Raw genomic sequence first — 72089 nt, 5'->3', positions numbered from 1 at the left:
GTCTTTTTTGTTGCACTAACTCTAAAAAGTTGTGCGTATTTGCAGTGGTAAACAAATGTTTTAAAAAGATTTGAAGGTATAAGCTTGTATTTATAACACGGGTGTGTGGATCTTGGTCATTGAGGATATCACAACACCATCTAGTGGATGTTGTTGTTTTTACAGCAGGAGGAGACACTTTTCTGCACTAAATAAAGGGCAGTCAAAAGGATGCCTGGAAAAAAACAGCCAACACCAAATCATTTTAGAGATAATATCAGGACACGAATGTCACTTTGTCAGGTGTCTGTGCACCGGACATCTCAATAAGGAGCAAAAACATCCCATCCCAATTATCATCGACTGTCACTGATATTCATATCAAGGCCAGATTTTCCTCGTTTGCTCAGGGAACATCCCATTCAAGCAAATGTGTTTGCTCATACTCTCAAGACATGTGGGCTGAGGAATGAAATATCAAACAGGACAACTGTTTAATGGGATGCATGCACGCTCACACAGCCACACACGCACACACACACACACACAAAATTAAGCATGCATTCAAATACACACCCATGCTGCATTTCTCAAACACAAGCAAGTGAATCTGTGAGCACACACTCACTGACACTTCATACCGCAGTCTCCTAAATGATAATTAGTCCTCTATCACGCCTGCTGAATGATCAATGACAGCACTGTGGGTTTTACATTAATAATTTGTGAAGGAGAGAGTGACAAAGACAGTGAGAGAAGCGGGAGACGTGTCCTGTTGTGTTCTGGGACAGGGGGAAGGCTAGATTACCCATGTGCCAAGGGAATCTAATGCAATTACGAGTGTTTGCTTACACCATGTGTCCTCTTCCGTCTGCGCAGCGGCATCGGGACTGCACCCGCCGCCATCCTCCCATTCAGCTCGCTTGTTTGTTTTCAGTATTTACGCCACCACAACCCCCCTGCTCCCCCCCACTACCCCTCCTCATTTGCCCCTGCCTTCAATATCACTAATTAAAGTAAACCAATAAGGTTGGGGGAGGCACCAGATTGAACTCTAGCGGCAACTCAGAAGTCAAAAGAGACATTGAGGGGTGGAGGGGAGGGTGGAGGTGGGGGGGTTGCTGGCAAAATATACATTATTTATAATGCGAGAAAGAAGGCCACATAGGGAGAGAGGAGGTTTGTTTAAGAGATTAGCGATGGCCTGCTTATTAGCTTTAGCTCTCATTCCCAGTCATTTGCCTATTCTTCAAGACTCACATGGCATCAACAAAGAAGTAGCCAGATTATTGATTAAAATCCATTTTGACTTTTTTTCTTTTAGTTTTAATCTTATTATTAGTCCATATGAATGCATCTGTCAGCAGTGGATCACTTGTCCCCAGAGGAGAACCCTTTTTAGATCCTTGTAAAAACTTTAGAAACTTTAGAAACTAAGAAACATCTGTGAAAGGTTTCACCCAGAACCTTCTATAAAGAGTTCTACGGAGAACCTCCGGGGGTTCTATCCAGAGTCTTTCCTCCTTCTAAGGGTGCCTCAAAAGAACCCACGTGTGGGGTTTGGCCAAGAACCCTTTTATATTCCAGTGGTTTCAACCAGAACCCACCCAGGGATTTCCACCAGAAACCAATTTATATTTCAAGGGTGACATCAAGAACCCACTAGGGGTTCTACCGAGAACTCCCAGGGTGGTTTTTGCGTATTGTACAAAATAGTTTCATCTTGAACCCACCCAAGGGGGTTCTACCAACACCCCTTTTATATTCCAGGGGTTTGATGTAGAACCCACACAGGGGATTTTAGGAGACCAGCCAGGGGTTTCTACAAAGAACCCTCCATGTTCCAATGGTGTCAGTTGGAACCCACACAGGTTACATTCAAATAGTTTGATCTAACATGCATCCAGTGGGTTCTACCGAGAGCAATTTTATATTCCAAGGGTTTCAACTAGAACCTACACAGGTTATAAACCTGAAAGGATTCCACCTGGAATAACACATAAAGGGTTATACCCAGAAACATCTGTAAAAGGTTCCACTCAGAACCTCCTATGAAAGCTTCTACAAGAACCCTTTATGGTGTAATGCCTCCACCAAGAATCCTCTCTAGGTGTTCTCTTCAGAACCTTTCCACCTTCTAATAGTACCAAGAAGAACTCACCCAATGCACTCTACTGAGAACCCGTTTATATTTCAAAGGTTTAATATAGAACCTACCCAGGGGATTCTAGGGCTTCATCTGGAACCCACCCAGGGGATTCAACTGAAAACTACCACCACCTAGGGGAATGTAAAAATACTCTTTATATGAGTTTAACCTACAATCTTCTTGTCTTCTGAGGGTTCTACAAAGACCCACCTAGATAAGGCAAAAACACAAGAACACACGTAAAATGAAGTAATTAAGGAGTTTATAGTTAGTCTACATATGAAAGTGCCATTTGAAACATGGGTTAACATTTGAATATTTGAAGGTGAGGATTTTTTACAGGCATGCCTTCAGCAATCCTTGAAGAACTCTCTCTTCCAAAAAGGGCTTTATGGATAAAAGGGTTCTTAATGGAACCTTTAGTCTTACAAAGAATCCTTGATGAATCCTCTCTTCAAAAAAGGGTTCCTCAGAAGTCCACGGTTCTGATTAGAACCTCAGCTCTTCAGGAAGAACCTTTTTGGAACCCTTATTTGTAAGAGTGTATGCAGATGGATAGCATAACTTCAAACATCAATATGTAATTATTTTTGGATTGAGATGATGCTCTTTGCACTATATCTTGCAGGGCAGCCCTGGTTTGACTTTCTTATTTTGACTATACCCTGGGACACGGATGACATTTCATTTTTGTGTATTTAGTGCCAGGGATGATATTAAGCTAATCTGCCCATGCTCCTGTTTGCTCTTAGGGATTTGGGAAGTATAGGCAAACATGAAGCACACAGAGACTCCAGCTAAGATGAGGGGCGACAGAGAGACTTTTGGTAAAGCGACGTTAGCTGAGGTGGTGGCAGCGAACTGTTGGCTTTCTCAGTGTGAGGTTGTGGGAATATTGTCCATGTCCAAACCTCCCCGGTTAGGATTACATATTTGATGTTAAATCCGTTGCTAAAGTTTAAATCTGTGTGTTTTGCTGGCAGCAAAGTTGACCTTACAATGTGAACCTTCTTAAAAACTAACTTCCCAAAGGCATTCAGGATTTCCGCTGCTCTGCTAATACAAGATTAGTAAGAGGGGGTTGTACGTTGGGGAAATAAACATTTGGATCACAAAATGACACATATCAGAATAACTACAGGTGCATGGCACACAATCACCATGATGTCTTTAATTAAAAAAAAACAATTCAACTAGTTTTTATTTACTAATCATTTGAATTCAGTAACGTTAAGGCAATTTGTGGTGGACTTTGGTCTGCACCTTTTAATGGATTACGTCACAACTCCAATTCCAAAAAAGTTGGGATATTGTGTAAAACAAATAAAAACAGAATGTGATGATTTGCAAAAACTTTTTTATATATATTCAGTGGAATACAGCACAACTTTTACCACTGTGTTACATCACCTTTTCTTTTAATAACACTCAATAAGTATTTAGAAAGTGAGGAGACTAATTGTTGAAGTTCTGAAAGTGAAATTGTTCCTCATCCTCGCTTGATATACGACTTCAGGTGCTCAACAATCCGGGGTCTCAAACACAAATATGACACAGAAACTGTACCTATGCTTACTTTATTTATTTAAGTTAATTAAAAGCTCTCAAGTAATTTTATCATATCCACAACAAGTGAATTACTGCCTGATGTCAGGTAATATAATGGCAAAGTAATGAAGAATAATTTCAAAGTCCTTATCATTTAGTATATTTGAGTCAGGCTAAGAGTTCCAGCTATACACATAAAATATACGTAAATGTAAATTCAGCATGACTCACTTCAACCCTGCCTGCCAATGTATAATTGAAAAACTGTGGGATGCTTGAGAATGAGTAATGGGCTTGGGTACCTATAATGGATCATTTCAGGTTTCTTTTCTTTTCACCACAATTACCAGCCAAAGAAAAGTGTTTCAACTGTGTTCAGTCAGAAGTGTATTTTTTGGGATTGGCCCAATCCTTCTGTGGCCTGGCAGCGGGCCAGGGAACAGTGATTTTGGAGCCTCATCTTTGGACAACAGTGAGTTGTCAGGAGGGGAAGGAGAAAAACAGAATGATGTACTTTACTGTGGCGGTAAAACAAGGTAACTATGACTCACCACACACTCATTTGGATTTTTCTCGTCCTACCACAACCTTGAGACTCATTTGAAGCAACACTGGAGAATATATCAAGCAAGACAGAAATGTAACGAAGCAGACACACACTATAGCAACTGAGGAGTCATCTGAGTCTTTTTCAGGGCCAAACACAACAAGTGCAAGCACATTTTTCTCTGCAAGAAGCTTCACTAAGAAAAAAGTATTATCAATCATTAAATTATAAGAAACACTTTTAGATTACATGTACATTTTATCAATTTAGATGTCACCCTTATCCAAAGCAATTTAAAATGAGGAGAGCAGAAGAAACGCTTTTTACAGCTACAGTTGACCTACTTTAATTAAAAGTATAACTTACTATGATTATAAAAAACCTACATGCCTCACTGGTTGTTATGGCATCATATGGTAACACTGTAGTGGTTTATACTGTTTGTACTTATTATCATCTTTACCGCTGGGCAGCGGTTAGCTTGTCACATCACAGCAAGAAGGTTGTAAGTTTGAATCCCACTTCTCCTGTGTGGATTTTGCATGTTCTCCAGAAGCTGGAGTGAAATTATCATGTAATCGCTTCCTTGTGTGCATGATCACTTGACCAACGGCTTGTCTGGAGCTAATCCTGAATACTACCAGAATGATCAGCATCACTTTTTTGTGCTTGTTCATGACAGTCTGCTGATTCAAAATTCTTGAAAAATCTTCTTTAAACTTGACACAAATGTTCACGTGTGCTCAAGGATGAACTGATAAGATTTTGGTAGTCAAAGGTCAAAGGTCACAGTGATCTCACAAAACATATTTTGACCACATCTCTTTTCATATGCTAACAATGACAAAATAACGCACAAATATTCATAATGACATTTTATTTCCAAAGGGTCAAAGGTCAGCTTCACTGTGACATCATAATGTTCAGCTCTCTATCAGTCCTCTGTCCTCCATTGTAAAAATAGTCTAAAAATAGTCACACTTAATACCTTTATTAAATTCCTTCAGCGTTACAGGTCAATATAATGGTAAGTTCCATATTAAATTCCTTCAGTCTTCACTTGAGACATTAAATGAGTCTGGACAGACATGGATGTAAACTGTAACATGACTGGTTGGTGGAGAAAAACAACTGTGAGGCGCAAACGTTATTTTTCGACTGCTCTGTTTTATACGACCCTTGACAGCTGACTTCTCACTGTTCTTAACCATCTACTAGGAGTCACATGTAATCAACAAGACCTTCAGTCTGAAATCTTGTCTCAGCTCAGGACAATGTATGTGGGGGTCATGTTAATATTGGCCAAACTTTGCAAATCTCTGCTGGTTGCATCTGACACTTGTGGCGGCATTGCAGTAGGTGCTTCACCATCTGTTACCTGGTGGGGATCCTCTAATTGTACGTGTGACTTTAAAGTTGACTTTTACCTTCTCATTACCAGCTTTTTGTTTTCTTTTTTTTTAGGAGTATTTTTTCATATCTGTAATTTTACTCGCACTTAGTTACTTTTAAAATCATAATCGAGAACTGAGTACCGTTTGAATTAATAGCCAAATAAGGCTATGCAATCACCAATGAGCTGATAAAAACCATGACATATGGATGAAAGAAAACATGCTACAGCAGTTCATGTGTGTTAGTGTGTACCAAGAATCTAGTAAATAACTTTTAAAGCAACATAATTAATCTCATATTTCCAAATCTAAGATTTTAAATCTCACCAAGCACAGATAGATTTCCAGTGTAGAAGAAGACAGTCTTCATGAGCAGCATCACTGAACATACACACGTTCTTTTTGTATAGTGAATGGACTATTGTATATTGTTCCATATAGGATCACCACCAGCAATTTCATACCAATTATAATCTTACAACCACACACACATGCACATACACGCACACACACACACACACAAAAACCCTTCTCAAACATTCCCGGGAATTACCCCGAGCCCCATGTGGCAGTGGAAAACAGGGCAGTGGTAAACTGAGCAGGTTTGGGAGGTAGCTAAATCTCCCAGTACTTTCCTCATGCTTGTGAACTTCTTCTCAGGGATTAGGAGGTAAACACACAGGGTCTAAGAGGTATATCTCCCCCTACCTCCAGCCCATAACCACATGAAACGACTCCGTTGACTCAGTGTTGGCACCTTAAGAAAAAGAATTCTGGAAAAGGTGATCGGGACGGGTCCAAGTTGTGGATGAGTTCTGTCAAGCCCACAAGGTCAAATGTTCTAAGATATAGCTATTGTACTTTTTTAGGGTGCTTATTTAAATTTTAAAACTTTATGACAAGATTAAGGAACATGAGCATAACGCCTGAGCAATGGAGCAAACCAACGTGCAAACAGAGCAGCTGCACCCTCGCTATTAGACTTGGGGGAGCAAATGTGTGCTTTTGCATCCCCACTTTTTGATCATACAACTTTGCTATTTTTGAAGATTTGAGCTACGCCAAGGCAAAATCTTCCATAGAAAAAAAAAATCACAAAATAAAACAAAATGTTCCGCAATCAACCATCTGTACACACACATGATAGACAGTGAATTAACAGTGTTATGAGCTGGTGTTTAATTCAGTGTGTATCTGATCCACCAACCAGCACATACTTCAGTGAGAAATCTTTGAATCTTTTGAAATGGATTGCTGCTCTTTCCCATGGTCCTCTCCCACTAAAACAGCACAGCTGACCAACAGTATGAGGAGACAAAATTATAACCCTAAATATAAATAAATATTTCATAATATAAATATTTCATATTTTTTAAAGGGAGCTTGGTTTAATATTTCCTCCGTAGAGCACCAGGAGGTTTAGTTTGATTCAAGCTCCTATATGTATATTTTTGTACATTTCTTTATGACTACAGAAACACTAGGTACTTGCAAAAAGATGACATTGAAGTTGATTGTTGTTACTTATTGGTTTGATTATTGGTATTATAATGTGTCTATTGATTACCGATAGTGGCTAATCTGGCTAATTATTAGCTAATAATTGTACAGTATAAACTGAACCTAACAGTGAAAGAGCGGCTTTATTGCTCATGATTGAGGGCTTTATATTTCAAGAAGTGACGCTATCGGGTGGAGCTGCAACAATTAATCAACAAATTGATTATTGTTAAATTAATCAGCAATTATTGTGGTAATCAATTAATCGGTTTTATTAATTTTTTAAGAAAAAAAAGCTTTTTAAATGCAATTATCTTCTGGTTTCTTTACTCCTCTCTGACAGTAGACTTAACATCTTTGTGTTGTGAACGAAACAACATCATCTTGCATTTTGGGAAACACAATGATCAATATTTTTTTTACCATTTTGTGGACCATACAACTAATGATTAGAGGAGAAAATCATCAATAGATTGATCAATAATGAAAATAATCATTATAGAAATTACTTGATAGGTAGGTCCGAACATGTGGCGCATACAGATGTACTGTCTGCTCCATGTATGGGCCTATTTTTACCTGTAATCAAAATATTTCACTGTACATTGTCTCAGCCATGGATGCTATTTATGGACGAGGTCATGTATGACAGATTAAAAAGAACTAAAATAAGACAAACTATACTAACCACCTCAGTGCATGACTCCTTCCCACGCTCCCTAGAAATGCTCTGTGTGACCAGAGAGGGAGAGACCAAACAAAGGAGTGCCATGATAGCACCTTAGAGCTAATCTCTCAATTACTACTTTACTGCTGCTGTCAGACAAAACACAACAAAAGCTTAGAGCTGTCACGCATGCAGCCCTTTATGTGTGTGTGTGTGTTTGTGTGTCTCTTTGGTAATAGTCATGTGTGGCCCGTCTAATCCTGCTCTTTGTTGTCTATTTCTGTTGCAACTAAACTATAAAACACTGACACAATATGATTGACAGGTTACAAAATACAAAACATATGATGTTGCATGGCTCAATGAGAAGAGCATGATACAGTTATTATCAGGGTATTATTTTACAGCAAGGCCTCTGAAGTGCACCAGACTTTTCTGTTGTATTTATGGGGAATGCCAACAAAATGTCTTATTTTTATGTAAGAAAAGGAGCCAATGTGTCTGCCACTGTGTGTTTTTTTTTCTTGTGCACTAGTATGAGGTTTGAACTGCTGCATTTGAAACAGCCCATCTGCAAATTATTGGAAAAAGCAAACCATTGTTCTCCTGTAAAAAGAAGAAAAGAACTTAAGGACTGGCAATTTCAAAACTTCAAGTATTAATCAAAAGTTTTCATTTAAATAAATGTCTGTTAAATCCCCCTGGTGCCCCCATTTTCAATAAAACACCACAGATGTGCCCTTTTGGATGCCCCTTCTAGGGTGTCCTTACAGTGGCCAAGGTTTTAAAGGAAAAGGAAATGTTTTTTCTAAGAGCAATCTAACTAACATACCCTTAGAGAAACATTTGTAAAATTTTCATTTCCTGTGTTACTGTAATGAAATTTGACATTGGACTAGGTGAGGCTAAATGCAGTGATCCCATTGTGTTTTACAATCAGTTACAGGTCATCTGCAGGCATCTGTCTGCAAAAAAAACTTATTATACATCTTATTTTGTTATTTTCATACATTTTAAGTCAGCACAATGCATGTAACAAAGTTTATGAAACTCAAAATGTCCCCATAGCATATAATCCCCATAGCCTCTGCTGTGGGTTTGAAGTCCTCTCTACTTTTGAGGTCTCAAGTTTAGCACAATTATGGCCCCACCATATACAGCTGGTGGCATTTTCATTTTTTTTCACCCCTGCCCCTCAAACAGCCTGAGCCTGCCACTGTTTCATTGAGTCATTTTATTTTCAAGGGTTTATGATCTCACTGTAATAAGAAAAAACATAGTTTTTTCTAACTTCACTCTGAGCTTTTTGTCGAGAAAAACCATTGCTCCCCAGTTTCTGTATTTGTTTACAGAATCTTACCGTGTCCAATAAGATGGTGACACTGACTTACAGTCCAAAGGCCAATGTATCTGTGGTGACTATGGCCACAGAAACAAAAGTCGGCAATTACCACTCATTACCATGGGTGTCGCCAAAGACCATGAAACAGAGATCTTTGGAATTCTTACTTTAAATTTCACAATTTCTGTAACCCATTTAATATCCTTTATAATGTCAAAATGCTTTGCAATCAAGCCTAGAACATGTCTGTTGTTATTCAGTCGTTCTAAAAATGTTAGGAGGTAAAATAATCTTTCACTTGATATTAATACACCACTGCAGGGGTTCCCCAAACTTTTACACAGAATTTCACAATAGATACACATTAGATACACATCATTGTTCTAACTTTCAAAAATGTGATAAAGGTTTAAATGTCTTTCCTTTAATGGGGACACCCTGTAACCCACTCAAGTACCCCAGTTTGAAAACCGCTGCCCTACTGTGTCGGATCTGTTACTGCAGACTGCACTAATGCAGCGGAAAACTAGTTGCCCCTCCAAAACACTAAGTAGTGTATTGTGCTGTCCTCTAGTGAAGCCGGGTGTATTCCACTGACACAGAAGCTAAAGCTAACCGTGTCAGAGAAAGGCTGGGGATGTCACAGGCAATGCCTGGCATTAGCCGTATAATGGCCAGGATTTGCTGATAAAACAGGGGCCTCACATTGGCAGTCTTTAGTGACTTAAGTGGGCCGTTCTTCCATAGCCGTTGGGGCCTTACAGTATATCCATCGCTCTCTGTCTCTGTCTCACTCACTATGTCTCTTTCAGATGTGCCTTTCCCCTTCAGCTTATCTAGAGATGGTAATACAGCAGGTTTTTTTGTTGTTGTTGTTGTTGTTTTGACAGATTAATATGATTTCATGATGTTCACAAACAACAATTATTTAGACCACAAAGTGTACAAAATAATTCCTGATTAAAACAGCCAGTGTTCTTATATAAAGTAATATGCTTTTTTTCACAACAGACATACTGACTTGTAGAAAAAGTGCAGGTGTTACTAATTCAAATAAATTCGAAATCAACCCTTATTCATTTTATTTTGTACATCTGCGCTTTTCCTTGTGTGACATGTCAAAATTAGAGATGATATCAATTAATTGATAGATTACTCATCATAAAAAGTTTGATTGATCATGTAAAATTTAACTGTCTACTATCAAATAAAGATCAAATTATAGGAGAAATTATTTTTATGACTGTGTTCTACATTTTATCTGATATTCAAGTTTATGTGTTTAATAAGTTTAAAAGGCCTTTATATGTTTTATATAGACTATGTAAGGCTGTCAGAGACTATGCAATATGTTACTGTTGATTAAAGATATGATTACGGGGAGGAAAAAAAATGGCATTTGGCATTGAACGGTATAAGCAACTTTTAAAAAAAATAAATAAATAACAAATCGACTGATTGATTGTTAATGTTACCAAACACCGATTACAATTTGTAATCCTAGTCGAAATGTCCTCTGTGAAAAAAGGCTCATTACATACAGTTGGAGGATTGTTATGTAAGTCATGTGATGGAAGTCACATTTGTAACGAAACTTAAATTCAAATTTCTAAGTTCTGCCGCCAGTGGTCTGTTTCTCATTAAAACAATAACAAAAGATGTAGTTTAATTACATCTGAGGTAGCGTGGAATCATGGGCGTTGTTTTCCTCATTGTTAAACAGCCATCATGGCCAACGAAAATCATGTTCATGGACAATGTGATGTATGAAGTTTTACTCATATTATGTTTCATTGTGTTCGCAACTTTCTCCCTCTGTCATATCCTGTGTTTTCCCACAATGTATAGCAGCTAGTGGCAAGCAAAGAAATGCGTTGTTACCCTGAATAAAATACGTGTTTCTCTGAGTTTGAACACTCTTGGGATAATGTAAGTACACAACTCAACAAAATATATAACACAGGTCCAGCTTGTTAAGACATTTTAATATAGAATTGTTACATATTATAACTTTAAGTTACCTAAAACCTTAAATAACTCAGTGTTGGATTTTGGCTTCACACAGTCATGGATGAAAGTCTGCTGGATCAAAGTCCTGTTTTTTTTAGCCATTCATTTGCCCCAACCTCACGCCTACACAGCCTGTCTTGTTCCTTATACTTCTTCAGCAATATTTGCTACAGCCACTAGAGGTCGCTGTCTAATAATAAACAGAAATATAGGTGGTAATAATCTACTTGTACAATGACCTATATTCCCCATTTTTTCTTGTGAGGATGGGCTGTAGCATACAGACTGTTATATGTAGCTCCAGGTTGATATACTGCATGTAACTCAGTACACACATTTACTTAAGTACTATTCTGTGGTACTTTATTTCCTTCTACTCTGCTACATCTAACGGGTGAATGAAGTCCTTTTTACTCCAGTACATTTATCTGACAGCTTTAGTCAGTCGTTACTTTTCAGATTACAATTTTTTATACCCTTCTTATCCATTGAAAAACATTCATCTCTAAATATGGTGATTTTGAATTGGGATTTTCCTGATAAACTGAAGGATTAAGTGTTCCTTAATGGGTTGAGAAAATTCCCCTACTTCTTGAGCTAAACAAACTATTTAAAACCTCCTTGGATAAGCTGGAAGATGCATTGTCACAAAGCTGACAACAGGGCTGTTTTTACTGACTTTTTTAGAGATACGTGGTTCTCAAAATACACTGCTGCTATAAATGATCTTCCAGAATATGATGCATTGCTGTAGATTCAGCTAATGAATAATATACAAAATAGTTCAAATTAGTTCCAAGTGAAACATCTACAGCAGTAAAATGCAATATACGTGTCAATTCAGCAGAACTATTAATCCAGAAATATCATAGTAAAACACAATCTGGGACCATTTTATTGCATAATGATTAGTTATACTTTCGAAACTGTTGTGTTTTTTCCTGATAACGTACATATATTTAAGTAAGCTTATGGAGTCAGGATTTATACTCAGTGGAATATTTCCACTGTGTGATGTTTGCGGGGGAATTTTGTTTCAACATTGAGGGTACACATATAAAGAGGGGGGTCTTGGAACGTCAAACTTAATTTCCCGCATTCTGGTCAATTTCTATGCACAAATTTTCTCCTTTCCGCATCAATTTATGACACAGAAAGGCTCTCAGGCATTCTGTATTGCTTTCAAATATTTATTCTCTTGATGACAACCTTCTAACATTATTATTTAGAACTGTGGTTTGAATTTACAGGCTACACTGAGATATATTTTGAGAAATAATGCCCCACTTCTCCTTTTCCCCTCTGGCTCTTCCATGGTTATCAACCATGCTTGTTTCTGCTTTTATAGAAAATTGCAACCATCGCTTTTGAGGTTGCAGATTTGCCACCACCCCAGAGGCATTGTCGTATGTGTCAAAATAAAAGTCCTCTGTTGTGTTTTAACTGATGGGGACAAATGCATGTGTTCTAAATACTGAGGGAGGGACATGTCTCCCCCTGAAAAACTGACATCTATGAATGAATATTAGAACTTTTACTTAAGTAAGGGATCTGAGTACATCTTCCACCACTGTTGAATTGGAGACATCAATTGCAATGTCTGAATGAGTATTGTTGTGGGTTTTTTTGTTGGTGTTTTTAACAATAAAAACACTGTCTCTGTTAAAACAGGGTTTTTCCCACCCACATTACTTTTTGTGCTCTCATCATATTTAATGTTCCATCATCTGTCTGTCACACAGGAATAAAGCTTAATAAATAAGAGGAAATCTCTTGATCCCAATCTAAATATTGTGAAAGGCAAGGCAGCACTTTTTGACATTTTTTCCCCCAGACATGCGATTATTGTGTGATGGCATTTACCTCATCTGGCATTTCTGTTGTTTGTCAATTACCTTCATGAAGACTGAGGTCTGACAGAGTTGTTGCAGTGAAGCGATGACAGCAGGAGGTAAAGAAAATCAACACAGATGTAAAAATGGAAATGACTTCCCTGTTTGCAAATGTTAGTTTTCTCTTACTATTCAGCTCTGTGACACTTTATCACCAAAACTTCCAGTAGATATGCAGAAACGCTGCACAGATGTAAAAACATGACAAGATGGAGTTTTTCAGATGGACAGTAATTCAGGGAGCTGAGTATTAAATACATAGTTGCAAGAAAAAAAATCAAAATTATTGGTTTAGTTACATTATTTAAGTAGCAGACACTATTTTGATAAGTTGTGTTGGTAATTACATCAACTTCATATTATGTGTAACTTAAACCCAAATTTCTGTGTTAAGTCATTTAAAAACAAAATTCAAGTTGTAGTAACTTAATAACTTTGGCTCTTTAGTGGGGTAATTTACCAATGTTGGGTAATTTAAAGGTATAATCTGCAACATTTTCCTGTATTTCCTTATTTTTCTCATCATTTTGTTGTGCTCGGGATGTTTCACCAGCCCAAAATGTTGATATTTGACATCCTGATGCGTTTGGGAACACCTTGGACAAATGCTACTGACTTTTCCAAGATTTAAATATCATGTCTTCAAATACACAACTGCAATTTAAAATAAAAAAAAATAATTTGAAAAACATGAAAAAGCTAAAAAACTACTGAGGAAAATCTGAAGCAACTTAATTTTCTAAAAGGTTCTCAGCTTTAAAACTTAATAATTATGTTCAGAATTATGGTAATTACATAGACAGCAATTAAAGGGACAGTTCACCCCAAACATACATATTTTTCCTCTGGCCTGTAGTGCTGTTGATCCGTCCGGATTTTCTTTGGTGAGTTGCAGAGTTTTGGAGATATCAGCCATAGACATGTCTGCCTTCTCTCCAATATAATGGAATCAAATAACACTCGGCTCTGGAGCTAGAAGCACCAAATAAATATATGTGAAAAACTCAACAGCAGTGTCTCTTTAGAGAAATCATGACTGGGTTGCTCAAAATAATCCACAGGCCTTGCTGTGAACAATTTCATGAACTATTTTCTCTCACTGTAGTGCCTACATGAAACTGCTCACAAGGTCTGTGGATTACCTTGAGGAACCAGGTCATGATTTCTGGAAAGACACACTGGTTTTGAATTTATCAAATATATATATATATTTTTGGTGTTTTGAGCACCACAAGCTGAGTGCCATATAGTCCCATTATATTGAGAGATGAGAAAAGGCTGACATCTCAAAATCTCTGCAACTCACACCAAAAAAAAAAACAAAAAAAAACAGATGGATATGTAGCACTAAAGGCCAGGGGAACAATATGTATTTTTAATTTTAATCTGTTCCTGAAAAACTGTTTAAGCTACCAATTACTAAGTAGTAATTTGAAATACCTTTGATCATGGAGGAAAAGCTAATTCACCCACCTTAATGTACTTCATTAGTTGGGCATAATTTCATTAGTTGCCATAAATTGATGCAAACTGCTGGATTATTATTTTTGTTGTTGTTGTTGAGGCAAAACAAGTTTTTAGTTTAAAATTTTCAAAAATTTGTACAATTCTGTGCTTGTAATTCAGACAGGATGTCCTCCCTGTATCAGCTGCACAATGCTGTGACAATTCCAGAGGTTGCAGAGTTCAAACACACAGAGGGGGAAAAAAAAGGTAGGAGACTTATGGTCATCAGATGAGGCAGACATTCAGACACATGTCCCCAAGAAAGCCTTATAAATCTGCGAGCATGTCCAACATTTATTAATGAGGGTGCCCAGTCACATAACCACCTGTCAAAACTCGTCTCTGTCCTTCTTTTGATCATTATTCTGCTTTCTATTTCTTGAAAAACTTTCTTTACTTTGAGATTCTTTGGGAGGAAGAGGTGGGGGGGGCGTCTAAAGCTGTATAATCTGTGATTGATAGCACCCAGGCAGAGGAGACCAACATAAGAGGAAGAGCAGCAATTTATTTTCCATTTTAAATAAAGATGGAAAAGCAGGGGAAACTGCCAAGGGTATTCATTTGATCTGAAAGGAACTTCAATAAAACAAATTCCTTCGACAGCTATTTCAGTTCCTCACCGAGAGGCATTCCCCAAACAACCTTTTGTCTTCCGTCCTGACAGCCCGCAACTGTCATTTTAGCCCTTCCCCTCGGCTCTCCTTTTAAATCAATATATAATATTACCAAGGACGAAATTTGGTAAGCCTGACCACATGAAGCAGATCCTTCTCCGCGGCTGATGACAGATTCAGCCATTTGGTTCCCGTGTCTTTTACCCCGTCTTCTATACAAGGGTATTTAATTCCATCTTTCTCTTCATATTGATATCAGGACCAGAATCACCGGAGCTGCCAAGTGTGACAGATGTAGAGAGAATTTGTCTCGATGTTTCTGCAGATGCTGTATACATCTATGAATTACATTTGGTATCTTTTTACACAATTGTGGTGCTTCTCCCTTTTGATCAAGTCTGTGATAAACACGGAAAAACAACATAAGAATTTAATCTGAATCAAAATACAGCATCTTTTGCAGATAGAAAAAGCAATGTCTTTACAAAGTTAGATCATAAACATGCACAGGGAGTAGGTTTTACATGACATAAGACTGCCATCTAGTGGCCACTGATGTCATCTACTACAATGTCAAGCAGGGGGAAAAAAATATGTCAATATCTGTCATGAAAAAGAGCATAAAAAGGTTGAAAAATACACTCCAGAGATCATATGCAAAATATTACAAGGACACTGAAATTTCAGCTCATCATCTTATGAGGCTGAGGGTGAGGGTGGCACTGCAGGTGGAGCCTCTTCTGGCCACAGGCTGATCACAGTGCGGATGCTAAAAAAAAAAAAAAAAAAAGAAAGAAAAAAAAAGAAAGAAAAGAAAAATTGTGAAGTCTCAGGGTTACTAACAAACAGTAAGATATTGTTGCTGCTGGGCAAAAACCTTTAGTGTCCAAAACTTTTCAGGAAATGAATAAAAACTTTTGTTTTTTTAAACCAATTGAATGTTACTTAGTCAAAGTTAGTAGCTCTTTTTAATACTTTTCAACAGTTAAATGTCAAAATATGGAGATACGACCTTTGCACTTGACAGAAATTAATAATATAATGAGAGAACTACAATGATTAGGTAATTTGATTATTGAATAGTTGTTGGACAGAAAAATAATGTTTTGTCTACAACCCAAAGATATTTAGTTTACTGTCACAAAGAAATAACAAAACCTCAAAATATTTGCATTTATAAAGATGGAATCAGAGACTTTTGACTGTTTGAAACCAATTAATCGATTAACAAAATAATTGTTCATTAATTTATAGTTGACAACTGATCAATTATTCCATTAAATGTGGCAGGTCTAGTCTCCTGCAGCTGTAATGTGAATATCTTTTGGTTTTGGACTATGGGTCAGACAAAACAAGACATTAATCTGATCAAATTAAATAATCCTTTACTGATCCCATAGTGAAGAAATTCAGGTGCTAAAACAGCACAAGAACAGAATTAGTACAGATAAATAGAAAAACTTAATGATATTAAATATTTCAGTGTGTGTAAAATAGGTATAGAAGAGAACAGAAACAATACAAGAGCAATTAGCCACAAAATACAGAAAATAAATACAGTACACAAACAGTAGTACTTATAACTAGTTTGTACTTGAACTAATAGTCCAATATGATCTCAAATAAAGTGACATAATCATATGACATGACTGTAACATGGAGTATCATATGACTGAGTAATTACACTTGATAATATAGAATAATATATGCAGTACGTTTACAGTCACACATATATATCACTGAAAAATTAGCAGTTTGTCAAATTCCTGCACAATTCAAGTGCAAATTTGCATCTTCATTTTGCATGGAGTTCAACTTTGGTGAACTCTGTTCACTCTGTTTGTGTCGAATGCCACTCCCCTGCATTCAGGTGCATGCGACCGTGCCGGTACGCTTGAGACTGGGAAGGACGTAAAAGTTTACTGACTAGCTGCCACAAATAAATCAGGTCTTACCCGTTTCCATTTTTCAACAAGTCAAAGGCCTCATTGATTCTATCCAGTGGGAGACTGCTGGTGATGAAGTCATCCAGCTTCAGTGTGCCTGCCATGTAGGCGTTCACCAGTGTAGGCACATCCCGCACACTCTTCCAGCCTTTAGAAGAAGTTAACAAACCACAACACAGCAGACATTAATGAACACCTTGGAAAGATTTCTTTATAAATGTGAACTCAGTTTTTTTTCTGCTCAGAGTGACTGATAGGAACTGCCTTGTTTTGGATTCTCTAATGATGTCTGATATGAATCTTTGATGTTCTCTGTGCTGGTGGACTCACTTCCCCTCGGCCTGCCTGATTCTCAACTTCATTTAGTGACTTCCTGTTACATATGTGACACACAGATAACAAGCAGATAGTTCTTACTTTTAAAGGACCAGTCTGTAGGATTTAGCAGCATCTGGTGGTGAGATTGCCAATACCCTGTGTTACTCTCCTACTCTAAATGTATAGGAGAACCTACAGTGGCTGTGAAACTCCTGCACAATGCAAAAGAACATATCTAGAACCAGTGTCTGGTTTGTCTGTTCTGACTGACTATAACAACAACATGGTCCCCTCCATGGAAGAGAACCCGCAGCCTCCATAGATATAAATGGCTCATTAAGAGGGAACAAAACCACAATAATTCTTATTTTCACGTAATTACATAGTAATAAAGATATATTATATATATTATATTATATTTCTAATATATTCTGCAAATAAATCCCACTAAACCTTACACAATGGACCTCTAACCATATGTGAGCCTATGTTACATACTGTACTGCAACATACTTTTATATTATTACACTTTATAATATTAATATTATGACCAAGGCCTTCTGCCCTCCTTAAAATATAAAATTGTGTGGCTGCAGCGCATTTCACATCACAGATGATAAAGAAAGACATTAAAAAGACAGTCAGAGAAAGTAAAAGCATGTGTCCTAGCGCACCACATACCCTCTCTCCTGTTTGCTCTTCTCAGTAACATGGAAAGAAACAACCTTATGTTTTGCATTTAATTCTGAATTCACAAGAAGGTGAAACAGATCTAGAATTCGCCAGACACAAACAGAGACAATATAATACTTGCCAAATTTACAAGAAGACCAAAATAATTAAGAGTTTGTCGTAGACAGCAGAGTCTGGGGTTGCTTGTGTCTTAAACACACATGAGCTGCAGGTAAGACCCAGAACTAATTTGCCTTACAATTAAACAAATAATGTACTTACAGGACATCGCTTTCATTTTTTCACAGTGAGTATATATAGTGTACTTAATGTATAACACTTGACAAATTGAAAGAAGTAAAATAATTAAGAATTTATCATAGACAGCATTTCACAAAGTGGAATGAACAGTGAACCAAATGATGTATTTATAGGATATCACTTAAGCAAGTGGGCCTTTAATGTGACCCAGGCTACATTTGTGTTCACAGGTGCCGGCCCAGAGCACCTCTGAAACCTGTCAGAGCAATCAGATCTAAAATGTGTCCTGACTGTGTTCAGATACGTACTTAGAGTGACCACTTGTGATCGGACAACTCAGGACGCACGTTAATACCAGGGCTGAACAAGGCCAAAGTCTCCCATCACAGGCTAGATTTTTTTAAAGTCTGAAAACGGAACCAAGAGGAGGAGCAGAAGTCTAGATTTCTCTCAGACAACTTGAGTTAGAATGTGCTCAAAAATTATTATGGAACTTTTGCCCAGTGACACCAAAAATAAAATGCATACCCCAGCTTTAACTTAGCACGCACATTAACATGCACTGTTACTGAAGCACTTATGGAAGGCCACTTTTTGGTAAAGTTAAGTTCACCTCCAAAATAAGTCCCCTTCAAGGTACGTCCCATCAGGAGCTTTTCAACCATGACACTCATTGCTTCTGTCTCTGTCCACCCAGCAATGACACAGACACCCCAGGCATCTGTTGTAGACTCAAGAGCTGCAGTCTAGGACAACACAAAACACCAGTTGTCTTCAAAAATTCTCCTTTTCAAAGGTAAAATAAAATAATGATAAGGTTTCATAGCCACACAAGTACAAACTGAGGAACTGCAAAATTGTGTGATTTTGTAGTGACACTGTACAGACTCCTGCTGTGCTTGTAGGACTGAATTTTCATAAACATGAAGACTGTGACACCCACCATGACAGATGGACTTCCAACACACTCCAGAGCGTAGTCCACCCCTCCGCTCGTCAGCTCCACCACAACCTCCTGGATGGGCTTGTTATGGTCTGTGGGGTTAACACACCGAGTGGCTCCAAAGCTTCGGGCTTTCTCAAACTTGTCGGAGTTGACGTCAATCCCGATGATCGTTTTCGCTCCAGCAATCTTGCAACCCATGATGGCGGCCAGTCCGACAGCTCCGAGCCCAAACACGGCACACGAGGAGCAGCTTTCAACCTGAATGCAAACAATATGGAAGTCAGTCAGTTAAGTTACACGTAGTTTTTATATGGTACATTTTGACTACTCTGCTTACACTTTATACACATTTTAAAAAATGTTTCTATTGAACTTGTATTGGCCTATTCTATTGTTTATATTATGATTATACGATTTTAATCAGTGATTTTGTAAGTCTGATTATTAAACAGCGCTGCTGAAACAAAATATACTGTACACATCAAAGATATAAATTGAACTAGGTTTGTAAATGATAAATCATTAATCATTAATCAACATTAATTTAATCAATTAAAAAGTTATTAATCGATAATTAATCAAAATGCAACGATCGCACCTTGTTTGACGCAGTTTTGTCTGGTGGAGCCATTTGTCAAATAAGGAAACTTAAATTAAAAAAAAAAAAAAAGAAGGGGAAAAACAGGAAAAAATGAAAATTAGAAAAAAGGGACCTGAAAAATTCTGCATTTTGGGTCTTATTAATGATTAATTGAATTATGGATTGTCAGGGTTTTTACTATCAGTCAGTAAAATGCACAAAATTTGCATCCCTAAACTTTACTTTACACTCATCACACTTGATTTTTTTTATTAGCTCAAGTATTTTAGGAGAAAGATTATTCTTTTAGTTTAATTCACAGTTGCACTTTCTTTTCAGTCAAAACTCTACCCTCACGTTACTACTGAGCGGTCCTGAGTTTACTTGATATTCAGAACAAGTTTGATCATTTTCTGTATTTTATATTTCAAGAGTTGCACTATACATATTTATCTTTTCTACAAAGCTATGTTATTAATATCAAATTCAAATGAATTTGATATTAATCGTATCTTAACATGCAAAAATATTATATTCAGTATGTAAATCCAGAAGGGGTGCAATATGAGGCTCCTAAGGACTTTTTTAACCAAAAAGTACACTTCAGTGGTGCTCATGTTATCTACTGACATCTAGTGGGGAAAACAAATAACTACAGCCCTTCTATTTACTGTAAACATCACTATAGTCCAGGTATTTTACCCAAAAATATGGGTCCACCTCACACAAACTGCGACATAAACAAACTCAGCGGATTTTGTATCTCCAGTGTGTTCTGAGTGAGAGAAAAAAGTCTTTAGGAAGCATACGAAGAGACAGTTTTGAAAATCATCTCAATATGATCCTATCAAAAATGCCTTTTTAATGCAGGTATTTGGCGAGAAAAAGGGATTAATCTCACGCAATTTGCAACATCTGACAAATATTTATTACTCCTACCAGTCTCCTCTCTCTAAAAGATCTAAGAGGTGGAAATCATTTTTTAAAATGTTTTTCTTTTTCTTTCCTGGTACCACTTTTTTGCTTCCTGAAATAATATTTTAAAACAATATTCACTATGTTAATATACTTATACACAAAGTAACATACATAAGTACTGATCCAAATACACAATGTCATTGATGAATACAGATTTCAAACTAAGTATTTTGAATATTATTTAAACTATTTTTATATAACTTTCAAAATATGTGCCACAGCTAAATTTGCACTAATCAACATAAATGTTGATAATGATAAATAATAAAATAAATAAAAATATATACTTAAACATGTTCATTTTTAAGCTTCAGTAAAACTTAAACATTGCTGGTCATCATCCGTGTGAGTTGTCTGGCTCATCTTCATAAATTAAAAATGAGAATGGTCTGATTTCACGAATGTTTTTGAGGAATACCTGGAATATTAAATAATAAAAAACTTTTCCGTACAAAGACCAGTGGTGGACAGTATAGTACATTTTTTGAGTATCTGTACTTTACCTGAGTATTTGTTTTGTTTTTTTTGGAAACTTCTGACTTTCACTCCACTACATTTCAAAGACAAATATTGTACTTTTGACTCCACTACATTTCTATGAAGGTTGTTTTTACTTTTTGACTGAGCACATCGTTGAAGTCAGCTGTTGCTGTTTTTTCTTTTCTAAAATGCAGTTGGTCACATGCTGTGTTCTTCACAGAAAGAAGCCAATCACAGTAGCTCCTCTCAAATGGGGCTGGTGTAAAAGTGGAAATACGTCCAGGCGCACCAACAAGAACAAGCAAGCTCTCCCTCTTTCATTCAAACAGAAAGCGATAATGGTGACGGCAGGAGAAAGACAAAATTAAATCTCAAGATGTTATTATAATTATTAATTATTCAAGGTAGCTTTTAAAGTTGGATTGTTTTTATTGGGGTAAAAATACCACATAATTCATGTATATATACTGCCTCTGAAGACAGAAAGAAATCTCAGTTATTTAACAGACTTGGAGAACTCCTTACACTTGGCTTCAATCTGCTTTTATGAAGTGATTTTAATACAGTTACATCAGAAATTGACAATAGCTGTCCTTTTTGGTTTTGATTGTATTTCTATGCTGAAGTTTTTATATGTGTTTCTATAGACTTTGTGTAGCAGAGTGGTTCTACAGGCAGGTCAGTGCATCATTAGATGGTTTCAGAGAGTTACAGGCATAGACATATATACTTAGACGCCGCATTGAGCGGGTTGGCCCGTTGCTGCGATACGTCAGCGTGTCCGCCATGTTGGATGTGGCAAAACTGCCCCGTAAACTTATGCAAGGAAATGGACCGAACTTCATAAAGCGCCTTTCTACAAAGTGATTTAAATTAATGCCCTTTATTCACCCATTCACACACACACTAATATATCTGGGAAACAAACAGGCATCAAAAACAACGTATGTAACTTTTAATGTGATGATTCTAAATGTTTATTTCTTATATGTTTAGGACATAGGTAAGCACCAAACCAACATATGTATTTTTCTGTTTTTATGAGTTTTTACAGCTATCAATGTACGTAACACTGTTATTGTGATGATAAATATTGAAATATTAATGTTAAACATCTGTGTTTATAATAACCAGATCCTAAAACGTAGATGTGACAGGTGGGTTTTCTGAATAAAGAGCATGGACGTTTACATTTAACTGATTTTGATATTCAGTGATTGATGAACATATATACATACATCTATCTGTATGGGGGGGCATTGAAGAACATATATTAGGGGTGCAATGGGTCGCAGTTGATCCGTGTCCCGTATGGATCGCCATCTACGGTTTGGCACGCATGTGATCCGCGGACCACATGTGAGCATCGTAGTTTTACTGTCACTGTTACTTTTGTGTAAGTTATAATACCGGAAATCTCAATGCAGAGTTGCAGTGAACAGACAGGACAGACGCTGCTGTGTGCAGCGCATCTCTGTGAAGAGCGACTGATTTAAAAGCCGTCACATCGCCTTGAGTGAAATCCAGACCATAACTTTTTTCACTGATGTAACTATGCTATCACCAAAGAAACAGATCATGAAACTGTGATGTTTATTGAAACTTTGGTGATATCAGCTGTCTTAACTTCTACACAGCTCCTCTCTGCTCACCGCTGCAGCTCTGTCTCACCCCGTCTGTGACACAGTGTGTCTGCTGATTGATTGATTGATCATGACTTCTAACCAATCAGATGTGCTGCTGTATGCGGGACATTGAGCCAGACTACAGAGTGTAGTTGTAGTAGTTGATATAATATATGTATAGTATATACATAGTACAGTACTGTATAAGTTTGAAGTTTTTAATATATTACCATTATCATTACTATTATCATTATTATTACATTACATAACTATGGTGATAATTACAGACAGACAAAGATTAGAGACAAGTGCAGTTTTAAAATAATTTAACCCTAATCCCACCACTTTTTTCTTTTTTGCTGATCCGAAAAATGATCCGATCCGTGACTCAAAACTGTGATACGATCCAAACCATGAGTTTTTTGATCTGTTACATCCCTAGTTAATACTGCAGGTAACTAACTAACTAACACTGCCTATCATGTTAGCGCCATTTGCCTCATTGTAAAACCTGCTATTACTAACTGTTAACTGTTAAGGTTAAATGAATGCCTTCTCATGCATTACATTTAGATGACCATGACGAGAGACAGAGTCTGACTGGCTCAGAGGCTGGCAGTACTCGCTCCAGCTCACGTCTAGCTTCCTGTTTGTTCTCCTTTTTTCTAAATGAGAATCGATAAGAGAATCGAAAATGGAATCGAAATCTTGAGAGACCACAAAAAAGACTCATGAAACGCTGAGTATCACTCTTCTCAGAGTCTCCTGCACACCACTTCTACATGTAGATAAATGGAGAGCTTGACAGCTCTAGTTACGGCCTAAATCTGCTGAAAATAAACTGTCCTGCTTTAAACTTGTCTTACTCATCTTGCATTCATGTGGTATCGTATAATTGGAATATCTGAAAAGTGGCTGAATTCATGTGAACACCCTGTCAATATGGAACAACAACCCGAAAAGTCAGCCAAAATTTTGCTGCAACTTTCCAAGTTGTCTGTTGACATCATATATGAATAAATAAATAAATATAATGAATATTTCGTTGATAACTTTTTATTAATTCATGCATCATTTTTTTTACTAACGTGTAAACTTATTCTTAACTTGTACTGTACTGTACTATTCCTATCATGTTTGTATCTTTTGTCTTAATGTGTACAATATTCTTATTTGTGCATAATTCTTTAGCTAGGAAGTGGCTGAATGCTAATATTACCTATGGTATCTAATGGGTTATCAAATGTGCTGTTTTGACTTGAAATACAGCATGATGTCTCTTCAGATTTTCACTATCAAGTGTGTTTTAAGTTGCAGATCAACAGGGAAATGGTGAAATGATAAGAATTTGTCAAATTCCCTGTTTGTGCGACTTGTAACTGTAATGGCAATTTCAAGTTCTTGTTTCTTGGTGTTGAAGCTGCTTGAGATTCCCAACCTCCCACTGAGTGCACCAAGATACCAGGTCCTTTTGTGCTTCAAATTATCATGTCTAGACCTCTTAACGATGGAAGCATCTGAATACAAAACCCTGCAGAGTACCCCTTATGTGTGAGACACACCCTAGGGAGTCGGTGCCGGTACCTGACAAAAGAGTGTGCAAACACTCTGAGTGGGGTGCTGATACCTGCGGCAGACAAAGGGGTGTGGAACACACCTTAGGGGGCGTTCTTCAGGCATAAATGTTCAGGTCTTCCCATGTTCTGGGTCTTTCTCCACTCTGACCGCTGGTGTGCTGATTGACCTTCTTTGCAAAGAAAATAAAACCTTGTCGGCCAGCAAAAGTCTCTATTTCATTATTCACCAGTAGGGGAAAATTTCCACAACATAACCAGGAACACAGGTCAGAATTCAGTCCAATATCAGGCTAAATCAGGCTTTGTGCTAAACTTGAAAAAATGACTTTAAAGGAAATTTAAATAAAGTTTGAAATTTAAATAAAGTTGAAAAAAATGTAAAAAAAAATCTGATGATCTGTGATGTCACGTTCTAGAACACATCAGCTTAACTCAGGACCTGAGAGCAGCATTCACTCATAGCAAGCGTTCGGAAGTACAGTGTGTCGTATTCAAGTCAAGTTGGAGTTAAAGAAGTCAAGTTCAAGTCAAGTTGGAGTTAAAGAAGTCAAGTTCAAGTCAAGTTGGAGTTAAACAAGTTAAGTTCAAGTCAAGTTCGAGTTAAACATTTACTACAACCACACCTCATTACAGACAGATGGATCGTAGGAATAATCCAAGGCCCAACCAAACAAGAGTGGAGACCTTTCCTAACACTGACAGTCAGGATTTGACTACACCCACTTCAGACACCACCCCAATGGAGCAGCAGGAAGCACCCCAGCCCCGCAGCAGGCATGTCCAGCACCTCATTAAGAAAAACGATGATCTAAAACGCAGACTCACCTTGTCTGAAGGTCATCAGTTGGAAATTTCTGTAGAGAACGACAAGTTGCGGGAAAACAACAAAGCTCTGGAGGAGAAACTTAGACAATTGATAGACAAGATTAAGCAGGCTGACCAAAACCATCAGGCAGGAGTCGTCTTGGAAAATGAAGACTGGGAAAATAAATATAAGGCTCTGGAGGAAAGGTTTAAACTTGAGATGGCAACAAAAGACAACATGATCAGATTGCTTGGGTGCCAAATCTCTGATCTAGAGTACCGTCACAAACTGCAGAGGGAGCCGGTGGCTAACAACCAGTCACGGAGGAGAGCCAATCATGTCCAGCAGCTAAATAAGAAGATTGAGGCTCTGGAACAGAGGCTGAAGGCGTCCCAAAACAGTCTGGAGAAAGCAGTTGCAGAAAAGGAGGTTTGGAGGAGCAAATACAAAACCCTGGAGGACAAATGTAATGATGACATGGCTGAAAAAGAACAGGTGGCCCAAGATCTCCTGACAAAACTGGTCTCACAAAACCAGAACTGGGAAGAGAAGTACAAAGCTCAACAGGAGCAGTTCAGCAACAAAATGGCCGAAAAAGAACAGGCCACCCAAGATCTCCTCACAAAGCTTGTCTTGGAAAACCAGGACTGGGAAGAGAGATTCAAATCTCAACAGAAGCAGTTTAGCAAAGAGATGGCCAAAAAAGAACAGGCGGCCCAAGACCATATGTTGAACCTCGTCTTGGAGAATCAAGAATGTCAGGAGCGGTGTCAAGCTCTGCAGCAGAAATTCAAAGAGGAGCTTATGGAGAGAAACCAGAGCTGGCAAACAAGAACAAACCAGCTGGAAGAAGAAAATAAACAGCTAGCTGAAAAAGAACAGAGCTTGAACACACAAGTAAACCAGTTGGAGGCAGACAACAAAGAACTGACTGAAAAATTGGAGAAAATGGAGAGAGCCTCTCAAAAGCTCACAGAGACCACAGACCAGCCGTGTACCAGCAATATGGAATCTCTCCAGGGAGACAAACCTCAGGATCCAGAGCCCAAAGACATGCCAGAGGAGTCTAGAGAGGAGCAGGTGGATCAGACCAAAAACTCAGAACCAACACAGATGGAGACCAGTGAAAAAGATGAGACACAAATAAAAACGAAAAAACAGGAGCAGAAGGTGGGGAAGCGCAAGAAAAAGCGGAATTTTCTGAGCCGCTTTTTCAGAAAAAAAGACAAAAAGTGTGACGACGACAGTAACGTGGAGGAGAAGGCTGCTGGTTGTTCGCCTGATGCCCAATTACGGCTCCCTCCTCCTCCACCCCTCACCTGTCCACCTTCCTCACACTCCCCCACCCCCACTCTGTCTCCTTCACCTTGTCTCTCTTCTCACCTCTCCTCTGATGCCTCCTCCCCCCCTCCTCCCTCGCCCCCTGCTTCACCCTAACCCCGTCCTCTTCCCATCCTCTCTTACCCCTACCCCCCCAACCCCCAACTGACCCCACCCCAAACCAAAATTCAAATAAAAAGTCAAAAAAGTTTCTAGGGATTTTCCCTTTTTGTGGGTTTTCTCCTGGTGCTCAGGTTTCCCCCACACCATCAAATTAAATCAATAAAAATCAAATAAAAATTAAATCATATTTCTCTGTGTTTCTTTGAATAGAGATTTAAGGTATAAATAAGTATGTTAAGACATCATGGTGGTTATAAAGTACAGGTAGTGCTACCTGTCATCAAATGTTGGTTTTTATATTTTGATTTAACACAGAAATCCAGTTAGCTAGCTAACATGTCAACACTAATACCACTACTGCAACTACTGGGCCTACTTACTGAAAAAACATGTTGGGACTGTGATGATTCTGGTGACTGGAATGGTGATTAATAATTGTATTGGTTGGTTTTAATTGACCATATTACAAAAAAAAAAACAATCTATTATCTATTAAACTAACTATTAATTAAAATGTATTATTATTAATTAAAATTGTAAACAGGGCAGGAGCAAAAAACTCCTTGACATTCTTTAATTATGTGCATAAAATCCAAACTAACATCAGGGCACTGAAACAGTAAACTTTCACTGGTATCTTTAAAAAGCATAAATAACTATACATTCAAAAACCTCAAATATAACAACTTAAAGAAGAAGGGTCAATGGTAGATCAACTTATGGCTATAACATTACAAAAAAATAAATAAAAATAACATGCATTACATTCTATAAAAGGGTCAGTGACATGACATTAATTTTTTTGTGTCACTATATTTAAGTTAAATTTAAAAGAATTAAAATTTGAAAATAACTTCCACACATTCCCCTTTTGAAAACCTAGTCTAAAATTTCTGGTTTGAATCAACTGTGAGTGAATATCTGACTACACGGTGTAACTGTGAAAACTTTGTACCAACTGATTCAACTTGTTTAAAAAAGGTGAACACTCAATAAACTAGTTAATATTAAATACAAGTAACAGAACATCATTCATGAATACTATAATCATGTGAGTGAGGTCACCTTCCCACTTCATTTTTTGTGTATTGTGTAAGAAAACCATGTGACAAGAAATGATATGACAGAGAGGGACTGACTGCTGCATGACAAGGTTATAACGTCTTTACAGTATAATGTGACATTTTTTGACAGGTGGAGGAGGACCACTTCTACAAGAGGCAGAGACAAAGAGCTGCAGCTAAGTCTGACAGTTTCCAGCAGACTTCAGAGAATATACAGGAAGAGACACTAACTTCATGTTAGATCACCTGTAGGTGACCTGTAGTCTGCAGACAACGTTCATCACTGACAAATAAAGTGTGTTCTTGATCGCTGATTGAAGTTGAAATAGATGACAGTTCCCTTCTGTTACATGGAACCTCTGTTCTTTTATCTGCCTTCTAAAGCACTTTGTCATATATAACCTTTATTATTATTATCAGCCACAAAATATCTGCTTGTTAACAAATTAAAACTTATTTGCACGACAGAAGACTAATATAAGGTGTTAAATATTACAATCACAGAAAATTAGTAGTTTACATGTGGTGTTTGTAAATTAAGAGCCAATCAGAGCCTGTGAGCTCATTGATCAGGTGACAACGAGGTGTTTGCAGTTGGTGCCTGATTCCAAAAACTGCTAAAGGTTATTGTTGCCCATGTGTCCATGGTGTCAGAGCAAGTTGGGATCAAGTCAGAGACATGTCTAACTGGCATGCATTGTGCAGTGATCGCCGGTGATCGATTCTGCGCAGGCCTGGCTCATCTCGAAAGCAACTGTTGTTAGTCTTGTCTAAGAAGACCATGTGACAGGAAATGATATCACAGAGAGGGACTGACTGCTGCATGACAAGGTTAAAAAGTCTTTCCGGTATAATGTGACATTTTTAGGGTAAGGTTCTTATCTTTTTTGTCTTGTTACATCATTTTAGGCCATTTCCGTTCATTTTAGGTAATTGGAGGTCTTGTTATACTAAGCACCTCCCTCCTTAGTTACTGTTGCTAAGCCCTTTGATTCTACATCAGCCCACATCCTCCTCTCAAACCCCCACAGAACAAATGCAGATGCAGGGGGATCTAACAACTTTGTCTGGAGGTAAAGTTACTGCAGCTAGTAAGCTACTATTAGTTAGCTGGACATGCTAACGTTAACAGCTTATGTTAGAGCAGATGAAGACAGAGTTTAATCCATTCACCACTCGTGTGCTCTTGTGTTTCACTTTCTTGAGTAGGGATGGGAATCGAAAACCAGTTCCCAGTGTTTCAATTCCTTGGAATCATTTGCCAATTTTGCAAACGATTCCCTTATTGATTCCAGTGGGCATGAATGATGTCACCAGTTGCAGTGAAAAGAGGACAGACACTGCTGTGTGCAGCTCATCTCTGTGAAGAGCGACTGATTTAAAAGCCGTCACATCGCCTTGAGTGAAATCCAGACCATAACTTTTTTCACTGATGTAACTATGCTATCACCAAAGAAACAGATCATGAAACTGTGATGTTTATTGAAACTTTGGTGATATCAGCTGTCTTAACTTCTACACAGCTCCTCTCTGCTCACCGCTGCAGCTCTGTCTCACCCCGTCTGTGACACAGTGTGTCTGCTGATTGATCATGACTTCTAACCAATCAGATGTGCTGCTGTAGGCAGGACATTGAGCCAGACTACAGAGTGTAGTTGTAGTAGTTGATCTAATATATGTATAGTATATACATAGTACAGCACTGTATAAGTTTGAAATTTTTTAATATTATTACCATTATCATTACTATTATCATTATTATTACATTACATAACTATGGTGATAATTACAGACAGACAAAGACAAAGACAAGTGCATTTTTAAAATAATTTAACCCTAATCCCACCACTTTTTTCTTTTTAGCTGATCTGAAAAATGATCCGATCCTTGACTCAAACCCATGATACAATCCGAACCATGAGTTTTTTGATCCGTTGCACCCCTAATGTATATACATACATATATCTATACAACTATACAACTACAGTCTCTGTGTGTGTGTGTGTGTGTGTGTGTGTGTGTGTGTGTGTTTGTGTTTTTGTAAACTGAAAACCTTGGAAAAGAATGGTCTTGCACAGCTTTTTCTGTGTGTTGCCACTCTGCATGAATGAATAAGGCATATTCTCCATTCGCTCTTTGCCACATCCAGTATGGCGGTGACGTCAACGCATGATTCAGCGCTCAATGCAGCGTCTATGTATATATGTCTATGGTTACAAGCTTCTGTAAATGCATCATAAAAACAATACAGCATGTATTGATATTAGAAAATGTACTATGTAATTTGTACTTTTGAATACTTAAGTATTTTTAAAACCAAGTACTCTTGTACTTTAACTCAAGTAAAATTTTGACTGAGCAACTTTCACTTGTAGTTGAGTAATATTTGACCAGGAGTATCTATACTCAAGTACTGGGGTTGAGTACTTTGTCCACCACTGACAAAGACATACTGATCAATTTATGCAAACGTTCGCATGTTCACTGTACTGTATCCAACTCCATGTCTTGTGTGAAACACAGTTTGTGGTTGATTGTAGAGGGAACTAAAGCCTTTATGTGGACATCAGACAACAACATGTGCATAAATCAGTTTTTTGACATAGAAAGCAATGGGAAATTGTGGCATCACCAATTTCAATACTTTTCAATGCTTTCCCCTCTTGGATTTCTTAAGACTTTTGATATGTTATATGTTTATGAGACTTAAACAGCTGAAAGAGTTTCTGTGCTGGTTTTAGTGGGCTCATATCATATAATGTCTGTACTGCTGGGCAGGAACTTCAGAAAATGTCAAACACAAACTACAACAAAGACGTTTTCCTTCATATAGCTAATCCATTTTGCTGTAATAAGCTCAAATGTTTATAAATGCTTGTGTTTCTAACTAAATCTTTGTGAATATGGTGCATCTGCATCCCTCTTGTTCTCAGGACATGGTCCACATCAGAGTTGATGAGAAGTTATGATTTGACTGAGTGTCCTCTCACCTTGCCTGTATTAACAGCCGCACCGTAACCAGTGGAGACACCACAGCCGAGTAGAAACACTTTGTCCAGCGGTGCATCAGCTCTTATCTTTGTAACTGAGGTATCGGGAACCACGGTGTACTGGGAGAAAGAGCTGACGCCAAGGAACTGGTACACCTGCTGCCCCTTGCAAGATATCCTGCTTGTTCCATCAGCCAAAACACCCACTTGTGTATTTGCCCTAAAAGCCACAAAAAAGAAACAATGAGTTAAAAATAAACGAAACACCATGAAAGCAGAAGTGTAAGGCTGTGGTGGAAAGTTTATGTACTCAAGTACTTACTGTGATGTACTCAGGGTTCATACAACTTTTCCAAAGTTAAATTCAAACACTTTTCAAGCATTTTCAAGGTGAAGCTTTTCCAGCACCTTATAGCTCTGGTAATACTTATATCCATATCTATGTTCAACATGATTTCATTTCCTCATCACAGTTAATCGGATGTTATTGTGTAATACTACAAATTCATTCCGGCATTATTGCACAATAACATTGCATCAATGTTCAGTGGAATCGAGATGGAGATAAAACAAAGATAAGACAAATTTGTATCTTTGAGTCTTAGATACTCAAAAAAATGTATTTCAAAATTCAAAACTTATTTGTCATTATTTGTTTGCCCGAAAATTAAATGGTTTTAATTGAAAATATTAATCATTATTCACTTTTACTTCAATGAGTTTACATAAGCAGCTCTGAAATAGAATTTTTAGGGGTTTCGATAACTCAAAGATTAAAATTTATCTAGGGAGGAAAAGTACATTATCTAAACAAAAGATTAGCAGTTGGTAAAACTCTTTCAAAACTTACGAGTCTGAGTTGAGCTCAAAACTCAAAAATTTATTGCAATAAATCACTTGAAATTCATTTCATTTTTACAGCATTTATCTAAAAAGAGAGAGATTCATTTTGAAAGTAATGCAATTCCATTTTCAAGCCATTTCTAGCACTTTATCCAATTATCCAAGCACTTTTCAAACCTCGAAAAACATTACATTAAAATTCAAGTGTTTTCAAGGATTTCCAGCACTGTGAGAACCCGGCAACTTGTGCTTTACTTGAGTATTTACTGGGAAATATCACACTTTGTACTACACTAAATTGTCAGCTATAGTTACTTTTCAGATAAACATTTTATGTTTAAAAACATATGATAAGTTTTAGGGCCCTAAAAAATCCTGCAGTAATGATATTCTTGATGATATGATGAAATACTGATAAATATTTTTGGCTTAGAGCTTACAGTAGCTCTGCTCACAAGACTTTTGGCTTCTGCTTGAGGTGGTGTAATTAGTTTGTTGTACTGCACCTTTTTGCAGTTACAGTCTTCTTGTAATTCACACGTTACTGTGGTTAGTTTTACATCTGACCTTTTGAAGCCAAAATATCTGGCACAGCTCAGGCTGCTTCCCTTTTTGGTACTGACTCCTCCACTGTGGAACCTAAAGCAACATTACTTTTGCTTTCAGCTATGCTGATTCTGATTCTGATTATGCTGTATCATTCTGTCAACACGTCATAATGTTGTCATTAAAACAATATTATTATTATTACTATAAAATAAAAAAAAAAGCCTTCTTAAAGAACATATCAGTGGCCCTGAACCTTTTGGGTTTATGACCTTTGATATAAAATAAAAACAGGATCTGGTTTGTAGTCCCTGTCAGGTTTCAGTCGATGAATTCCACTTTTCATTTCCCTGTTGTATTTCTCACATGGTCTGGTCTTTATTTAAAGAGAAGTAAATGTTCCAATGTTTCAATTTTTACAAAACAAAAACAAAAAATCAAAAAGAATGTCCAAAAATGAATGTAAATGTGTGGAGCCTGACTCCTTGTTGGAGAACCTCTGAACTAAACTACCTAAATGAATAAAAAGTCTTTAACAACAACAATCTTATAATTTCATGTATAACTAACAGGGAATTTGGAAAGTGCAGACGTCCACCAAGGACAACACTCCACTCTTCTATCACACACAGATCTGCAAGAGCAGGCTTATGGTCAATGTTACTGCCTGCAAAGTTCAAAGTGTAAAGTGTAAAAAACACTTATCTTTAATGCTGAAGTTTACTGCAGGTGAGTCACATTTGGATGTGAGTGGGAATGTTATTAGTTGCAGCATATGTGCTTTCCACAGTTTTTTCCAGTCATACCTTGGTTTAAGGAAAAAAAAGCGGTTGAGTTGAGGTTTGGTTTCAACTGTTTTCCATAATGACAGCTTTGTGTGTCAAGTTTGAGCAACTACATGTGTAGGCTGCCTGAGAGGAGTACTGGTTCCTGTGAATCTGGATTACGATATGGAGTCATTGTATTGCCACAACTGGCTTTGTCACTACTGAATTTAACTGCCATCTGCTGCAGTGTTCTTAAAAAAGGCATTATTGATATACATGCAAAACAGCCCTGATAACCAAACAAACCTGTGGAGGCAATGAGTATGAGCCAATCAGAGGCAGAGTTCCTGGAGTGCAGATGGAAAAAAAATAAGGTGCCGATCAATCGGGACCTCTCGTAACTCCAACTGCACAAACAGTGAAAACTGGAGCTCACTGTGATGGACATTTTTTAAAGGATTTCTTTCCACAGTGTGAGACACGGCCGCCCTGCAGGTGGGCCTTGAGAGGTCATGAAAAATAAATGTTTTTAAGTTTCAGTTTTATAAGTTTGAAATTACCATAAAATTATTATGATTCATTTTAAAAATCCAAATGAAAGAAAAGTCATAGTGTTTCAATTCTATGTTACTCTTCATTTGTTTGACCTAGTTTAATAAGTGTGTGTACTTTTTTGGTCACTTGAACATCGGAACTAATCTTCCATCTTGCTATTGGTACGATTAGATTCCTGCGATGATCAGAGTTGTGTTTAAAGGTTTGGGATTTTCAGATTTCAAAGCCGGCCATGGCATTCTGAAGTTTGGGAATGTACCGGGAAAACAGTGCGAACAAAGTGCTGATGTAATAAATTAAAAAGGTATTCAGAAAACTTCAATAATAATATATGACTGTCACAAAATCCCAAGGCGCACCTAGACTTGTCTCTCAGCACACCACTCGGCCAAATGCCCCATGTTAACAGAAGTGAAAAATAATTTGTGTATTGGTCCTGTGATTCAGATCTGGTCCAAAATTTAATGAGTTCTAAGTTGGCCTGCGCTACAACCTTCCACCATGTTTGATGAAATTTGGGCCTGTAGTTTTTCCTTAATCTGGCTGACAAAGAGTCAAACAAATGGCACCGAAAACATAACTTGCTTGACAGAGGTAATAATGTGTCAGTCACATGGGACATTTTTCTTTTCTTTTTGATACTTTCAGTCCATTTAGCTGCTAACACTTCTAAACTTTTACTTAAGTAGGATTTTGAATGCACGGCATTTGCTTGTAATGGAGTATTTCTTGAGTTAAAAGCAATTTACAAGTAAAGCAATGCAAAAAAGTAAAAAAAAAATAAATAAAAGTAAAATAAATATTGCGTACCATTTAATAAAATGTCATTACATGGACTGCAGTGTCCCTAGAAGGACAAAGTTCTATTTCAAATTAAATAAAAACTAAAAATAAAAGCAAACAAAAAAAAACCTAGAAGAAATTAACATGAACTAGTTTATCATAATCTCTGTGAACATGACCTGAAGCAAGCTCTTTTTAAGTGTGAACTTGTGCAATGCTGAGACTTTTTCATAACCAGTTCAGACTGTTTCATAACCGGTTTAAAACTCCTTGAAGCATGTCTCAGTAAAGGCTGCAAATTATTATTTCATCATTGTGCAAACATGAACACGTGTGTGTGTGTGTGTGTGTGTGTGTGTGTGTGTGTGTGTAATCATGTGATAATGAAATCACCAATTCTTCCTGCACTGGTTTGTCTTGGGACTCAGACATCGGTCACATTCCTCACACTGTGGCAGAAAAAGAGGAATAACCTTGTCACCTGGGAAAACAACGAAAAACAGAGAAATAAATAGCTTTTTTTTTCAGAATTATAGAAAAGGGAATAAACTCAAATAAGGGGAATCAAAACCACATGTCAGCTTGTTTGTTATGAGCTGGGCATTTTACCAGGCGAGAATTTGGTCACGCCCGGACCAACACTTTCCACAATTCCTGCTGCTTCGTGGCCGAGAACCAGTGGGAATGGTCTCAGCTTCATCCCTTTTTCAGAGTCATAGAGGTACTCACGGTCTGTGTGACACACACCAGTGGCAACAATCTGCACAAACAGACAGGATGCTGTTTCAAATGACACTTGCAAGAAGTGGATGTAGCTGTTGTGGTTGTGCAATCTTCATATAAACAGCTTAACCCTACCCCGTAGCTATAAACAGGAAATTAACTGAGAGGGGAAATCTGTTGTGTATTTTCAGCATTTCATCCATATGCTCAAAATAACAACTCAAAGTAACATCCACTTAGGGCTGGAAACCATCCAAAATTAGTTAACAGCCATTCCTGAATTATATATATATTTTTTTTTTTACATCAAATCCATTTATCAAAATGAAAATTACCTATATTCCAGCAGATTTATTCATTTTAAAGGAAGAACCTGGCAGTAAAAAAGCAAAACATTTAAAAACAAACTTTCTCATTTTTTTTCTTTGTATCATTCTTCTCTTTGTATCCATAATTTGTTCTTTTTTTGTTAATGCCCATTGATTTCTGTGATTTGCAAATGTTTTCTTGTTTTTGTTCTAAGAGAAACTTTTACAAGTGGCTGAGAACACTCATAACAAGATGAGAGAAAAACATCTTTCACAGTCCACTACCTGTTTGTCCAATTAAAGGAAAGACAAGTTTAAAGAATATTTAAGGATGTATAACTATTATTTATAATAATAGTAATCGTCATTTATATATAATTATTTTTAAAAGTATGGGGAAAGAATCTATAGTTATATAATAAAAAAAAAAAAAAAAAAAAGTGTTTCATGTAAGGTTATGCCTTCAATTGTTAACAGTTAGAGGCATCATGTTTTACAAGTGGGGTTTTATCTATTTTATATCATCCCATGATCAATAGTTTAAGATTTTTTAAATAGTCTTTATATAATTTGTTTTCATTTGTACATTTTAAAATTTCTCTGTTCTCTGTTTATTATTTTCTGTTGTAACAATGCAAATTTCTCCACTGTGGGACTAATAAAGGATTATTTTATCTCTTATCTTAAAAAGAAAGCTCTGATCAGGTGGTAGGAAATTACAAAAAACGTTTTTTCTTTAGTTTGATTTTAATTCCTTCACTCTGTACCTTCAGTTACTTTGCGTGTCTCTTCAGTTCATAATCAAGCAAGAACGTTTAGTACATCTGGAGTTGACTCTTATTTTTTCTCTTAACAGAAAATTCAGAAAAAAATGTGTTCCTCTTCTCAGGCGTAACACTAACATAGTGTTTTTCCTGCATGCCTCTACAATGAGCACCACAAACCGAGTGTCATTTAGTTCCACTATATTGGAGAGAAGACAGAAATCTCTGAAGCTGATATCTCCAAAACTCTGCAGCTCACACCAAAACAATCTAGATGGATTAAAAAGCACCACAGGCAAGGGGAAAATTTATATTCTCCCTTTAACTGACGTCGATGAGATTAATTCCTTATTTACTTGATAATATTGAAGCAATTTGGTTGGCGCAATGAAAGTATGTAAGTTTGATATCCATCCCTTAGTCCACTTAATTAGTAAAAGTGTTTACAACGAAAGTTGAAGAAAATAAGCTCATAGATTTACAGCATTTAGAGACAAGTTTGGGTTGTTTACCTTGATGCGGACTTCATGCTCCTTGGGTGGAGCCACCTCCACATCCTCAATGACAAGAGGCTTCCCAAGTTCCCACGCAACTGCTGCCTTGCACTGGATCACCTGGGGGGGGAAATATGCGCTCCTTGCTCGGTTGTTTACGAAGAAACTGGTCTCAAATGATGAGACAGTCACAGGGAAACTTTCTGTTTGGGTGTGTCTGCTGTCTGTGTATATAAGGGCCAAATTCCTATTCATATAAAAGGGAGACACTCAGTGGGGCTCAACTGATATGATTTAAAAAAAAAAAAAAAAAAAGAAAAAAGATTATGTCATAGATGAAGTTGTTTTCTTACCTGACCTGCCGTTGTCATGCTGACTGATGTTTGCTACTTAAATTTCCTACAAAAAAAATAGATATATCAGTATATTATCGGTAAGTCACACAGAAACAGCTTTGAACAATATTACGTTAACGCTTAAGTCCATAAACTAAAGTTATACTTACCGATACTGTTCAGACTGTCCGCTGCCTATAGCTGCTGCTCCTTTTAAATAGGCTGTGAGCAAGATGCACGAGCGGGGGCTGGAGGTAGGGAATCCTTGTTACGCGAATCTCTCGCGAGATTTTGAAGTGTTGTTTCTTCATTGCGCACGTTGTACAAAGTGTTTATATTTTACAACGAGGCATCGCTGTGATTAGGGTATGCATAGGTTTAGGGACTAAACACACTTGCTTGGTGTTGGGGAAAGATCGTGATTTAAATTATCACGATCGCGAGATCTGTCGCGGGTCTGGTGTACAGTTGCCTCAGGGAGTTCCCACCAGACTTGTCTGTACATACCACAGTCAGGACTGGATGTACGACACTTGCCGACACTGGTAGTTGCCTTTACGGCAGTCGTTGCTCACACGTGTTATCATCACATGGAAGTCCGTCGGTGTAAATAGCTGCAGCAAGCCGGTCGAATTTGTGAGTAATTTGCTTCAACTGCGTTTATAAAATGTTTCAGACTTTTAAGTGTTTATATTTTGAAGCGAATGCGTAGCTTATTGGTTTGTGGTAGAAATACCGGTGAATTTTGTAATGTGAGTGACTGACTTGAGCTAGCATGTTAGCTAGAACTTCTGTAGTCCCCGGTGTTAGCTGGTTGAATGCAATAACTTTACAGTGTTGAATTAAGCTTTGTAACGTCCTAAAGTCCATGCTGCTTTTAACTTTTAAGAAGATGTACTCAGGTCTTTTTGTGAGTGAAAGCACAAATACTACCGTGTAGAAACAAGTTAAAGTTCTGCATTCAAAATCTCACTCAAGTAAAAGTACAAACATATTAGCATTACCCTTTACTTTTACTTTTGGTATTTTAAATATTCCATATACAGAATGGCCGATTTCAGACTAGAATGTATTATATTCTATAGACTACTATAATGATTAATAATTTATTGAGTTAATCGCCAACTATTTTGATAATTGTTTAATTACTGTGAGTCCTTTTTTTCAAAAAGAGAAATGGACAAAATGCCTTCTTTGCGGTTGATTCCAGCATCTTAAATGTGACTTTTTTCTTTTATGAGAGTAAACAAAATATCTTTAGGTCGAGTGCAAAACTAAACATTTGAAGATGTTACCTTGGGTTTTTGGAAACATTGATCGATGTTTTTCACCATTGTCTCAGGTTATAGACCCAGTGACAAATTAATCGACAAACAAAATTTAGTCAGATATTTGCAGCGTTAGTATTATAATTGTTGATGCTGTGTGTTCATCACTTAAATGTTTCAACTGTTAAAGATGGAGCTCATTTTAATCGCCCTATATACTTGCCATGTTGCTTGTATCTCCCTGGGGATCTTAACTACAGCAGCACAATTAATTGAAATATCGATATCACGACATGGTTAAGCGCAATATCCAAATTGCAGAACCAGCATCACAAGTACAGGAACAAGCAAAAATGTGTGACAAAACAGCAATACAACGAAGTATTGTAGTGATGCAGAGATGCCATGGCCTAAAAATCGTGTTCTTCAGATGAAAGGAAACACAATAATATCTATATTTCTTTTCAGTAAAATGAAATTTCTAATGCAAAAATGATCATACTCAGTAGTCGCATCACATATCACAATTTCAGTCAAAATAATCACAATCTAACGTTTTTTGTTTTTTTTACCATATTGTGTAGTTGTAATATTAATGTATAATAATCCTTAGGTATTTATTTGTTTAATGTTTTGTGTGTGTGTTTAGGAACTAAAGTTAGTTAATAAATGTAGCATAGTAAGATGTAGTAAAATTTACTATATTTCCTTATAAAATGTAGTGAAGTAGAAAGTAGCAGAAAATGTAAACACTCAAAGTACCTCCAAATTTTGTATAATTACACTTCTTGAGTTAATGTGCTTAATGACTTTCCACTACAGCATTTAACTGACCATGAATACACAGGTTTTTATGTTGTCAGTCTTTTGCTCTGACTTGTTTTTTCCCTCTTTTTTTTCTTGTTTCAGAGCATTTGAAGAAAAATGTCTTTCAGAGGAGGAGGTGGACGAGGTGGTGGAAGAGGTGGAGGATTTAACCGAGGTGGAGGAGGCAGAGGAGGATTTGGAGGTGGAGGAGGCAGAGGTGGTGGAGGAGGATTTGGTCGGGGTGGTGGCAGAGGTGGTTTTAATAGGCAACAAGACTTTGGTCCTCCAGAATATGTTGTCGGTAAGATCATCAAATCACAAACCGGTAATGTTAAAAAAGTGTGGCAGAAGCTGACATAGGTGTCAATTAGGTGTTGATAATGTCGAATAAGACTAAAGGAACAGTTCACACCACAGTCAAAAATACATATTTTTTCTTTGGCCTGTAGTGCTATTTATCCCTATACATTGTTTTGGTGTGAGTTGCAGAGTTTTGGAGCTGTCGGCCTTGTAGATGTCTGCCTTCTTTCAAGTGTAATGGAATTAAATGGCACTCAGCTTGTTGTGGGAATTTTCCAATTTTAGGTATCGTATTAAGTCCTTGGAGGCATTGAGAGGCCCACACAAGTTGTTAACAGATATACTGTCTCTCTTGTAGACAGTACATGCAGCTGTTTTCTAGTTTCAGTTAAACAAGGGAAGAATTTGATAGTGTTGCTATGGTGACTAAGGTGGAGATGTTTGTCTTGTCTCTCTGAACAGAGCAGACGTAGCTGTTATATCACTGACTGTGAGGAATGGGAGGAAAGGGTGCCAAGCCTTGTACATTCATACTTTCCATGTTTGGATTTGCAGACCAATAGACTAATTCTATATGCTTTAGACATGTTGGGTCTTGACCTTATTTGGGCATAGGTTCACCATGACCTTATCTGTGAATGTTTAAAGACTATCACGGAGGACTGAAACTGCAGAATTGAAGGGAACATCCGCACAAAGCGTGTACTGATTATTCCTTCATTCTCCTTGCCCTGATATTATTAAACTAGTTTCAGTGTAAGACACATTGCACTCCTGTGGACTTTATTTGTTTGATGTATGGGCAAAAAGAAAAAAATCTGCAACAAATGGCCCCTAAAGCCAGCCAGTTTTAAAGCAGGTGAGGGTGGAAAAAAGAACTGGACCTTGGCCATGATGGCTGTAGCTGCTACATCAGTATCTTCTTTTAAATCATGTTTGAAAGCTTATTTTTCTCAAGAGGTTATCTTATATATTTTTTTATTTTTACATTTATTGCCATTCATAACTGTTTGGTTACACTGTAGTTGTACTTGCACTTAGGTCTTGGCTGCTTTATTTCAAGTTTTAGTTCATGCATTGTTTTTACTTTTCATTCCTCTTTTATTCCTTATGCTTGTCTGTTTTTTTGTTGTTTTATGTGTAAAGCACTTTGTAATCCTGGTTTTGACAAGTGCTTTACAGATAAACTTACAAAAAACACACAAAGACAAAACACCTTTGTGCACAACTAATTGTGTTTCATCTTCTTCTGCAGCACTGGGAGAGTTCATGCATCCATGTGAAGATGACATTGTGTGTAAGTGTACCACAGAGGAAAACAAAGTTCCCTACTTCAACGCCCCAGTGTATCTGGAAAACAAGGAGCAGATCGGGAAAGTGGATGAGATATTCGGCCAGCTGCGTGACTTTGTATCCTTTCTGTTGTCTTTATTTCAATCTCTGGACCTCAAAAATAATAAAGGTTAACTTTTGGAGGTTAAATATTATTTCTGCTCAAAATCCTGTCAATTCCTTAACCCATCCTTGCAGTATTTTTCAGTCAAACTTTCCGAAAACATGAAGGCGTCTTCATTTAAGAAACTGCAGAAGGTACAAAAGACATAAATAACATTTTAAAGTAGTGCATTTTTATCCTTTAAAGTATCTCACTGCGCCTGTACAGTATAATGTATGTAATTTGCAACGTCTCTTAGTTTTATATAGATCCAATGAAGCTCCTCCCACTACAGAGATTCCTCCCCAGGCCTCCAGGAGAGAAGGGGCCGCCAAGAGGAGGCCGAGGTGGTGGAAGAGGTGGTGGGCGTGGAGGTGAGGCATCCAAACTTTGTTTCATTTTGATTAATCCTGTCTTGTGTTGTTGATGAATGTGTGGTTCATGACATTTATAACACAACCAGTTGTTTTTTACCACTCTTACTCTAAAGTTATCTTTCAGTCTTAGTTCAAGGTTTCTGCAGGCCCTTAAAAAGTTTTAAATGTGATAATCTGAATTTTAGCCCTTAATGGGTTTTAAATACTTTTTAGACAGTTAATAATTTTTTTTAATATTCATTTCCAAATGTTAAACCATTAGTAATAAAAGGGCATAGCAGGAATACATACCCTCTTTTCCACTCAACACAAAACACATTCTTCACACTTATCAAGTAATGATAAAAAAAGTAAAATAATAGAAAATTAATTATTAATCCGCAAAAAAAGAAGGTTAATAAAATCACATTTAGCAGGAGTAATTCAGCCATAATAAAGAGATGAATATTGAGCACAAAGACCCGCAAGGAAATGTACTTCAAGATCTCAGTCCACACTAGTCTGTACAGACCACCCCAAAATGCCTCATCATCTCTAATATAGATCAGAAAGGGGACCCAAGTATGAAAAATTAAAAATTGATTTGATTATGAAGTTGCAGTAAAACTTTGAAATGTGTTTTGGCTAAATATTTGTATTGATTATGCTGTAACAATTACAAAACGAAACCAACATGGAGCCAATAACCACTAATATAAACTAAATGCTCCATGCTCATGCTTCATGCTCCACCTTCAGGTGTGGAGAGGACACTGTATCTTACATTGCATGATTTGGATTGGCAGACGTCTTTAAGAGATTAAATAATGTCCTTTTTTTTGTCAATATGGATGTGAAATAGGTCTTAAATTCCATTTAAAATGGTCTTAAAAGGTCTCAATTTAATACTGATGCCTCTGTATGACCAACATAAGCAAAAAGTGAAAAGATCGCTGGGCTCTTACAGGAGCTGGAAATGCTTCAAAAAGCTTGAATTTTAATGTAATGTTTTCAGGGTTTGGATAATGGGTGTAATGTTTGGATTATTTGTATATTCATGAATCCTTGATTACTAAATGAAGGCGAGGTGTAGAGCTATATGTAAGCCATTTTAACAAGGTATTTGAACTTAGTTCACAAAAAACCATCAGACACAACTTACTGCTTGCATTTATATTGACATTTTATATTGTTTAAAACATGCCTGGAGGTTGACTTTAATGTCCTGGAAAAGCCTGACGGTGCACCTTGAAAATGCTTGGAAAGTGCTTGAATTTGACTTTGGAAAAGCATAGGAACCCTGGGATCAGCTATTTCCACATAGTTGTTCTTAATGACTGCCACTTGATGGGATTCTTCTTGAAACCAGATGAAGTGAACCTGTGCTTACTCTGTTTTCTCAGGCAAAGTTACAGTGAGTAGTACATTAGCCAGTTAAAAGGAAGCACAGGGAGATTTTTATTTTTGATGCTATATTTTGTGGTTATGGCAATAGAAACAGTGTTTGTCGACAGGGGCCTCCAAAATCAATAAAATATGAGAGGTCCTTGTAGTAGCTTTTAAGTGGAAATATTTAGAGCACGTCTGGTATGAGTATTTTGACTAAATCTGCCATGCTTTGGTTTTCTCTCAGGCGGTTTTCGAGGTGGCAGGGGTGGAGGCGGCCGTGGTGGAGGATTTGGAGGCGGCCGTGGCGGAGGATTTCGAGGTGGCCGTGGTGGAGGAGGCGGCGGAGGCTTCAGAGGAGGTAGAGGCGGTGGCGGCGGTGGACGTGGATTCAGAGGTTGGTGCCTTTTAAACATTCTACAAAGTTTTAGTTGTGTCTCCTGGTATGAAGGTCCTAATTTTTTGTTGTTATTTACTCGCAGGTGGGAGATAATCTGACAGTGATGGTCGTGTGTGACGGTCCCATTCCTGTGTTCTGTGACACAAAGGCTGCGTTCTGCAGCAGTGCCTGGTCTGTGGGACTCAGAGTACGGACTCTCTTTGTGGAACTTGAAAGGATATTTTCTCTTTTTGTTTTATTTTTGTACCAGTTTTGAATGCGTGATTGATCTTCATGATTTTTATTTAAAAGGTTCATGTGTATGCCTGTGTGTAACATAGCGAGGACCTTTTCAGCCTGTTATTGAGGATTATTGAGTCTCTTTGTGAACATGTCATGTCATTATCCTGTGCTGATTGTGTTAAAATGTGAGGCCATGACAGGTGTTTGTATTTAAAGCTTCAAGAAACACATTCACAGACCTCTCTATATTCATTTTCAGAGATATAGGAAAATGTGTGAGAAATAAGACTTTATATGCTGTTAGAAAACATTTTAATACTCACATTTGTAAAATCTTAGAACAGAATATTGTCACATTTTTGTTAAAGGCCTTGATTAAAAGGTGCTTTGTAACTGTGTCTTTGTTTTGAATTCTCAGGTCTCAGTAGTAGAATGCCAAGGGTCACCTTAAAGTGGTACTAGTAGGAAAATGTATATATACTGCAAGTGAGAGTTCAGCAAATGTCCAAATAGTGCTAGATAATATTTCTCCACTCAAAAACGTGTTTTGCCAATCGCTTCACATTCATCTGCTGAAGCGATCAAGTTTCACCTTAAATCTGAGGGTGAGATGTGGTTCTCTAGGCATATTTCTGTGACATTATAATGTTTGGAAGCCATCATGATCCAGCATGAAAAAGCTTGAAACCTACACTGCAGATGTATGCACTGATGGGCTTTCAGCGAAGAAGAAAATTTCTATAAGGGAGAAGGAGTAGGTATTGTTTAAATACATTTTAACTAGGTTATTAAACTTTTTTGTTAAATAGTGTTGTATGTTAGTGTGATATGACCGTTCGAATCTACAAAACTAATGTTTTTATACAAAGCAGTACCCTAACTATCCTACACTCAATATATTTAATTCCATTTATTTTTTAAGCTCTCAAACACATCTCATGATCTTCATCAGTGGACAGAGTTGGTTTAATTGTCATTTATTTTGTAGAAGTACAGTTTTCAAGGCCAAGAATGTGTTTTTAACTTTCAGACTTTGATATTAATATTTTCTACTTAAAAAGCTACCAGAATTACTTTGAGATTTTCACAACATTTCTAAAACTATTGCTCTCTCTGTCCTCTGCCCTCATATGATAAAAGCTTTTTCCCCCAAAATTGATTAATTCCATCAGTTTGGGGGGAAAAAGACATAAAAGACAAATCAACAAGAAAACCCGATTAACTTAAATACTATTAAAATAATAATATAAAAATGTTAAAAATTATGATGAATACATTTAGGTGGACGGGTTTTTTTGTAACACATTTTTCTACAATGCTAAACAGTCCCATTTTATTTTAATTTTTCATGACTGAAAGGTGCTATTATACAGGTTTCTGATCGTCTGCCTGCACGTGTCTCGATTTCTAACCATTTTAGCAAGCAGCTGCATGATTATTTTCATAATCAATCAACCTGTCAGTCATTTAATCGATTTAATAACACTGCCTGTAACTTTACATTCCATTCCAGTGGTTGACAGGTTGCTGTAGGCAAGTAAAGGCAAATTTATTTATATAGCACTGTTCAGTTTCAAGACGGTTCAAAGTGCTTTACAGGAGCATAGAAATACATTAAAATAAAACTTTAAAAGAACATTAAAATTGGATTTGAGATCATCAAAACAAAAGCTAAAAAGAAGCCAATAAATCATTAAAACATTACAGAAATTGCATTTAAAAGACATAAAAACAAACGCAAAAGCAAACACACATACTAACAACAGGTACAGATTCTCTGAACAAGAAGTTGTGTATCCACTGCATTGGAAATCTGCAGTAAACAGTAATGAAGCGGTTGACCGGGAACCAAACATCACACAGTTTACACAGAAATAAACAAAACATTCATTTTGGATCCGTCAAAGTGTTTAAAATGCTTAATTCACAATTTCAAAAATATTTTAAGGAAAAGTACTTTTATTGCACACCCTTCGGAAAGCTTTGTGGGTGTTATTTTTAAATTTGTTTATATAAATATGTTAGCAATAAAACATAAAGTGCTTTCATATAAAACAGAAACTCGTTATGAAATACACTAAACCTAGGTTTTTTTTTTAATATATTTGGATTTGTGTGAGTAAAATTTTACAAGGATGAGAATGTTTAACTGATACGTCATGCGTAACGCCGGCTCGTTCTCGTTTCTGATTGGTCCAGACGTTAACTCCTTTACGGCAGCGCGCCGCTCCACCCGCCCTCTCTGCTGAAGAAGCGAACATGGAGACAGCTGGGAAAGTAAGCACATTTCACACAAAATTCACAAGTAACGCTATAAATGCAGTATTTCTTTATGTATGCAACGTAAATGCCGCATAAAATTTGACTTGTGGCACGAATAAAGCAGGTTTTCTCAACAAACGTTAACGTGCACGCATTGAATGAACAAGTAGAAAGAATCACAGTTCCTGTATTTAACAGAGAGCTTTGGTCAGTCAGTCTGAACTGGTGTTTGCAAGTTGCAGCAACGCGTGTCCTGACTGAGAGACACACTTCATTCTGTTAAGTAAAGAAAGCAGTTCAAGAATGTCAACACAAGTTTTACTGGACGCACGCTTCAGTTATTTTCATAGATCTAAGCGGTGTTAAAACAACAGTGAGGTAGTGGAGCTCTCGGTTGGTTTTACAGAAGTTTGGACACGGCTCAAAGGGCAGCTGCTCTGTGGAACTGGCCCCTCCGGTCACGCTGGACTTAAAGCTGCAGCTACTCAATTCATTGTAAAAGCGTTGTTTGACAAAAGAAATAAAAAAGCCTATTGTACTTTGTCCTCAGGTGATCAAGTGCAGGGCAGCTGTTGCCTGGGAACCCGGGAAGCCCCTTTCCATCGAAGAGGTGGAGGTGGCTCCACCAAAGGCCCACGAGGTTCGCATCAAGGTAAATCAGACCATTGCACGCCTCTTTTCCATGCCCAAAAAGCCTGACCTGAATGCATATTTCCAAAACATGTAGAAGACAAGATGACTAGGCCCTTTTTTTTTTAACCATTAGTAGGGCCACATTTCGGAAATTGTTTTAAAATTTGCATTTCAAGAATAAAGTTCCATATCAGTGTCAGGAAGAAATTAAAGAGGAGGGTGATTTAAAAAAAAAAGATCCTGATGAGAATAAAGCCATAATTTTGAGTAAAGTCAAAATGATGAGAATAAAGTTGAAATAACATGTCAAGAGTAAAATCAAAAGGATGTTTTGACTGTACTCTCAAAATAAAATAAAAAAAAACGTCCTCTATTTTTTCTTATGCCTGGCACTAAGATTGAAAGTTCAACTTTATTTTTGACACTTCATCTTTAGTCTCGACATTTCAACTTTATTCTTGACATTTTGACTTTATTCTTGATATTTCAACTGCATTCTAAACATTTCATCTTCATTCTCAGCATTTAAACACTATTTTTGACATTTCACCTTTATTCATTTCAGCCTTATTCTCAACATTGCAAGTTTATTCTTGACATTTCATCTCAACATGCCTCTGTTATTATGGAAAGTTTTGACTTAATTCTCTATATTTCAACTTAATTCTTGATATTTCCACTTTATTCTTAAAAAACAAAATAAAGAAAATCTTCCTCCTAATTCCCTGTATGCCAGGCCTTAATCACTCTAAATCATTTCTAGCCTCTGTATTCTCCTTTTTTAGGGACCTGTTTTATCGACATGAGAAGCAGAATAAATACCCTAAAATCTCCCCTGGAAGAATCGCAAATGGTCCAAAGCTTTAACCTTTAAAGAAAGACTTGCATGATTGTGAAGTTTCATAACTGAGGAATACTTTAGTTAGACTTGGAGTAATTAAAACAACGTTAATATCTAATGTCTATTATGTTCCACTCTTGTATCTGGTAGCTGTGTCTGACACGATCTTTAAACAACACTGTGCCTCTCAGATCTTTGCTACAGGCGTGTGTCATACAGATGCCTACACTCTGAGTGGCAGTGACCCTGAGGGACTTTTCCCTGTCATCTTGGGCCATGAGGGTGCTGGAACAGTTGAGAGCATTGGTGAAGGTGTCACCAAATTCAAGCCAGGTATACGGCTTTCAGACAAAATTTAAAAAAGAAGTAATACTTGTCCATGCTGTTGTGAATAAGTATGACTTCTAATCATTTACACTTCTTTTTCACTTAGGTGACACTGTCATCCCTTTGTATGTGCCACAGTGTGGTGAATGCAAATTCTGCAAAAATCCCAAGACCAACCTTTGCCAGAAAATTAGGTAAGACTCTTGCACTAATTTATACTACTGAGAGTTGGTGAAGACTGTCCTTTTTTAGCAATACAGCTGAAATTTAAAATGTGTTATTTCCCGTGACCTCAGTAGTTGAACTCAGAGCCTGAGGTGCTGCACCGCAGGGCAGCCGAATCAAAGCTCAGTCATCATCAGTTCAGGCTTCTGCCTGCCCTGCACTGAACCACACTTCAGTTGAGTTTCATCATAGATGCATGAAAAGAAATCATCTTTTCCTTGTGCTGCCACCCTGCAGAGTAACCCAGGGCCAGGGTCTGCTCCCTGACAAGACCTCGCGCTTCACTTGCAAGGGAAAGCAAGTGTTTCACTTCATGGGGACCAGCACCTTCTCGGAGTACACTGTAGTGGCTGACATCTCTCTGGCCAAGGTGAATGAGAAGGCTCCAATGGACAAAGTGTGCCTTCTTGGATGTGGCATTTCTACAGGCTACGGTGCTGCTCTTAATACTGCCAAGGTGGGTATCACAGGCTCTGGGCCACGCTTGACTGTAACTCTGCCTCCTTACAGAAAACAAAGAATTTGTATCTGAGTTTTAAAGTGAGCTAACCTCTCTTTGAAAATCAAGACATATTTTATTGTTAAAAGCTTGTTATGCAAAACAAGTTTGTTGCCTGAAGGACAGAATGAAAGATATTTAATGTTTGGCATTGTTTGCAGGTTTCACTCTGAAGTGGGTCACCCTTATTAATCATGCAGATTTGATGTGAAAATGAGCTGTTGCCAAGAGGGTCTGTTTTCAAGTTTCCTAGTGGCATTATTTTGACCCCAAAAAGTCAGTTTTTGATGTGTTAACAATTCATTAGAAAATTTAAAAAAAACATTTATGCCATCTTTATAGAAAGCCATGACATGGAACCCCACAATTATGATGTGCGTTTCCAAGTTTTTGTCACTTTTTTAAAATCCCTAAAATTGCAGATATAAAATGCAAGAAATTCCAGCTCTGATATTTCTATTTTTAAATTTTAATAGGATACGTCTGCCTAAATTACTCTAAAGGTGCAATTTGTAACAGTTGCCTGCCCAAAAAGGAGTGCTGCAGTCCCAGTAGTTAGTTTGAGCTATAGACGGTATATTGAATATGTTTAAGTCTTATTTAATATACTGCAGAAACACTGCAGAAACATGAACCCAACATTGTAAATTGACAATAACAAGCAAGGATGAGTCCTATGCTAAGTTGATCAGCTGTTTATAACAGTTAATGTAAAGTTAAGCTTGTTATCCTGAAAACAAAAGCTCACTCCTCTAAAAATACACAATCCGGAGCTGAAGTTCAGTGACTGCTTGTCTCACTGCCTGCCAGACTCTATCAACATTTTGTTCAAATTAACTGCTGCAAACATCTGCTCCTTTTAAATGAATTTTCTTACAACTCAAAAACAGACACACACTCATTTGACACACATCTGGCATTAATTTGAACTCTACTTAACTTGAAAACAACCTGTAAACTGCAAATAACAGGTTGGAATAGAAATTTCAAAAGAGCATACAACAGCTCTAGTGTTGTTGTCAGAGAAGCAAACATTTAAACTTGGCAGATTTCCTTAATCTCTGATCACATGACACGGTCATTTTAATGATTTATTACAATAAATATATTACAGATTTCTCCTTAAAGTTCGTACGTAGATTTGATCGGTGCAAAACTTTTCAGTAAAACTCTCACATTCACACAGGTTGAACCTGGTTCCACATGCGCTGTGTTTGGCCTTGGCGCTGTTGGCTTGGCTGTCATTATGGGCTGCAAGGCTGCTGGGGCGACCAGGATCATTGGTGTGGACATCAACCCAGCAAAGTTCGATAAAGCCAAAGAGTTTGGAGCCACTGAGTTTGTGAACCCCAAGGACCACAGCAAGCCCATCCAGGAGGTTCTGGTGGAGATGACTGACGGGGGTGTGGACTATTCCTTTGAGTGCATTGGAAATGTCCAAATCATGGTGAGCATTACTTTGTAATCAGATTGTATTATGAGGACATCACATAGAAATAGCAGTAAGCAATATATAAAACATTGTTCTAAATTATTTGTATGTTATTATGTACATAGTAGAGCCAGTGCAGATATACATTCATATATTGAGGGTAGTCAACAGGTAGCACAAGCAGCATATAAAATAGTTTTCACAAATTGGCAATTCAAAGAATACCAGGAAAATTTGCATGTTGTTATTTCAGAGAGCTGCTCTGGAGGCATGCCATAAAGGATGGGGTGAAAGTGTCATCATCGGCGTAGCCGGAGCTGGACAGGAGATCTCGACCAGACCGTTCCAGCTGGTGACAGGCCGAGTGTGGAGGGGCACAGCCTTTGGAGGTGACTGACTGTGTTCGAAAATTACTTGTCATAGAGGGCATAATGTGGTCTGGCTGTATTTCCAACTTTCTGTGAGTTCAAAACCTTTTGCATATTTCAGTTTTAATTACGGTTAATGGGGCTTTTTAGCATCCACTTTGTTAGGTAAAAGTTTTAGGACTTAAAGGGATAGTTCGGATTATTTGAAGCAGGGTTGTATGAGGTACTTATTGACAGTCAATGCATTATTTAGAGTAGATTATGTCTGGCACACTTTAGTTTGGAGAAACAGCAGGGGTGTCACTGTAGGAAGCTAAGCAATGTTCTCCTATGGACAGGGTCAGCAGCAAAATGTCCTTTAGCCACCTTTAAATCTACACTACGTTTAGAATATTTTCATCACTTTACCTTGCTGTCAGACAGCCTTTTCCTACGGGAAACTGCTGTTATATAAGCAAAATATCACTCTCCAAACCAACAAAACTTCACAGGCAAAATCAGTCATTTTACCTTGACTGACCTGCCTACGTGACTTGAAGTTTCTGGTTTACAACCTAGATCTGTTAGTTAGTTAACTAACTGTTAATTAGTTTGTGTTACAGTGGTACTTTGGTGAATGTTAATTTTCAACTCAGTCAGACAATAACACAAACAAACTAACTGATCTAAGCAGTGGCAGACTGGGGTTTTGTGTCAGAAAAGGCTCTCTGATGGCAAGGAAAGTAATGATAATATTCCAAATATATCATACACTTAAACTGATAAGTTTTTTTTTAGGGGGGTGTGTTTTTTAAAGTGGCTAAAATGTGTTTTGCTGCTGACCCTGTCCACAGCAGTACAGCTTTTAGCTTTTGCTTGTACTCCTCTCTGTGTGTTGTCCGCCACTTATTATGAATGAGCACCTCATACAACCCCACTTAAAAAAAATCTGAACTGTCCCTTTAAGCGAAGTTTAAACTGTCAGCATCTCTTTAGTTATTAGTCATTGTAAATAAGGCATTAGCTGTTCATTTCAGCATGTAAAGTACTGTAGTTGATTATCATCTCTGGTCTTTTGAGTTCTACCAAGTAAAGCTGAAACAGCTATTTATTTTTTATTTTTTTATTTATTTATTTTGGATGGGGAATAAATGCCTTGTCAAGACCTTTTGGTGAAACATTAGTGTCAGTCAAACAGTTGTGTTCTGGCTAAATGTAAATTTCAGTTCTTAAACTAGTTTTGATGTTCACCCCCAGGTTGGAAGAGTGTTGAGAGCGTTCCTAAACTGGTGGAAGACTACATGAATAAGAAGCTGAAGGTGGATGAGTTTGTGACCCACACGCTGCCCTTTGATCAGATCAATGAGGGATTTGACCTCATGCATGCTGGGAAGAGGTAAGAAGAGCAGCTCATTTGTTAAGTCAGCGCATAAAAACGTGTTTGCCCCAGTTTTCTGTGTTTATAAAGCCGTTTCATGTTTATTTTCTGCAGTGCCGTTGACATAGTTTTAATATCCTAACCTAATCATTTGGTCTGTTCTCTTGGCAGTATCCGCGCAGTGCTGACCTTCTGAAGTGCCTGAAAAGTCGACATCTTTCACATCCGCCCTTTAAACAATCTCCTTCCATAGTTGCAGCGCTTAAATGTATTCCTCTGCACTTGTTTTCTTGTTTTGATGACAAGACTCTCAGTATTAGTACACCACTTTTATTAACAGCAGATCAGCTGTTTGAAATATAAAGTGTCATTAAAAATCTTTGAAAAGTCAGTCACAATCAACAATGAGTCTCTTTCAGCCTTATTATTCACTCTTACAACTCTTCAAACAGAGGTGGGAGTAATTTGTTGCACTTTTGCAAGTCTTGGCCTTCAAGTCTCAAGCAGATCCCAAGTTTAACTGTGGTGAAAATCAAGCAAATCATGAGTTAAGTCATACAAAATTTTGATGAACCCACAGTTTCCACATTTTACCAAGAAGACTTTAACTGAAAAAAATTGGGTTCTCTTTAAACTTTTATGGGTTTAGCATTCCTTTTTCATTGTAACACCTGTGATAATCAATAAACTAACTAAACATAATCCTTGAATCCAGACTATTTTATTTCTGGACCTCCTGTGCAGGATGGCTGTCTTGTGCACTGACCTCTGGTGGTCTGTTTAGAAAAATGCAAATGTTTCATTTAAAAAAAGTCAACTGTGAAAACCAAGTCAAAGTCAAGTCGAGTTTTTTTTTTTTATCAGTGTTAATCAAGCAAGTCTCAAGTCCTCAAATATGTGACTTAAATTTAATCTGAGTCAAGTCATATGATTCAAGTTCCTCACTGCTGCTTTATAGTGTGAAAATAGCATTCAGTCACGTTACAGTTAGTGTACAGTTCCACATTCACACTTAGTTCTCACACCAGATACTTAATGTCACAAAATAAACAATATGATAAGACTGTTCTAAAAAATATTCTAGTTAAAATATCTTGAATTAATACTTACACAAAGTATATATTGAAGCTGCATGGACTTTTGGTAAGGTCATGACAGCCTCTGAGACAGCATACCACAGCCTGATTAGATCACAAGCTTCATCCTGAGTAAGAGATGATTGTAATCACAGTTTGTGGTTTGTGTCATGAGTTTACTTCATGACTGTTTATCACCCAGAAGAACATGGTCCATCAATGTAGATTTCTGCAAACCCTGCACATTGTGTCATATATGCGCAGTATTTATCAGTGAAATATACCAATCACAACATATTTCAAACAAGGGCGGTAAATAGACTGCTGTATTACCCTGAAGTACAATGCAGTAATCATAATATTGCCTTCTTTTCTATTTCTGGTCTTCTACAAACAGATAAAAGTGATGCACAATCCAAGACAAGCAGAAATGTTAGTGTTCAGCACAAGAAAATGGCCATAGGTTGTGTGGCATTTAATGTCTTTATCATCTCATTCATGTGCTTTTTAGGTTTCACTATTTAAAAAGTGACTTAGCTGTGTCAGGGGACGTCCTCATTTCATGTGTACTATAATTACCTTATAAACTGAATCTGATACAGGGTTATGTAACTAAACTGGATCTCTTGCCATAGCAGGTATTACCTTGGTTCTCTGGGTCACCCTGCCACACAGACGACATGTAACACACTGACATTTTTGTTGGCAATAACAACTTGACATCACCATTAGCAGTGTTGCTAAAAGACTCACTGAGACTGCAAAAATACAGTTTCTCCACTAGAACAAACCTCTGCCTGACCACTTCATCCTGACAAATTCACCCATTTGCATTGTTCTGTATGCATGGTGTTTTTCATTGATTATATGTTCCCTTTCACGGTTTCAGAATCACTCTCAATGGGCAAATGTCAAATGTGGTCGAAAAATCTTCAAAGAAGGCTGGAAATTTGAGTCTGGCTAAGTATGTAATTTTGAAACAGAAAATGTGTAAGAACGCCATATTATATAAGGTGGGATAAAATAAATATGGTAAATTAGCATAATTTACACCCCAATAATACCATATAAGGCTACACTTCCTACCCCAAATGTCAGGAAGTGTTCATTCATGAAAATGGCAACAAAGAGTAAAAAGGACTTTACAAGTAAGGTGTTTTTTTTTTTAAGATTTATAGTGTTATTATAATTTTCCAATGCATTACAAAAACACAAGACAAAACAATACATAAACTGTACAGAGCAACCCCTTTAAAAGGATAATCATTAAAAAAAGCAAACTTAAAAAAAAAAGTAACAATCAAATAAACAAAACAATGAAAAAATAAATAAAGGGGGGGGGGGGGTCAAATAAGTTGAGAAATAAGGATAAGTAGACATTTTTACAATGGTACACAATAAGATGGAGGACAAGAGGACTTATATATGAGTCAAACTTCCGCCTGGGACATTATTGTGGGTTTCCAGTTGTTGCTTTTTGAAGCGTAGAGGTCAGCCTTATTCATAAGTCTGAATGTCAGCTTTTCCAGTGCCTCCAGATGACCGAGCAGACTAAACCAGAAACTGACCGAGGGGGCATCAGAGGCCTTCCATTCACTCGTAATTAGTTTGGGTCCCAGCATGAGCGCTGTCTGAATCCACTCTGCATCTGAGGGACTGAGATCTTATCAGTTAAAAGTTTAGAGTTGAGCTTTTTGAGATCCATAAAGGAAAATCTGTTCTTTTAACAGTGTCAGAGGTAGAATTAGGACCTGCTGTGGGATAAATTAATTATGGTAAATGTTGAACTGTGGATATTTACATAATATACTTTTTTTTAAGTGAATACTTCTGTATTCTGTATACTTTCATGATGATGGTCACAAGTTATCACTTCAAAGACAATCGAAGACCACTACCTCAAATCAATGTAGGATAATGTAGGATTTTTTTTTTTTTTTTTTAATAAAATACCCGTCATTATCAATAACTGAAGACAGATGATAATGTGTCCCAAACCCAGGATCGATCAGTGACATGAATAAAAGTCTATATTCTGTATACAGCCCGTGGGATCAACATGTACGTTTGCCTATCCTTACGCGCATGCGCTGTGTGGAGTACCAGATGGTCCAATCAGCTATTTTAACAGACGCCAAAAAACCTGAATGTGATTTCCAGAAGATGGCGACCGCTCTGGTGGTGAGTGCGCTGAAACACACTGGTAGCTAAGATAAGTCACTCAGCTTAGGTTTAAACTGCACAGGCAATGATTTTACTCACTGTTAAAACACATATGAACGAAGACAGCGACGGTTTTTGAGACAGTCATCCTCAGTAAATCTGTAAACTTGATGTTATTACCTTTGGCAGGTAACAGAAGTCGCTAGCCAAACAACATTAAGTTAGCAGACTAACACTAACGTTATTCCTACTGTTAACGTTTAAAAGGACGTCTGTAGTAATCTCAGTAACCGCTGTCAGAGTTTAGTGGACGCGGGGACTGACGGTCGGTTAAAACCCAGTGTTGACGGTTGTGTCGGTGCCCTGGCATGAACGCTGGTGTTTGGATGAATGAGAGGACGGTTCGAGACGCACGTTAATAATGGGTTTTGACTTGGATCCTCCAACTAGTGGGAACTTTAACAGACAGCGAGCTAACTAGCACTGAACATGTTGAACAAAATAATACTGGGACTAAGAATTAAGTTGTGATAAATTGTAACTAGCATTAAAGGTTGGACGTTGATCGCACCAAATGTCTTCTACTCTGCAAGAAGTATGGGTTAAGTTAATTTTGAGTAAGGTGGCCCTGTTACATTTGGTAAAATAATATGAAGAAAGCTGTTTAATCTTCAGGATGCCAAAGCCCTCAATACGTACTCAATTCACCTTAAAAAAATCAAGAAAGAAAGAGTTCGTAGAAGCTCACCCAGTGTTGCTCAAACTTTTTTTTTTCTGGGGACTTGCTTTTTAAATGACAAACCATTATACAACAGGCCTTATTGATAAATCTTGGGAAGAGTTCATCTGGACATGAATCATCACTGTGGGATATAAACCTCACATGTCTGAAACTGTTACTTTTTAGGAAATTAAAAAAAAAAGTTTTTAAACTAACTGAATGCTGCAAGTCAAAGTTAGTTGCTCTTTTTAATACATAAATATTTGTAAAACCAACAAACAGACATAAAGGGTGACTGATAGCACTGGTTTATGAAAAAGTAAAAATGTGGGGGATATGAAATTTACACTCGTTAGTGGCAAAATGAATGTTCCTCGTCAGAACATGTTGTCTTGATGCGTGTTATTGAAAATGTATACATAGTAGATGATAAATAAATGTATTTAGACTGAGTAAGAGGGCAACTCAATTTCCTCATCAGGAAAAAAAGACATTTTAGTCTACTTCATAAATGAGACAAAAGAAATGCATTTAGGAGCAATTGCCAACAGGTTCTTGTTTTCTCCCTGGCTTTATAAAAGGTGTGCTGCAGATATAAATCTTAAATTTGCACAGTTTTTTATTTATTTAGCGACCCAAATCAAATCTCCTGTGACCCATGTGTGGGTCACAGCCCAGTCTCTGGGAACAGCTGGGCCAACCTGTAATTTATGCACGCCTGAGGGTAAGAAAGGCTAAAATGTAGTGAGCAAAAATGGAACACTTATATTCCACAGCTCTGAGCAAAGCAGATCCTCCTGACATCACTTTTTTTATAGCCAAAAAACAGAAGTTCTTCTGCTTTTATGGAGCATTTTTATTCATTCAAATGAGATGTTTTGAAGTAATCTGTCAACTTGGATATTATTGTAACTGATATTTAAACAAATAATAATTCAAATTTCTTATTATCTGCAAACTAATCCATGTGAGTAACTGTGAAAACGTCAAAGCATGTCCTCTAAAAGTTTACTGACAGTGAGAATGTTATTTCAAGGGTCTCACAACATTATGGACATTACAGACATTATGGACATTTTTGTTGACAAGGTAGATCATTCTTTTTCAATTCTGAACCTGACATGGAACCTGACACACTGACATGGAAAAATGTGGTGGTCCAAGTTGAAAAATACAGACATTACCCTTTAACAACTCATACCTCTTAAATAAATATAACCCCATCCTACAGTCCACTCTCATACACACACTCTCAAAGTATCAAAGTTTTGACCTTAAAATATAAATGAAAAGAAGTTCAAATATATATAACAATAAACCTAGAGAAAAGATGATTACTAGCAGCACCAATAGCTGTCATCACAGATGGCACATGAGAAACATGGAAATATGGAAACCCTGCAACATTTTTTGATAAAGTATGTTTTTAATGTATCTTTGTACCTTTTTGTTTCCTAGGTGTCAACTTCAGTTCCTGCAAATCCTGAAAAGGAAAAATGTGAAACAACCATTCAAAAGGTTGTGAGTCCTGAAGCATACATCAAGCATCCATTACAGAACAAGTAAGACCACAGCTCTATTCCTTTCCCCAACAGAGTCAAGATGTTATAATTGCATTTGCAGAAAACTTAATTAAAAAGTGCAGCAGTAGAGTTTCGGATTTTAAGGAATGGGGAAAGTTAATTTCTCATTTAGTGGTTATTGGCTATATGACCTTGTGCTGAGCAGTTAAGATACTTATAATTAGGGAGAATTTGTGCAGCTAGATCCCACCTTAACATCAGGTTCAGTAGTTTTATTGGAAATTTGTGAAACAAGTTGTTTATGAACAACATAACAAATGAGGGGAAGCATGCAGTTGGTCTGTAGTAACTCCTCTTTGATTTGCAGATGGGCTCTTTGGTTTTTCAAGAACGACAAAAGCAAAACATGGCAAGCCAATCTTCGTCTCATCTCCAAGTTTGACACCGTGGAAGACTTCTGGGCGTAAGTAGATTATTGATATGACTGCATTAACAGTTGTGAAATTACACATCAGACCTACTCATCATAAAATGTGTTGAAAATTGGTTCAACCAATGGGGGGAAAATTAAATTTGAATGCTGGAACCTAACATTGTTCATTGACTGTTATTGAAGACAATATTAAATCAGCTTAATTTAGTGACCTGTGCCCCCTCACCAAAAAGCAAAAAGCATTTCTTTTGTTCCATTTGTCTCCTTAACAGTTTTCATAAAGTGAAATGGGACAGGTTTAATTGGTGATCTTTTTCTTTTTCTTCTCGGCCCTGTTATCAAGACAACACTGTCAGGTGTTGACGTGTGAAGTTATAATTCATATTGCACTAGAGTTACAATGATAACCTAATATTAAAATAATTGCCTATAACTATTTTGATAATCCATTCATCCATTGATAATAAGTTGGAGTACGTTTTTTTAGAGGAAAAACATCAAAAGTCTATGATTGCAAGTTCTTAAATGTGAATATTTTCTGATTTCTTCATTCCTCTATGACATTAAACTAAATATCTCTGGGTTCCAGACAAAACAATTAACTAATCAACGTTTTTTTTAAATAAGTAATAGATTAATCAAGAAAATAAATAACAGATAAATCAACAATGGAAATCCATTAGTCGCAGCCCTATATTGCACGTTTTCATCCAGACTTGCAAAAAGGTTTCTGCTGTATGCTGTTGAACATAAAATATCCTGTATCTTTTCCAGATTATACAATCACATTCAGCTATCAAGTAACTTGATGTCTGGCTGTGACTACTCGCTCTTTAAGGTAAGAGTGCTTTTATCATGGTCTTTCGACACTGTGTAATATGCCCGCTTAAAATGGTGAATTGCCTCAGCTCACACTTTAATAGGTATTCACCTTAATTCAGAGGAGTTACAGTTTGTGTCCAACACTGTACAAAAGAGTAAAATAATTTTTCTTTTGGTCCTTTGTAATAACATAGTATGTGGTCTAAATGGATCAGAATTACTAAGGAACAAAGAGTATTAAACCTGAAGCCACATGGTCTGTTAAGTTTTGCTGACTTGTGACCCTCCATCATCAATGATACATGTACCCATTGGATGGGAGGAATCAAAGCACAGTTTATTCCAGATACTAGCAGCAAGTCAGGCTGCACTTCACTGCACTTCACTTTATCTTCTCCGGTGGCCACAAAGAGCCTGTGAAAAAAGGGTTAGTTATGAGCATCCGTCAAGACTGAAACAGGATCTCATCTGTCATAAATAATGTTGGACAGTTAGAGACAGAGGATGGAAAGGTGGCGTCTTGTATTGCAATATGTTGGGAGAAATTATTGCTGTCAGATGAGTGGTTGCTACGTTTATTACCACATTTACATGCTGAAATGGATGCCAAATGCATATCTAACTAGGCGAACTGTTTCATGACAGTTGCCATAATCAGGAGAGGAATTGTGTATCGGTTGTTTAGTTTAGCTTTTGAGTTCAGTTTGGTTGTTTGACCCACATCAGTGTTTTTTGGCAATCTAATAGACATTTTAACAGCAGCCATTTTGACATAAAATAGTAGGCTAAACAATGCAGGTGTATGTATGTAGATGCAGCATTGGCCTTTGTTTGCAGGTCAGTCTTATGTCCAATATGACAGTAATATTTGATGCACAATCCAGATGCATGTAAAGGGATGTTTTGTTTTGTTTTTTTTAAATGGGGGAAAAAACTATAGTGTTTATAGTTCTCAAACAGTTTCTTTAAGTTGTTTTTATATTTAAGGGTTTTTGATCTATGTGGAGTAACAAAAAAATATCCCTGCTCTGTGTTTTGTATATGTAATAAACCCTTCAATATAAAATGACTCGACAGGCCAGTTTTGCCCAGTCCGATGTGGTGACAGTTTTGATGTATCTCAGCAACACATAGTGTTTAAACCAAACCGGGTTAGGTGGAAAATCACACCCAAATTAACAGAGCACAGTGCTTTTGGTGGATAAATTTATCTGGTGCTTTTTGTGATTTTAGCACATAATTGATGGTTGTCCCTCTAAAGTTGTAGTTGCACTATACAAGAACAGACTTGATTTGTTCCTGCTTGTAAACTTTGTAGCACAGATCTCATGTTTTGACTAAAGGCAGCAAGTCAGAACAGGCCCTAATGGGAATTCCTGTTGTCACGCAAATAAAGAAAGACTAGTTTGTCTCTTTTGTGCAATACTTATCTCAGCGTAAGAGGGCATTTATTTTCACATATCAAATGGGAACCACATAAGCCAGTCTGTTATGCATTAATTAATTTTCTCCAGATTTGACTCTAACACATTGCTGTTTTCTTGCTTCACTCTTTTATCACATCATGTTTTGCCTGAACCATAACTATACAAACGCTTGTCTGGACCACCCTTGAGAATGTGGTCAAACCAGACAGAAGTGCATATCAAGATGGCTCTACCTAAAGTGAATCTGGAGCATGTCTCTTTTATGGAGGAGAGTGGTTGCATTTCCTACTGATTAATATGTTCATACATATTAATCAGTAGGAAATGCCTTTAGTGGAACAACAATAAGAACAAAACTACTTTAGATTAGGGCTGCACAATTAATCAAAATACTATCAGAATTCCAATAGGGCCAAGTATAATATCCACATCACAGAAGCTGCAGTTTTTTGTTTTTTTTTTGATAAAGGAAGAATGTGACAAAACAGCATTATAATGAAGTACTGTAGTGCTGCAGAGCTGCCCTGGAATTCAGATCTTTTTCTCCAAATGTAAGAAAACATGTTTGGACTCCAACAAATGTCACATCATCATATTTTTTTTTTTTTTCAGTGAAAATTAAAGTTGTGATTAGGGGTGGGGGAAATTTCCGATTCTTAGATGCATCGCGATTCGGACGTGGACGAATCTGAATCGATTCACAAACGTCCAAATTTCGATTATTTAAATCTGTTAATTAAAGTGATACAGAAGCTTCTAAATAATGTGGAACTAAGAAGCGCGGTACGCGTCATCGCCGGGACACTTTGGGACGCGCACCTGGAGCGACACGCGCACAGCGGAAAACAAACATGGCCGACCGGCAGCCACCTCGCCATGAGGTCCGAACAGCTCCTTCTAATTTAAAAGCAGCCGTGTGGAAACACTTCGGCTTCTACAACGTCGACGGCGGAAGCGAACTGGACAAGAGCCACGTTATATGTAAGTTGTGTCGAGCTAAAATAAAATACTTTGGCAACACAACAAACATGAGAAGCCATAACTCCATTCCACCCGACGGAGGAGTCGGGGAGACGGCAGGCTGCTGTTGCTGCGGCTACTAGTGGCTACTGTTGGTACTTTCCAGTTTGCACATATTTCCAATAGTTTAATAAAATATAATCGAAATGAATTCTTATTACAAATGCGCTGTTTTTAAAAATTGCAAGTGACAAATGCTTATTCAGTGAGACAAAAAGAAATGTGTTTGTGAAAAAGTGCATCAATATACATAAAGATGCATCAATAATCGTTTTATAATCGAATCGTAGCCCCTGAATCGTAATCGTAATCGAATCGGCAGGTGCCCAAAGATTCCCACCCCTAGTTGTGATGCAAAAATGATTCCCAATAATCATGAATCATATCACAAAATAATCGCAGAGTGATTTTTTTTTTTTTTTAAACTATATCGTGCAGCGCTGCTTCATGTATTATCCAGCCTTTTGTTCATTGTGATACATTGGAATATTTATAGTGTTGTAAGTGCTGATCTTTATTTGGACACAGGATGGGATTGAGCCCATGTGGGAGGATGAACGGAACCGACGAGGCGGGCGCTGGCTGATAACTCTGTCCAAGCAGCAGCGTAAATCAGATCTCGATCGGTTCTGGTTGGAGACGGTATGTTCATTATCTGCGAGCCTTTTTCAGCAAAGACGTTTTGTCACATCACAAGCAGGACAAGCACAGGTGTAAATAAAATTCATGTTTTTTAGCTGCTTCGGTTTCAGGCTCCTAGTGTTGTGCTTGCCGGCTCACTGTCACACCGTTGTGGATTACCGGGACACTTTAATAGAACAGAGCCATCATTAATGTTGTTAGTAACACCTGTGCTTTCCCCCCTGTGAGATGTTAAAATGTCAGCTTTGAAAAAGGCCCATCATCTTCTGACTGTCAGACTGCCATTGAAAAGGAGCTGCTCCCTAACAACAAGGCTTTAAGAAATAATGTCGGCTTTTCCTGCAGCTCTTGTGTCTCGTGGGTGAAGCTTTTGACGACTACAGCGACGACGTGTGTGGAGCTGTCATCAACGTCCGAGCCAAAGGAGACAAAATAGCAATATGGACCACAGACTACGAAAACAAAGAGGCCATCACACACATAGGGTGACTTGAAGATTCAACAGTTATTGCAAAGTGGGATTGTTATTGATGCTTCCTTACCTAGGGATACTGTGCTGGCTCGTAAGACTGCTCCTATACCACCACGCCCAATATCATTCATGAAAAGTAGCTGCTTCAACATAAGCAGCTACATAAAACATCTAAAGAACTGTCAAAACACACAGCTTACCCTCATATCTTGATTGTGCCGTCGTTGTCGGCGAGAGACTTGTCTTCAACGTCATCCACTGGTGCGACTTTGGCAACCGTCCCTAAAATTGTTTAACAGTTCATGTAAAATTGAAACAAACTCTGAGTGCACCAGTAGACTGCAGACACTCCAATAAGTCCCACCGAGCGTAAATTGGTTGAACGCCTTTGCTAAATATTCTGATGACAAGGGGAAAAAACACCAGTGGCTTAAGTATGTAGCCCTCGTTTCTAGGTTTTTAGCGTTTTCCAGTCTTTCTGGCTGTGGATAAAATTATTTTTTCTTTATTCTCCTGTTAAATCTTGTGCTGTTACGTTCACAGCAGGTTGAACACTGTACTGTTACACTCTCACCTGTCCCTCTAAGAGCTAGGAACTAATAAGCTCTTAGGCAAGGAGAAGAAGCAACTTAAATACTACACTTCTAAATGTATAATTGAAATTAGGTGCTGCAAATGATAAAGAAATAATACTCATATGTAAAAGTATACTAAAATCTGCCAGTTCATAATAATATCGCACAACTGTTCCTACTGTGATGCCCACAGTAAACTTCACAGCTTAATAAAGTACAAAAAAATTAGCACAGTAACTTAATACAAATAACCAAAAACTGCAATGTGTAGTGGAACCTGAGTTACTCTGTCAGCCTTGATCTGTTAATTTGTTTTAGTTGGTTCAGGTTCACCGAAGTCGCACAATAACACAAATTGACAGATCGAGGCAGCAGCTCCTCTTTTCTGCAGGGTGAAATGATTGATTTTTGCCAGTGGAGTGTGGTTGGTTTGTAGAGAGCAATATTCCTGCAGCCTCTCTAAACTGGGAACAGGTTGACTGGCATCTACTGTAGGTAATGCACTGACTATCAATAGGCACCTTATACAGCCCCACTCCAAATAAGCCAAACTATCCCTTAAGTCATAGTAAAGGGGATATTTTTCATACTCAACAATGCCTGTAAAGCCCAAATGTGTTTTCTTAAATATATAGCCCTTTGTACACAAGTAAGAAGGTTATGTAAGGTTCTTATTTAACTTTTTCCTAAAAATATAGTTAACCCTGACAGTTAAAATGAGTTACTTTTTTTTTCTCTAGCACAGTGGTAGATGCTCATTTAGCTTGACAGCTGGGTAGAAAACCCCCAGTATGATGTTTCAGCTTTTCATAGCTGTGTAAGAAATCCCTCTGGTGCAAATTGGTGCAGCACCAGTAGGCAGCCTCACTTAAACTAGCGTGCTACAGCAGGATAGTAGAGATAACAATGGCAAAGATCCAATATATAGACCAGTGACTATGATTTTTCATGTGTTATTCACTGCCACATATGAAGGTTTTAAAATGTTTTTCTGTGTGTGTTTCGCTAATGTACAAAATGTGTGTGTTCTTTTTGCTTTTGTAGGCGTGTATATAAAGAGAGATTAGGTGTTCCGCCTAAAGTGATCATTGGATACCAGTCACATGCAGACACGGCCACAAAGAGCGGCTCCACAACCAAGAACAAGTTTGTTGCCTGAGGACTGTTAACCAGAATCGTCAACCATTTTTCCGTTGCCAGTGTAGATTTTCTGTAATTTTCTATGAATGTAACTGACATGTTTAAAACCCAGCAAACATTTGAAGTGAAGATAAAAATGTTTTTCTTTTTTTTGTTTTGTTTTTCTGACTATTTGGTGCCACTTCACCAAAGCTGTATTTATGGTGAGAATATGTTCAGTTAAAATGTAGCACTATCATTTGAGAGCTTAAATTGTTTTTGTGGTGGTGGGGGGGGATAAAAATAGGATAAGATGTTCTGATGCCCTGGTTTCATTTTCAAATGCAGCTTTGCAGAGAATTGATTTCATTTATCCACCCTTTCAGTGTATATATATATTTTTCTTTAAGTACATTAAAGGCAAAAACAAAGTAAAACATTTTCTATTTTGGTATATGCTGTAGCTTTTTATTAGTACTATACCACTCGGTCAGTTTACAGTATAAGTATATGGGTTAATTGCACATTTAGTTGCACGGTTGAATTTTTAACTGTGCCTTTAGATTTAACCTACATCATCCAAAAGTAAACGGAACTGAACTAACAAAGTGATAGGAAGTCTTTGTTTTCATAGAAATTTCAGCTGAGGCAGAATGTTTTGACACCTTTGTGCAGTTATTTCAATTATTTAAATTCCTTTTTATTGCCAACAGTACAAATAGAGAGTCTTGGTTTGAACTATTTCTTGTCAAGCACCTCGTGCAATATGTGAAGAGTCAAAACTGATATGTTCACCATTTTTTAAAGATACTTTTGGTGCGGGAGATTTTTGACATTGATGTTTGTGCTGCAAAAAAAAATGTCAAAGATGAGTCAGCTTACCCAATGAGTGGTCTGGTTGGTTGTTGGGTAAGCTGGCTCATCTTTTTTTTTTATTTTGTTCCCACCAAAGAGCACCTTGTCCTACCAAAAGTTCAAACGACACACACTGAGCATGAGGTTTTTTTTTTTCTTTTTACAAAAAATGTCATGCCCAAATGGATGGAACAAAACAAATATGTAGGGTATATACAATCTATCCTTTAGTATATTTTCTCATAGATAATGCTCTAGAAGTTTGAGTTTCAGAGTACAGAGCTGTCAGTGATTTTTCTATCACAGTATCTCATGGGGATGATACTATATTTTCCTAATGGAAGCTACATATGCTTGAGTACTTTTTTTTCTGCTGAATGCACATCGACTGCTTCGAGTTTACGTAGTATATTTGTTTACATTCCCGATATCGTTTTGCTTGTGGCATAAGGGAAAATTGCATTGTTTGGAGGATTGAAATGTGCCTTGAATGTAACACCCTGCCCCATAATTCTAAGCAGTAAATGTACAAAGGAGTGATGTAAATAAATGTGTACAGTGTATGTACATGTTAGTATCTTGTGTGTTTGTTTTGGAAAAGTCAGTCTCTGGTGGTGCTGGTTTAGAGGCAGATAAGTTCTGCTATGCGAAAAATACTATGAATGCCGAAAACGGTCTAACATTTAATGTGACATTAGCTTTTTAAGAACTATATGTTTGCTAACGTTAGGCTGGGAAGCAGTTTATTTGTACAACTCCCTCTCTTTGACTCTTAGAAAGCATCCATATTTTCACGCTTTCTCTCTCTCTCTCTCTCTGCTGCAAGTCGACTTATTTTTCTTTTGCCTGGCTCCAGGTGGTGCTGCAGCTCCATCAGCACTTACTCCTGGCATCCATGTCTTTTTTTTATGTCATTTTACTCTAACACATACTGTGGGGGCAGCAAAAAACCTCTAGTCCTATTTTGGTGCTCCAAAAGCATCAAGGCAGTTCAACGCGTGTCAAGATGTTCTCAGTGTGTGTTCTGCCATTTAGAAGAATGGGTGTACTTCAAAAAGCATCAGACACCTTTAGTGCATTTTGTATCAAATTTGAAGATATTCTACGTCAGTGTTCTTGAGATATTGTGTTCACGAGAATGGAACAGACATGAGGTCACAGTAGTTTATGACCTTTAAGCAGCAACATCTAATCAGTTCATCTTTGAGTCCACATTTGAAGAAATTCTGTCAGGACATTGTTGAGATATCACGTTAATGAGAGGTCACAGTTGACCTTTGACCTTGGTTCATTGGAATTCTAATCAGTTCATCCTCGAGTTTGGTGGCTATTTGTACCAAATCTGAAGAAATTACATCCAGGTGTTTCGTGAGAATGGAACGGACGTGTGGTCCAATTCTTACATATTCCACCTTTAAGTCATGTTGCGTATTTCAAGGTTCATTAATCGAGTGCTTTCTTGAGGCTGTTTGAAAAAATGACAATAGTCTCCCCTGTCTATCTTCTCTCCTATCTTTGTCTGAGACTGTGTATTAGCCTTGTATTCAATTTTTTTTTTTGTTTCGGAACGGTTTAAGGTAGAAAGGGAAGCTGTAGCGACGGTAATTTATGTCCCTGTTGGTCTTCACCTTTATTAAGCTATACAAACTGCTGCCGGACTTAAAAGGGCTTTAAGTAATCTATGACATCCATTGACTGCTACTTGAGAGCAACAGCAACACAGGCCCTTCCACTTCTTTGAAATAAGCCTCCCTGTAATTGACACAATCAATCAAGACACATTTTCACACTGGAGACAACTTAAGAGGAAATTAGAAGAGAGAGCCACTGAGATGTCTCCAGAGGTTGTAAGATGAAGAGTTTACCTCCTCTTGCAAAACACGACAAGCAGCCTTTTTTTGAAAGTGCTGGAGCCTTTTTACTTCAAACCGTTATTGTTACAACTGAACAGCTGAAGAAAACGCAACATTCTGTCTGTGCCTGACTGCAGACCTCAGAAAGAATCTACAGCAGATGGAAACATAACAGATGAAACCTAAAGTAAAGACTCCCAAGTCCAGATGGTTTCACTGCTGAATTTTATAATGGTTTTCGTCAGTCGAGATGGCTGACGTGTGGTCTAATTCAGGAGAAGCTCCCTGACACAATCACACAGACACTCGACTTCAAAATAAAGAAACTGTGATTCTAAGGTATTTGATAAAGTAAGATGGAAAAAGTCTGACCAAGCTTTAAGGTTGACTAAGAGGTTGTGGTGTCTTTCACTCTTTGATTTATATTACATTTAAGTAATGCTGGTGAATCATTAGTTAATGACAGAGGTGGAAGTAACAAATTACAAATACTCAAGTTACTGTAATTAAGTAGTTTTTGGTACTTGTACTTTTATGAGTAGATTTTCAAGTCTGTACTTTTACTTGTACTTAGGTATTCATTATGCCATATAATCTACTTAGTTACTTTTAAAATCATAATTGAGTACTGAGTACAATTTGAATTAATATCCAGACCTTTTATCTGCATTTTTGTAGCCAATAAAATGATTGGATAGCAAAAAAGCCAATGCAAACCAAGACATATGGACAGAAAACAAAACAAAACAAAAAAGTGTCTTTAATGACTGATCTTTAATTGATTTTTCATTAAGAATTTAACCAGTTAAAAATGTATTCACAGATATTTAATCAATCGTCGTGGCAGTAACTGCACCTCATCTAGCTTTCTTTTGTCTGCTGGAGACATTTGCTGAATAAGGAAATAAAAACTTGAAATGACAGAGAAAAGGACAGCCAGTCAAAATGACGAAAAAAAACACCACTTATTTTGTATCAAATCAATTATTAATGATTAATTGTTTTTTAGTGTTTTAACTATTGGTAAAGCAAAATACAGAAAATCTGGAGCTTTAGTCTTTAGAGGTGATGGTGACATCATTGGTTAAAAGTAACTAATACTCTGAGTAGTTTTTTTGACAAATACTTTGTACTTTTACTTTAGTATTTTTTTAACACTAGTACTTTTACCTGTAATTGAGTAATATTTTAGCAATGTAATAGTACTTGTACTTGAGTACAGATTTTCAGTACTCTTTCCACCACTGGTGATACATAATATGTCAGTAAAGAGAATTGTTTCGTGTTTTTGAATGAAAATATTAAATGACTCAAACAAACTTTGTTTTATTGACATGTCTAATAATTAGTTTGTGACCTGAGTATTCACAATACTTTAATAGATTAATATTGATCAATCAGCCATCACACTCTTTTGTGCTCCCATGCAGTCTTCAGCCGTCCAAGTGGATCAATGAGCCAGCAGTGTGACCAACACTGCTTTGTTCTGCTTTTGAATTATCACGTATCATTAGGCTAAGTGTTGTCTGTAAATAACAAAACCTGTCAATAGACAACTATTTGATATAAGCAGAGATTTAATTAGAGACAACAGTGCTATACTGTAATAGCTAATAATAATAATAACTGTCACCGGCATCTTTTACCTTTTTCTCGCTCTGACAGGAGTATTCATGTATCTAATGTGCTTCAAATCTCAGTGTCAAAGCCTTGAATATTAAAATGGCTGTTTCTAGTTTCAGCATAAATTAGCTAATTGATAATTGAGCTAACTATAATTGATATTTATTATCATCAGAAATTAATTAACACTGCTGTCAAGATAAGGAATTGTTGTTCTCTAGAGACTCATACTTTCTTACTGCTCTTTTTTTGGGGGGTATCTCTTTCTTTTCCAGGATGGATGGGGAACCAGAGGTTGTGATGAATTTGTGTCTATTTTTTTTTAAAGAGCATTTGTGCAGGAATGATTCTGTCTCAAGCTTTTATACTTTTCATATTAGCAGCTGACCACTGTAACTGTGTCAGTATAGGTTTCCACTGTACACATTAATATACAGAATATATATGTGTCATATTTGTCCAAATGGCCTACTGTAAAAACAATCTAATACAGTGTGGCTAAAGTAAACGGTTGTGGATTTATTTTTGCTGTGTTTTTATTTTCCTCTTTTCAGCTTTAACACAAGTGCAAGTAAATTGACTGACTGCAGGTACAGTAAATCCTCCAGGCCTCAGATGTTTTCAGATGTCCTCCTGGTGCAGGTCAGTGAGATTATTTGTCCTTTTATTGTATGGAAGAGTGTGTGTGGGTGTGTGTGATGCATAAAGCAATTACGTGTCAGATTTATAGTCCCCCTAGATGAGTACAAGATGTGATAAAATATGTTAATGTAATTAACTGTCTGATAATGTAATAACATCCTCTGATGGATAATTTAATTATTTTCCTCCATGGTATTATGCCTATACAGTAGCTCATATAGTACAAGCGTATATTCCAGTTACTGCATCAAAGAGATGTGAAAACAGATGAAATTGTTATCATATTCAGGCATTAATTATCATGTAGTTCTTATTTCACCATTCAGAAGCCCATCGTTTCTTTGTGTCTGCTTGGCATTTCAAAGTCTTAAATAAGACCATGACGCAGATCACAATCGTCTGTTGGCAGCGCCTTAAGTATTGATTTATGCAAAACCTACTTCGCCTTCTTTGCTCCTTTTCACTGATTGGTACCTTTTAACGGTAACAGCTGACATCTGAGATGTGTGGATTTGATGACCCTGATGTTCTGACAGATGGAAGTGCTAATCCGAGCTGTAATGAAGAGTTGACAGAAGCAACATAAACGTAATCCTTCTCTTAGGTTGCAAAAGATAAGCAGAGGCTGGAGAAACATTTCGTTTTAATGCATCTGTTTTAAGGCCCACACACTCTTTAACTTAAAGTGAGCTTGCTTATTGCATACACCTTGTCTTACTCTCCCCTTCCAAGCATGTAGGAGAACCTATAGTGCCAATGAAATTCACGCAGACCAAGAGTTTGGTTTGTCAGTTCTGGGCTACTCTAGAAACACGGCAGTGGAACATGGTGTTCTCTGAGGAAGAGGACCTATAATCAGCTCAATCTAAGATAATGAAAACACAACAACTCTCAGGTAATTATACAACAATGAAAACATACTTAGCATGTAAAACTATTCAAGAAGAAACCCAAAATAAAAGTATGAGCTTGAAAATGATCATAATGTGGCCATTTAACTTTGGGCTTTTAGCCAGAGGTGTGAGCATTATTCAGATCCTTCACTTAAGCAAAAGGATTTCACTGAAAGCATAAATTCTGCAGTAAAATTCTACCAAAGACAAATTTTAAATTATGTTTATTAAAAATAAAAACTCCCACTAGGACTGTTAAATTATGAATTGATTCATATGTAAGCAGCTTGTTAACTTTGTAGCTGGTCCAGGTGGGTAAAAGCAGAGAGTCTCACAAAATAATAAGAAAATGGGTTTAAGCAGAGGACTGAATAAATTAGTTTGTCAGATAGTTTCTGCTTAGCTTATAGCTAATGCTGCTGTTACATGTGACTTACAATGAGTGGCCTTGGGTTCACTGCCCATCTAATCAAAGGGTGCTTTGAGAGGACGTCTTTATATGAGCTTGTTGGCTGTTGCAGCACGTCAGAGCCCACGATCACACGCAATCCAAGGACAAGCTGTGTATGGTTTTTTTTTTTCTCCGTGTGTGCATGCTGAGTGAATTATGTGAAATATAACTGGCTGACATGCAAACAGTAGACTTACATAAGCTTGAGTGCTGCCTTTACTTCCAAGGTTTTTGCTTAGTCAGCCTTGAACATGTGTGTTATGTCATTGTTGAATATCTGCAGGCTGCAGGAATTCACTCCCATTCAGCCACAAGAACATTACTAAAGTCAGGAACTGATGTCAGGCGATAAGACTCAGCCCACAGTCTGCATTTTGAATAGAGGTGTTGGACGGCTGAGGTCAGGGAAAACTCTTTCTTTCTTTCTTCTCTGGCTGCAACTAACCATTATTTTCTTTGACGATTGATCTGTTGATCAGTTCCTTGACTAATCGATTAGTTGTTTCATCCATAAAACGTCAGATAATATTTAAAAACCCAAACATATTTATACTTTACTTTATAATTTACTGTCATAGAGGACTAAAAACAGAAAAAAAAAACTTATTTGGGAAGCTGAAAGCAGAGAATTTTGACATTTATTTGTCAAAGAAAATGACCTAAAGCAATTTATCAATTGTGACCATGATTTTTTTTAAGAGGAAAGACAAGGGAAATGCAGAAAATACATTTAAAAATATATAAAATTTAATAAAATATTTTTTTGTATCATATCTGTATTTTAATCAAGTGTATACATCATTTACAATGTAATTATTATTGTATTAGAAGTTCAGAAGTTATTTTGTTATTTTTAATGTACTTTTGTATTTATTTATTATTTATTTTTATGTTGGACATAGTATTGTGACTCAGTACTGACACCTGACAAAAGGGGGCCCTGACCATATAAACTAATGCTGTATAAGGGGCCATAACAGAAAATTTTGGGAAGCCCTGAATTATCAAAATGATTGTCAATTAATTTAATAGTTCTCTCTGTCTATCTTGTTGCTATGTGTAGTAATTCACGTACATTCTAGTTTGACTGTGACGGTGGTGATTTTGTCTTCTTTTATATAAAGTGTCCACAGGGAGGCAGTAAAGCTTCATACTTGACTTCAGCCTCGACTCTTTCAATTCTCCACAAATGTTTTGGCGGAGGAGAATTGGGATTCCGCTGAGTGTGTCTGTTGCTCACACTAGGGAAAGAAGATATCTGTAAATAGCAGCTGTGTGTCTTATTTATTTATATACCCACCCATCACCAAAAAGAAAAAAAAAAAAAAAATCCACATTACAATTCCCCCCCTATCGCCCTAGGCAACTGTCAACCTCCTGCTCACCAACCCCTGTACGGCACACAAAAGGGGACAGGGAGAGTCAAGCCGTGAACCCTCCAATAGACTGATGTTTTTGTACCACCTCCTATGCACAAGTGCAGGAGTTTTAAACCCAGTGACATGACACCACTCTGGACGAGGACGCAGCATAAGAGGTTGCAGATAGTTCCTTGTATCTGCGGGAGGTGCCGATTCCCTCTGTGTTTCATGACAGACGTGTCACTTAACTATTCCTCGTTCGCAGCACCTCACCAGCAGCTGCCTCTGAGGAATCTAAGCCGGGCTCCGTAGGTAGGCTCTTATCCGTGGTGCTGCGGACCGTATCCCAGAGTCAGTAATAATCTTGTCATCTTTCTGTCTGAACCAGAGGGAGGAATTCACTCATTTGCCAAGAACTATACAGGGGGCTTCATATCACGCGGACACATGTGAGCAAACACACATACACAAGCTTTCTCACTGCATGTGACACAGTTTTCATGTCAGAATAACAAGCAAAAAGCTGCATGGAGTGGCAATTTTTTCCCCTTCTAAAAGTAGACCATTTAAATTATAGATTTTTGTATGTTTACATGAACATGGATGGATAGCAACATTTTGTTTTGGTTACATCTTTATATGGTTTGATTATTCATCCGCTCTCATGAATGCTTTTACATATTTCATAAAAAATTGCTACTTGGCAGTCCACTGTGCCACATTTTGTTAACACAGCATCTGGATTATGACATCTGGTAACCTTTGACATGTCAATCTGAAAACAAAATCAGAATTACGTGCCAATAAACTAAAAACACAAGCAAAATTCTGAATCACGCTTAAAATAACTATTTAAATATTGATTTTATTTTTGAAAGGCCTCACTCATTAGTGTGCATGTCAAGATGCGCATTATATCCTCTACCTGAGACAGCTGCTGTCATATTTTGATATTTGTGGCTGGTTGGCTGAGCAGCAATGGTGTGGAGGATTGCTGTGCACAATAATAGAAAATAACAGAAAAAGCTGATGGGCAGTGGCTCTCAAAAATACATATGACCAGTGGACAGTACCAGTGGCAGACATACCATATCTTAAAAGTCCAGTGTCTCAGATTTCTGCAGATTTTGCACAGGTATGTTTTCATTAGTGTATAATTACCTGACAATAACAATAGTTGTGTTTTTGTTACCTTAGAATGAGCCGCTGACAGCATCTACATAGAGTGCGGGACCTCTTCCATGGACACTGCCATGTTGAACCACCATGTTTCTGCGGCAGCCCAGAACCGACAAACCAAACACTGGCTGTGGACGTGGCCTTTCACTTTTCGTGTGAGTTCTGCAGCC

The 72089-nt window shown here is 37.3% G+C and overlaps 4 protein-coding genes across 4 annotated transcripts; 3 read left to right on the top strand and 1 right to left on the bottom strand.

Annotated features, from left to right (window-relative positions):
* Positions 1 to 15564: 15564 nt before the first annotated feature.
* LOC146327200 (alcohol dehydrogenase class-3-like) lies at positions 15565 to 37117 on the bottom strand. Its single transcript, XM_084719688.1, has 9 exons — positions 36970 to 37117; positions 36635 to 36736; positions 34937 to 35087; positions 34721 to 34808; positions 30834 to 31053; positions 19289 to 19549; positions 18959 to 19091; positions 17104 to 17242; positions 15565 to 15917 (listed from the first exon to the last, which is right to left on the bottom strand). The coding sequence occupies exons 1-9, from the start codon at positions 36985 to 36987 to the stop codon at positions 15845 to 15847; spliced, it is 1185 nt and encodes a 394-aa protein (XP_084575814.1). The 5' UTR covers positions 36988 to 37117; the 3' UTR covers positions 15565 to 15844.
* Positions 37118 to 37443: 326 nt separating this feature from the next.
* On the top strand, positions 37444 to 43518 carry gar1 (GAR1 homolog, ribonucleoprotein). Its single transcript, XM_084719690.1, has 7 exons — positions 37444 to 37587; positions 39129 to 39327; positions 40582 to 40736; positions 40857 to 40916; positions 41021 to 41135; positions 42751 to 42900; positions 42986 to 43518. The coding sequence occupies exons 2-7, from the start codon at positions 39144 to 39146 to the stop codon at positions 42994 to 42996; spliced, it is 675 nt and encodes a 224-aa protein (XP_084575816.1). The 5' UTR covers positions 37444 to 37587; positions 39129 to 39143; the 3' UTR covers positions 42997 to 43518.
* A 1760-nt stretch (positions 43519 to 45278) lies between these two features.
* On the top strand, positions 45279 to 51771 carry LOC146327198 (alcohol dehydrogenase class-3). The gene is made up of 9 exons (XM_084719689.1): positions 45279 to 45402; positions 45938 to 46039; positions 47053 to 47194; positions 47295 to 47382; positions 47651 to 47870; positions 49099 to 49359; positions 49598 to 49733; positions 50949 to 51087; positions 51241 to 51771. Exons 1-9 carry the CDS (start codon positions 45385 to 45387, stop codon positions 51263 to 51265), a joined length of 1131 nt encoding a protein of 376 aa, XP_084575815.1. The 5' UTR covers positions 45279 to 45384; the 3' UTR covers positions 51266 to 51771.
* Positions 51772 to 54274: 2503 nt separating this feature from the next.
* Positions 54275 to 63499, top strand: LOC146327197 (eukaryotic translation initiation factor 4E-1A-like). The gene is made up of 7 exons (XM_084719687.1): positions 54275 to 54326; positions 56488 to 56591; positions 56920 to 57015; positions 57760 to 57823; positions 60783 to 60896; positions 61242 to 61381; positions 62988 to 63499. Exons 1-7 carry the CDS (start codon positions 54309 to 54311, stop codon positions 63100 to 63102), a joined length of 651 nt encoding a protein of 216 aa, XP_084575813.1. The 5' UTR covers positions 54275 to 54308; the 3' UTR covers positions 63103 to 63499.
* Positions 63500 to 72089: the final 8590 nt, after the last annotated feature.

This window comes from Lutjanus erythropterus, chromosome 5 (genome assembly GCF_056507025.1).
Source record: "Lutjanus erythropterus isolate fLutEry1 chromosome 5, fLutEry1.hap2, whole genome shotgun sequence".
Taxonomy (NCBI): Eukaryota; Metazoa; Chordata; class Actinopteri; order Lutjaniformes; family Lutjanidae; genus Lutjanus; species Lutjanus erythropterus.
This window is presented reverse-complemented; position numbering and strand designations above follow the sequence as displayed.

Excerpts from the sequence above, each read along its gene's own strand:
- LOC146327200 (XM_084719688.1), bottom strand. Across the intron at positions 17,243-18,958 it reads GAAGGGGACTTATTTTGGAG|GCTGGAAGAGTGTGCGGGAT; the intron begins GTGAACTTAACT and ends CTTCTTCTAAAG. Across the intron at positions 15,918-17,103 it reads TTGTTGAAAAATGGAAACGG|CATCCGCACTGTGATCAGCC; the intron begins GTAAGACCTGAT and ends TTTTTTTTTTAG.
- gar1 (XM_084719690.1), top strand. The coding sequence starts at position 39,144 with ATGTCTTTCAGAGGAGGAGGTGGACGAGGTGGTGGAAGAGGTGGAGGA. Across the intron at positions 40,737-40,856 it reads TCGGCCAGCTGCGTGACTTT|TATTTTTCAGTCAAACTTTC; the intron begins GTATCCTTTCTG and ends CCATCCTTGCAG. Across the intron at positions 40,917-41,020 it reads CATTTAAGAAACTGCAGAAG|TTTTATATAGATCCAATGAA; the intron begins GTACAAAAGACA and ends AACGTCTCTTAG.
- LOC146327198 (XM_084719689.1), top strand. Across the intron at positions 47,195-47,294 it reads TGTCACCAAATTCAAGCCAG|GTGACACTGTCATCCCTTTG; the intron begins GTATACGGCTTT and ends TTTTTCACTTAG. Across the intron at positions 51,088-51,240 it reads CTCATGCATGCTGGGAAGAG|TATCCGCGCAGTGCTGACCT; the intron begins GTAAGAAGAGCA and ends TTCTCTTGGCAG.
- LOC146327197 (XM_084719687.1), top strand. Across the intron at positions 57,016-57,759 it reads ACCGTGGAAGACTTCTGGGC|ATTATACAATCACATTCAGC; the intron begins GTAAGTAGATTA and ends TATCTTTTCCAG. Across the intron at positions 57,824-60,782 it reads GTGACTACTCGCTCTTTAAG|GATGGGATTGAGCCCATGTG; the intron begins GTAAGAGTGCTT and ends ATTTGGACACAG.